The sequence below is a fragment of the Lissotriton vulgaris genome, chromosome 5, assembly GCF_964263255.1.
Source record: "Lissotriton vulgaris chromosome 5, aLisVul1.2, whole genome shotgun sequence".
In the NCBI taxonomy this organism is placed as follows: Eukaryota; Metazoa; Chordata; class Amphibia; order Caudata; family Salamandridae; genus Lissotriton; species Lissotriton vulgaris.
Window position 1 is genome coordinate 727,231,646 of NC_141693.1, and position 72,089 is coordinate 727,303,734.

Consider the following 72,089-nt stretch of genomic DNA (forward strand, 5'->3'; position numbering starts at 1 on the left):
TTTTGACCAAATTCAGACACAGAAATGACTTTAAACAAACTTATTGTAGTTGAAAAAGTCATAATTCACATCCAACAGTCAAAAGATTAAATGTTCAAATTTCATCCATATTGACCATATTGGGAACGTTAGACAGGTCCGGAGTCATCGTTTTTCATCAGAAAATTGATTTTTTAGACTGTACCAAAAATGATTCAAAATGTCAATTGGATCGTGCCTCATGTTGAATAACCACTTTTTAAACCCTCACAGTGACCAAAATTGCCATTTTTACAGAGTTTTGCTTACTCAAAAGCTTCAAATTTGACCAATTTAGGCACAGAAATGACTTTAAACACACTTATTTTAGTTGAAAAAGTCATAATTCACATCCAACAGTCAAAAGATTAAATGTTCAAATTTCATCCATATTGACCATATTGGGAACGTTAGACAGGTCCGGAGTCATTGTTTTTCATCAGAAAATTGATTTTTTAGACTGTACCAAAAATGATTCAAAATGTGAATTGGATCGTGCCTCATGTTGAATAACCACTTTTTAAACCCTCACAGTGACCAAAATTGCCATTTTTACAGAGTTTTGCTTACTCAAAAGCTTCAATTGTGACCAATTTCAGGCACAGAAATAACTTTAAACTCTCTTATTTTAGTTGAAAAAGTCATAATTCACATCCAACTGTCATATAGAGTCAAAAGATTAAATGTTAAAATTTCATCCATATTGACCATTTTGGGAACGTTCGACAGGTCCGAAGTCATATTTTTTTCATCAGAAAAATGATTTTTGGGACTGTACCAAAAAAGATTCAAAATGTCAATTGGATCATGCCTCATGTTGAATAACCACTTTTTAAACCCTCACAGTGACCAAAATTGCCATTTTTACAGAGTTTTGCTTACTCAAAAGCTTCAATTTTGTCCAATTTCAGGCAGAGAAATTACTTTAAACACACTTATTTTAGTTGAAAAAGTCATACTTCACACCCAACAGTCATTTAGAGTCAAAAGATTAAATGTTAAAAATTTCATCCATATTGAACATTTTGGGAACGTTCAACAGCTCCGGAGTCATCGTTTTTCATCAGAAAATTGAGTTTTTTTGACTGTACCAAAAATGATTCAAAATGTCAATTGGATCGTCCCTTATGTTGAATAACCACTTTTTAAACCCTCACAGTGACCGAAATTGCCATTTTTACAGAGTTTTGCTTACTCAAAAGCTTCAATTTATTCTAATTTCAGGCACAGAAATAACTTTAAACACACTTATTTTAGTTGAAAAAGTCATAATTCACATCCAACAGTCATATAGAGTCAAAAGATTAAATGTTAAAATTTCATCCATATTGACCATTTTGGGAACGTTCGACAGGTCGGAAGTCATAGTTTTTCATCAGAAAATTGATTTTTGGGACTGTACCAAAAATGATTCAAAATGTCAATTGGATCATGCCTCATGTTGAATAACCACTTTTTAAACCCTCACAGTGACCAAAATTGCCATTTTTACAGAGTTTTGCTTACTCAAAAGCTTCAATTTTGACCAATTTCAGGCACAGACATGACTTTAAACACACTTATTTTAGTTGAAAAAGTCATAATTCACATCCAACAGTCAAAAGATTAAATGTTCAAATTTCATCCATATTGACCATTTTTGGGAACGTTAGACAGGTCCGGAGTCATCGTTTTTCATCAGAAAATTGATTTTTTGGACTGTACCAAAAATGTCAATTGGATCGTCCCTTATGTTGAATAACCACTTTTTAAACCCTCACAGTGACCAAAATTGCCATTTTTACAGAGTTTTGCTTACGCAAAAGCTTAAATTTATTCCAATTTCAGGCACAGAAATAACTTTAAACACACTTATTTCAGATGAAAAAGTCATAATTCATATCCAACAGTCATATAGAGTCAAAAGATTAAATGTTAAAATTTCATCCATATTGACCATTTTGGGAACGTTTTTCATCAGAAAATTGATTTTTTGGACTGTACCAAAAATGATTCAAAATGTCAATTGGATCATGCCTCATGTTGAATAACCACTTTTTAACCCACATAGTGACCTAAATTGCCATATGGCTGAGATACCCGCCACCCCCTCTCAACACAATCCCCAAGGATGGGAAACCGGAAACAGTTCTGAAGTCTTTGGAAGACGGGAGGGAGTAACCCTCCCGGCCGTATTTATTAAAATATGAAACATAATTAAAACATTAAATAAACAGTTTCATATTATGTACAATTTCATTACCACATTGCGATGTTTGGCTAACCTTAACAGATTCTCTAATACAAAGGTTCTCCTAGCCGAACTAACATCCTACAAAACATTTACTTGAAATTTTGAAATTGTACATCCTAACGTTTAAGGGCCAACGGCAAGGTCGTAACCGGTGTCAAGATCCCTAACCCAGAAATATCGCCCTCACTTGTGAGGAGCGGCCCAGAGGCGTACCTCAAGTGCAATTACCAATTTCCCTTGACTTGACGGGGGCCCCAATAAAACTCGACGCCACTTAGAGGTCGTACGAGGACTCGTGTGAGGTATCTAGAAGGTAGCGTAGACCCCCCCCCAAACCCCACACAACTTACCACATCTGCCGTCGCAGACGTCCTGGCCCCGGGAAATTCCCCAGGAGGGGGCTGTAACCCCTCCTACCCAGGAAGGGGCCTTGACCGCCTTTCCTTTTCTTTCGGCGACCCATCCTTAGAAGGGACCGCCTCCCCGTTGAGGGGCCAATGGCCACCTCCCCCGAGCGCTCCCATCCGTGCTGGGTGACGCCCACTCATAGGGATCTTCCAATTAGTGCTCACCGATCATGACCTTACCGCCCGACCAAAATAAATACGACAATGCTAACTAAATAACTAAACTAAAAAAGACAGTAGCAACTACAATTTTATTAAAGCATGCTTATCAATGAACACTAAAGCAGAATTTCTTTATTTGCGAAACGTAACACAAATCGACCATTCTTTATTACATAATCAAAATCATCACGATAAAACCACAACCTGTAAACGAAAATCAGAGTTATCCATCAACTTTATTCAAAAACCACTTGCTGTCCTCAGGGGCTGGTGGGTGGGTCAAAATTGGCTCTTCGTTCCGTCTCGAGCTCACGTGCAGCGAGGAGGTGCAGCTTCAGAGCACAGGAACAAGAGGATGCCTTCGGATCTTGCTTCTCCTTTTATCCGTCTTCAGGGCGGGCGTAAACCCGCCCCTGCCTGCCCCTAGGGCGTGGCCAGCCGCGTCAGTGTCTAGGCCAACCCACTCTAGGGCGGGAAAAGGCGCGCCCCGGCTACGCCGCTTCGGGCATACCAGCCGAGACTCGCCTCCCGCCCAAGATGGCTTCCCGGGGGGATCGTGGTACTCTGCCATACGTTCGGGGGGACCGAGTGGTCGCCCCTTTCCATATGGCTGAGATACCCGCCACCCCCTCTCAACACAATCCCCAAGGATGGGAAACCGGAAACAGTTCTGAAGTCTTTGGAAGACGGGAGGGAGTAACCCTCCCGGCCGTATTTATTAAAATATGAAACAAAATTAAAACATTAAATAAACAGTTTCATATTATGTACAATTTCATTACCACATTGCGATGTTTGGCTAACCTTAACAGATTCTCTAATACAAAGGTTCTCCTAGCCGAACTAACATCCTACAAAACATTTACTTGAAATTTTGAAATTGTACATCCTAACGTTTAAGGGCCAACGGCAAGGTCGTAACCGGTGTCAAGATCCCTAACCCAGAAATATCGCCCTCACTTGTGAGGAGCGGCCCAGAGGCGTACCTCAAGTGCAATTACCAATTTCCCTTGACTTGACGGGGCCCCAATAAAACTCGACGCCACTTAGAGGTCGTACGAGGACTCGTGTGAGGTATCTAGAAGGTAGCGTAGACCCCCCCCCAAACCCCACACAACTTACCACATCTGCCGTCGCAGACGTCCTGGCCCCGGGAAATTCCCCAGGAGGGGGCTGTAACCCCTCCTACCCAGGAAGGGGCCTTGACCGCCTTTCCTTTTCTTTCGGCGACCCATCCTTAGAAGGGACCGCCTCCCCGTTGAGGGGCCAATGGCCACCTCCCCCGAGCGCTCCCATCCGTGCTGGGTGACGCCCACTCATAGGGATCTTCCAATTAGTGCTCACCGATCATGACCTTACCGCCACAGGCCGGATAGTTGACCGGCTATCCGGACCCCCCACAACACTCCTACCTAAAGGTCATGGTGTAACGTTTTTTAGCCATGCTAAGAAGTCTCCTATGAGTAACTCATTCCCCACCCGAGACAAATGCACTCCATCCCCCACATACATACCATCATCATTAATACACCCGTGTGGAATAGAATGCAGTGCCTTGGAACGGAACAACCTACTCACTTTGTTATTAAGCTTCCTCACAGAATGATTTAAAGCAGGAACCGAAATAGCCCCCCGCCACACTTTTCGTGGGATCATATGGGACCATGCAATTGTGCACCCTGGAACTCTCCTCGCTAACCAACTTACAGTGGAAAGCATCGCCTCAAGAAGAAGTCGTCTACCAGTGGTGACCAAATCATTGCCCCCAAGATGTACTATGACTACAGACGGCGGTGACCTCGTCCGCCCTAGCAAACCCTCGAAAAATGATTGGAACTGGTCAATACAGAGACCGCCTCTTCCGTAGAAGGACACACTGTACCCGTATTCCCCAGCTACGTGAATCATATCACCTGCCTTGAATACGTCCGCGGCACGTCTCACGTATGAGTGGCCCACGACCCACACCTCCTTTTTCACAGCCGGTGATGTCTGACCGCTGGCCCGGTGTTGGGTCGACTGCAAAGTCCGCCCCGCCTCGTAGGCTTGCGCAACTGAAAACCAAACAAAGACAAGAAGCGTGAGTACATTGCTACAGCTTCACAACATGTGCAACCGCACATACCTTTTATAACAATTGGAGGACCAACGCCCCACCCGTTTGACTTGTTCAACATCCAGACCCCTGGCTGTAGCTTCTGTAGCAGCCCCTATCTGAAAGGAATGGGTCCCAAACTCGCCCGGGTTCAAGCCCGCAGCGGCAATCGACATCGCAAGCACCCGCTGAAACTGAAACTTTGTCAGTGGGGTGGCGTCAGCGTGTCTCAACAAGGTCCCCCCCCATGATGCCACCCTTCGTGCTAAATAATCTTCTAGACACCTTACCGGGCACATGGAGGACCCGGGAATCCTGCGTATGATTACGCAGTCACCCATCCCACTTTGATCGGTCTTGGACCTGACAAATGAGACCGTCATCGTCTCCCCTCTGATCCGGACGTGCTCCTGGCACAATCCTCCTGTCACATCCTGCTTGTTCCTCGCCACTAGTTCGCTTACCCGCATAGCCCCATGGAATGCCAGCGTAAAAGCGGCTCGGAATAACACTGTCTCAAACTGAGATGAACACGTAGCAGGGAGTCTGGATAGCAACTGGGCCAGCCTATCTAAACCTATCGGGCGCCTTTCATCTACTCTGCGACCCTCAAGGCGTTGCCACCCTCGTAGCGCTTTCTGTACAACGAAAGACGCTGTCGGGTCAAGGATCCCGTGGGCCCTAGCAACAAAGGAAATGGCAGCCCGATGCCTCTGAGCCGTGGCCACCGATTTCCCGACCCGATGTAAGGACATCAGAAAATTCACCACCCACTCTTCCTGGCCCCAAAGCTCCTCTCTATCAGTCCCCAAAAAGGCCAAATAGGACCGGAACGCCCCTTCATATGCCTTCCTCGTCCTGGGTGCTAAACTCTCTCCCACGAGGTTACGAAGTTCGGGGCACCGAGAGACCAGAGAGCTTCGGGAAAGGGTGCCGGCTCCGGGTCCGCTGTGGGAAGAAAACCCCAGAAAGCCTGCATACGAAAACGAGACAGTGCATCAGCTGCCTGGTTCATTACCCCTGGGACATGTCTTGCTTTTAATAACACATTCAATTGCATACACAGTAAAACAATTTCTTTGAGTAGTCTCAAAATCCACTTGCATCGTGCTGCCTGGCTATTGATACACTCGACCACGGTCATATTGTCAGACCAGAATACCACAGAGTGATCCATGAACCCTTCGGGCCAAGTTCTCAGGGCCACTAAAATGGGGAAAAGTTCCAGGAAAGCAATGTTACTTGTCAGCCCACTGTCATGCCACCATGTCGGCCACTTTTGTGCAGACCATCTTGTGCCGAACATGGCACCAAAACCTATACTCCCTGCCGAATCCGTCCACAGCCCCAGCTCGTCAGAGGACACGGCTGGTTTGTTCCAGACGACCCGACCATTGAAATCCGCCAGGAATGCCAACCAAATGCGCATGTCCTGGCGGACCTCAGCCGAGAGCCTCGTGCGATGATGGCCCTCCTTCAGGCCGACCATGGCTTGAGCAATCGAACGAGAAAAGGGGCGGGCCATTGGTATAACCCTCAGGGCAAAATTCAACTGGCCAACTAGCTGCTGTAACTGATGCAGCTTAACCTTGGATCCATTTATACATATTTGCAGGGATGTCCTGAACTTTGACACTTTTTCGGCAGGTAAACGAAAACAACCTTCATCGGAGTCCAACTCGATCCCCAGAAACTCGAGGCAAGTGGAAGGCCCCACAGTCTTACCTGGTGCCAATGGCACGCCAAACTGATTCATTAAAACACAAAATTGAGCCAAAGCCTGCCCACATTCCGGATCCCCAGCTGGCCCCAGGAACAAAAATTCATCAAGGTAATGCATCACATGTTGGAAACCCGTCTTCTTTGTGAAGACCCATTGTAGAAAACTACTGAATTGTTCGAAATAGGCACAGGATATAGAGCACCCCATCGGCATACACCTATCCATGTAATAATAACCCTGAAACATGAAACCTAGGAGCCGCTGGTCGGCTGGATGTACCGGGAGCAACCGGAACGCTGACTCGATATCAGACTTTGCCATCAGCGCCCCGGGCCCCAGGCGATTCAAAATGGCTACGGCCTCATCGAAGGATGCGTACCGCACCGAACACACTTCCGGGTCTATCGCTTCGTTAACGGAAAGACCACGTGGGGCTGATAAATTATGTATCAGCCGAAACTCACCCGGGTCCTTCTTTGGGACCACACCTAAAGGGGAACAAACAAAGTTAGGAACCGGGGGTACAGTAAACGGGCCGGCGACTCGACCTCGAGTCACCTCCTTCCGGATTTTATCCTGTACCACGGTCGTATGCTGCAAGACCGATAGCTGATTTTTACATTTCTCCACACCCTGAAAGTCCCCCACTGGGATGCGGAAACCATAAGAAAACCCGTTCCGCAACACCCCAGCAGAAGTACGATCCGGGTATTCACTGAGCCAGGGGATCATCGCCAGAGTATCAATCGGGGAAGGTAAAGGCGCCCCTCGGACTATGTTAGACCTGTTTGGCGCCTCCCCTCCCCCCATTATCACCCGTTTTGGCTCTGCACGTGGACTCAGGATGGGATGATTGCCCACACCCACTACATTCGTGTCTAAATTTACACGATCCCTGGGGCCTGGTACATTTACCCCTGTTGAAGTTCCAACAAACCCCCCTTTTTCCTGTATTTCCGGCAGGCCTCGAGTGATTGTCGATACCCGCACCTGATCGAAAGGGCGTCCCCGCATACTGGCGGGAGGATTCGCCGACGTTACTCCCCACCAATGGCACTGTCAACATACCAGTCTCCTTCATTTTATCCCAAGACACAGAATCATAACAATCCCAAGTTAAGTTTTTATCATGTTCTTTAGCCTTTCTAAACAGATTATCATAGCAGAACCACTGATTACCCTCATGTGATACCGAGTACCCCATGATTCGTGACTGATAAATCGGCAATTCGTGTAGCAGATCGGGCCTTCGTTCCCCCAAGATCGATGTAAAGACCCCCCACGCTTTGCCCCAATTGCCAATGTTTTCGTTCACCTTAAAGGCGGCCATTTTTGCGCGCCAAACACTCGGATGCATGAGATCCTTCTGGCCCTTAACATGCTCCATCTCATAGTGATCATTAAGTAACGAGAAAATGTTTACATATTCTCCCGCCCATATCTTCTCCTTAATAGCCAAGGGAACATGCTGACCCACCCTTTCCCTACGAGAAGGTGCAGACTCATCCCTTGCAATCGGCAATGGCCGCTTACCTGAACCGGACGGTGTCTCCGCGACCGAACCTGTCCCCTGTGGCTTCTCTACTGCCGCAGCCGGCGTGGATACCTTTGCTACTTCCCGTGACTCACGCAGTTGCTTCATCAGCACCTGCACGTCGACAGCCGTGGTGCCCTCACTATCTTTACCCAACCACGCTGCTAATTGTGCTGCCAGCTCGGGCGGGATATCGTCCCCGGACACGGGGGTGACCACCACAGGAATCGGATTCCCTCCCTCCGGCACGGGGGTGGGTGCCTCTAGCGGGGTACTGGGGCCCGGGATGTCTTCCACAGCTCTCCCTCTCCTGGGCCTCTTGCTTTTCCCTCCCGGGGCTGCTCCCGCCAAAGGACGTTTCGGTCCCCCTTCCTCGTTTTCATCCATTCGCCTCTTTAACTCGGTCATCTCTTTCATAAGAACGCGCAGCATCTGGTCAGTAGTCATGCGCTTTCCCGCCTTCTTCGGCATTCTCCAACAGAGTATCTGGAAAATAAACAAGAAAGATTACAACGCTCAAAATTGGCTCTTCGTTCCGTCTCGAGCTCACGTGCAGCGACGAGGTGCAGCTTCAGAGCACAGGAACAAGAGGATGCCTTCGGATCTTGCTTCTCCTTTTATCCGTCTTCAGGGCGGGCGTAAACCCGCCCCTGCCTGCCCCTAGGGCGTGGCCAGCCGCGTCAGTGTCTAGGCCAACCCACTCTAGGGCGGGAAAAGGCGCGCCCCGGCTACGCCGCTTCGGGCATACCAGCCGAGACTCGCCTCCCGCCCAAGATGGCTTCCCGGGGGGATCGTGGTACTCTGCCATACGTTCGGGGGGACCGAGTGGTCGCCCCTTTCCATTTTTACAGTTTTGATTACTCAAAAGCTTCAATTTTGACCAAATTCAGACACAGAAATGACTTTAAACAAACTTATTGTAGTTGAAAAAGTCATAATTCACATCCAACAGTCAAAAGATTAAATGTTCAAATTTCATCCATATTGACCATATTGGGAACGTTAGACAGGTCCGGAGTCATCGTTTTTCATCAGAAAATTGATTTTTTAGACTGTACCAAAAATGATTCAAAATGTCAATTGGATCGTGCCTCATGTTGAATAACCACTTTTTAAACCCTCACAGTGACCAAAATTGCCATTTTTACAGAGTTTTGCTTACTCAAAAGCTTCAAATTTGACCAATTTAGGCACAGAAATGACTTTAAACACACTTATTTTAGTTGAAAAAGTCATAATTCACACCCAACAGTCATTTAGAGTCAAAAGATTAAATGTTAAAAATTTCATCCATATTGAACATTTTGGGAACGTTCAACAGCTCCGGAGTCATCGTTTTTCATCAGAAAATTGAGTTTTTTTGACTGTACCAAAAATGATTCAAAATGTCAATTGGATCGTCCCTTATGTTGAATAACCACTTTTTAAACCCTCACAGTGACCGAAATTGCCATTTTTACAGAGTTTTGCTTACTCAAAAGCTTCAATTTATTCTAATTTCAGGCACAGAAATAACTTTAAACACACTTATTTTAGTTGAAAAAGTCATAATTCACATCCAACAGTCATATAGAGTCAAAAGATTAAATGTTAAAATTTCATCCATATTGACCATTTTGGGAACGTTCGACAGGTCGGAAGTCATAGTTTTTCATCAGAAAATTGATTTTTGGGACTGTACCAAAAATGATTCAAAATGTCAATTGGATCATGCCTCATGTTGAATAACCACTTTTTAAACCCTCACAGTGACCAAAATTGCCATTTTTACAGAGTTTTGCTTACTCAAAAGCTTCAATTTTGACCAATTTCAGGCACAGACATGACTTTAAACACACTTATTTTAGTTGAAAAAGTCATAATTCACATCCAACAGTCAAAAGATTAAATGTTCAAATTTCATCCATATTGACCATTTTTGGGAACGTTAGACAGGTCCGGAGTCATCGTCTTTCATCAGAAAATTGATTTTTTGGAGTGTACCAAAAATGTCAATTGGATCGTCCCTTATGTTGAATAACCACTTTTTAAACCCTCACAGTGACCAAAATTGCCATTTTTACAGAGTTTTGCTTACGCAAAAGCTTCAATTGTGACCAATTTCAGGCACAGAAATAACTTTAAACTCTCTTATTTTAGTTGAAAAAGTCATAATTCACATCCAACAGTCATATAAAGTCAAAAGATTAAATGTTAAAATTTCATCCATATTGACCATTTTGGGAACGTTCGACAGGTCCGAAGTCATATTTTTTCATCAGAAAAATGATTTTTGGGACTGTACCAAAAAAGATTCAAAATGTCAATTGGATCATGCCTCATGTTGAATAACCACTTTTTAAACCCTCACAGTGACCAAAATTGCCATTTTTACAGAGTTTTGCTTACTCAAAAGCTTCAATTTTGTCCAATTTCAGGCACAGAAATTACTTTAAACACACTTATTTTAGTTGAAAAAGTCATAATTCACACCCAACAGTCATTTAGAGTCAAAAGATTAAATGTTAAAAATTTCATCCATATTGAACATTTTGGGAACGTTCAACAGCTCCGGAGTCATCGTTTTTCATCAGAAAATTGTTTTTTGGACTGTACCAAAAATGATTCAAAATGTCAATTGGATCGTCCCTTATGTTGAATAACCACTTTTTAAACCCTCACAGTGACCGAAATTGCCATTTTTACAGAGTTTTGCTTACTCAAAAGCTTCAATTTATTCTAATTTCAGGCACAGAAATAACTTTAAACACACTTATTTTAGTTGAAAAAGTCATAATTCACATCCAACAGTCATATAGAGTCAAAAGATTAAATGTTAAAATTTCATCCATATTGACCATTTTGGGAACGTTCGACAGGTGCCGAGTCATCGTTTTTCATCAGAAAATTGTTTTTTGGACTGTACCAAAAATGATTCAAAATGTCAATTGGATCGTCCCTTATGTTGAATAACCACTTTTTAAACCCTCACAGTGACCGAAATTGCCATTTTTACAGAGTTTTGCTTACTCAAAAGCTTCAATTTATTCTAATTTCAGGCACAGAAATAACTTTAAACACACTTATTTTAGTTGAAAAAGTCATAATTCACATCCAACAGTCATATAGAGTCAAAAGATTAAATGTTAAAATTTCATCCATATTGACCATTTTGGGAACGTTCGACAGGTCGGAAGTCATAGTTTTTCATCAGAAAATTGATTTTTGGGACTGTACCAAAAATGATTCAAAATGTCAATTGGATCATGCCTCATGTTGAATAACCACTTTTTAAACCCTCACAGTGACGAAAATTGCCATTTTTACAGAGTTTTGCTTACTCAAAAGCTTCAATTTTGTCCAATTTCAGGCACAGAAATTACTTTAAACACACTTATTTTAGTTGAAAAAGTCATAATTCACATCCAATCGTCATTTAGAGTCAAAAGATTAAATGTTAAAATTTCATCCATATTGATCATTTTGGGAAAGTTCGACAGGTCCGAAGTCCTCGTTTTGTATCAGAAAATTGATTTTTTGGTCTGTACCAAACATGATTCAAAATGTCAATTGGATCGTGCCTCATGTTGAATAACCACTTTTTAAACCCTCACAGTGACCAAAATTGCCATTTTTACAGAGTTTTGCTTACTCAAAAGCTTCAATTTTGTCCAATTTCAGGCACAGAAATGACTTTAAACACACTTATTTCAGTTGAAAAAGTCATAATTCACACCCAACAGTCATTTAGAGTCAAAAGATTAAATGTTAAAAATTTCATCCATATTGAACATTTTGGGAACGTTCAACAGCTCCGGAGTCATCGTTTTTCATCAGAAAATTGAGTTTTTTTGACTGTACCAAAAATGATTCAAAATGTCAATTGGATCGTGCCTCATGTTGAATAACCACTTTTTAAACCCTCACAGTGACCAAAAATGCCATTTTTACAGAGTTTTGCTTACTCAAAAGCTTCAATTTTGTCCAATTTCAGGCACAGAAATGACTTTAAACACACTTATATTAATTGAAAAAGTAATAATTCACATCCAACAGTTATTTAGAGTCACAAGATTAAATGTAAAAATTTCATCCATACTGACCATTTTGGCAACGTTCGACCGATCCGGAATCATCGTTTTTCATCAGAAACTTGATTTTGTGGACTGTACCAAAAATGATTCAAAATGTCAATTGGATCATGCCTCGTTTTGAATAACCACTTTTTAAACTTTCACAGTGACCAAAATTGCCACTTTTTACAGTTTTGCTTACTCAAAAGCTTCAATTTTGACCAACGTAGGCAACAGAAATGACTTTAAACACACTTATTTTAGTTGAAAAAGTCATAATTCACATCCAACAGTCATATAGAGTCAAAAGATTAAATGTTAACATTTCATCCATATTGACCATTTTGGGAACGTTCGACAGGTCGGAAGTCATAGTTTTTCATCAGAAAATTGATTTTTGGGACTGTACCAAAAATGATTCAAAATGTCAATTGGATCGTGCCTCATGTTGAATAACCACTTTTTAAACCCTCACAGTGACCAAAATTAACATTTTTACAGAGTTTTGCTTACTCAAAAGCTTCAATTTTGACCAATTTTAGGCACAGAAATGACTTTAAACAGACTTATTTTAGTTGGAAAAGTCTCAATTCACATCCAAAAGTTATTTAGAGTCAAAAGATTAAATGTTAAAATTTCATCCATGTTGACCATTTTGGGAACGTTCAACAGGTGCCGAGTCATCGTTTTTGATCAGAAAATTGATTTTTTGGACTGTACCAAAAATGATTCAAAATGTCAATTGGATCGTCCCTTATGTTGAATAACCACTTTTTAAACCCTCACAGTGACCGAAATTGCAATTTTTACAGAGTTTTGCTTACTCAAAAGCTTCAATTTATTCTAATTTCAGGCACAGAAATAACTTTAAACACACTTATTTTAGTTGAAAAAGTCATAATTCACATCCAACAGACATATAGAGTGAAAAGATTAAATGTTAAAATTTCATCCATATTGACCATTTTGGGAACGTTCGACAGGTCCGAAGTCATAGTTTTTCATCAGAAAATTGATTTTTGGGACTGTACCAAAAATGATTCAAAATGTCAATTGGATCATGCCTCATGTTGAATAACCAATTTTGTAAACCCTCACAGTGACCAAAATTGCCATTTTTACAGAGTTTTGCTTACTCAAAAGCTTCAATTTTGTCCAATTTCAGGCACAGAAATGACTTTAAACACACTTATTTTAGTTGAAAAAGTCATAATTCACATCCAATAGTCATTTAGAGTCAAAAGATTAAATGTTAAAATTTCATCCATATTGATCATTTTAGGAAAGTTTGACAGGTCCGTAGTCCTTGTTTTGTATCAGAAAATTGATTTTTTGGACTGTACCAAAAATGATTCAAAATGTCAATTGGATCGTGCCTCATGTTGGATAACCACTTTTTAAACCCTCACAGTGACCAAAATTGCCATTTTTACAGAGTTTTGCTTACTCAAAAGCTTCAATTTTGACCAATTTCAGGCACAGACATGACTTTAAACACACTTATTTTAGTTGAAAAAGTCATAATTCACATCCAACAGTCAAAAGATTAAATGTTCAAATTTCATCCATATTGACCATTTTTGGGAACGTTAGACAGGTCCGGAGTCATCGTTTTTCATCAGAAAATTGATTTTTTGGACTGTACCAAAAATGTCAATTGGATCGTCCCTTATGTTGAATAACCACTTTTTAAACCCTCACAGTGACCAAAATTGCCATTTTTACAGAGTTTTGCTTACGCAAAAGCTTCAATTTATTCCAATTTCAGGCACAGAAATAACTTTAAACACACTTATTTCAGTTGAAAAAGTCATAATTCATATCCAACAGTCATATAGAGTCAAAAGATTAAATGTTAAAATTTCATCCATATTGACCATTTTGGGAACGTTTTTCATCAGAAAATTGATTTTTTGGACTGTACCAAAAATGATTCAAAATGTCAATTGGATCATGCCTCATGTTGAATAACCGCTTTTTAACCCACATAGTGACCTAAATTGCCATTTTTACAGTTTTGATTACTCAAAAGCTTCAATTTTGACCAAATTCAGACACAGAAATGACTTTAAACAAACTTATTGTAGTTGAAAAAGTCATAATTCACATCCAACAGTCAAAAGATTAAATGTTCAAATTTCATCCATATTGACCATATTGGGAACGTTAGACAGGTCCGGAGTCATCGTTTTTCATCAGAAAATTGATTTTTTAGACTGTACCAAAACAGATTCAAAATGTCAATTGGATCGTGCCTCATGTTGAATAACCACTTTTTAAACCCTCACAGTGACCAAAATTGCCATTTTTACAGAGTTTTGCTTACTCAAAAGCTTCAAATTTGACCAATTTAGGCACAGAAATGACTTTAAACACACTTATTTTAGTTGAAAAAGTCATAATTCACATCCAACAGTCAAAAGATTAAATGTTCAAATTTCATCCATATTGACCATATTGGGAAAGTTAGACAGGTCCGGAGTCATTGTTTTTCATCAGAAAATTGATTTTTTAGACTGTACCAAAAATGATTCAAAATGTGAATTGGATCGTGCCTCATGTTGAATAACCACTTTTTAAACCCTCACAGTGACCAAAATTGCCATTTTTACAGAGTTTTGCTTACTCAAAAGCTTCAATTGTGACCAATTTCAGGGACAGAAATAACTTTAAACTCTCTTATTTTAGTTGAAAAAGTCATAATTCACATCCAACAGTCATATAGAGTCAAAAGATTAAATGTTAAAATTTCATCCATATTGACCATTTTGGGAACGTTCGACAGGTCCGAAGTCATATTTTTTCATCAGAAAAATGATTTTTGGGACTGTACCAAAAAAGATTCAAAATGTAAATTGGATCATGCCTCATGTTGAATAACCACTTTTTAAACCCTCACAGTGACCAAAATTGCCATTTTTACAGAGTTTTGCTTACTCAAAAGCTTTAATTTTGTCCAATTTCAGGCACAGAAATTACTTTAAACACACTTATTTTAGTTGAAAAAGTCATAATTCACACCCAACAGTCATTTAGAGTCAAAAGATTAAATGTTAAAAATTTCATCCATATTGAACATTTTGGGAACGTTCAACAGCTCCGGAGTCATCGTTTTTCATCAGAAAATTGAGTTTTTTTGACTGTACCAAAAATGATTCAAAATGTCAATTGGATCGTCCCTTATGTTGAATAACCACTTTTTAAACCCTCACAGTGACCGAAATTGCCATTTTTACAGAGTTTTGCTTACTCAAAAGCTTCAATTTATTCTAATTTCAGGCACAGAAATAACTTTAAACACACTTATTTTAGTTGAAAAAGTCATAATTCACATCCAACAGTCATATAGAGTCAAAAGATTAAATGTTAAAATTTCATCCATATTGACCATTTTGGGAACGTTCGACAGGTCGGAAGTCATATTTTTTCATCAGAAAATTGATTTTTGGGACTGTACCAAAAATGATTCAAAATGTCAATTGGATCATGCCTCATGTTGAATAACCACTTTTTAAACCCTCACAGTGACCAAAATTGCCATTTTTACAGAGTTTTGCTTACTCAAAAGCTTCAATTTTGACCAATTTCAGGCACAGACATGACTTTAAACACACTTATTTTAGTTGAAAAAGTCATAATTCACATCCAACAGTCAAAAGATTAAATGTTCAAATTTCATCCATATTGACCATTTTTGGGAACGTTAGACAGGTCCGGAGTCATCGTCTTTCATCAGAAAATTGATTTTTTGGACTGTACCAAAAATGTCAATTGGATCGTCCCTTATGTTGAATAACCACTTTTTAAACCCTCACAGTGACCAAAATTGCCATTTTTACAGAGTTTTGCTTACGCAAAAGCTTCAATTGTGACCAATTTCAGGCACAGAAATAACTTTAAACTCTCTTTTTTTAGTTGAAAAAGTCATAATTCACATCCAACAGTCATATAGAGTCAAAAGATTAAATGTTAAAATTTCATCCATATTGACCATTTTGGGAACGTTCGACAGGTCCGAAGTCATATTTTTTCATCAGAAAAATGATTTTTGGGACTGTACCAAAAAAGATTCAAAATGTCAATTGGATCATGCCTCATGTTGAATAACCACTTTTTAAACCCTCACAGTGACCAAAATTGCCATTTTTACAGAGTTTTGCTTACTCAAAAGCTTCAATTTTGTCCAATTTCAGGCACAGAAATTACTTTAAACACACTTATTTTAGTTGAAAAAGTCATAATTCACACCCAACAGTCATTTAGAGTCAAAAGATTAAATGTTAAAAATTTCATCCATATTGAACATTTTGGGAACGTTCAACAGCTCCGGAGTCATCGTTTTTCATCAGAAAATTGAGTTTTTTGGACTGTTCCAAAAATGATTCAAAATGTCAATTGGATCGTGCCTCATGTTGAATAACCACTTTTTAAACCCTCAAAGTGACCAAAATTGCCATTTTTACAGAGTTTTGCTTACTCAAAAGCTTCAATTTTGTCCAATTTCAGGCACAGAAATGACTTTAAACACACTTATTTTAGTTGAAAAAGTCATAATTCACATCCAACAGTCATTTAGAGTCACAAGATTAAATGTAAAAATTTCATCCATATTGACCATTTTGGGAACGTCCGACCGGTCCGAATCATCGTTTTTCATCAGAAACTTGATTTTTTGGACTGTACCAAAAATGATTCAAAATGTCAATTGGATCATGCCTCGTTTTGAATAACCACTTTTTAAACTTTCACAGTGACCAAAATTGCCATTTTTACAGTTTTGCTTACTCAAAAGCTTCAATTTTGACCAACTTAGGCACATAAATGACTTTAGACACACTTATTTTAGTTGAAAAAGTCATAATTGACATCCAACAGTCATTTAGAGTCAAAAGATTAAATGTTAAAATTTCATCCATATTGATAATTTTAGGAAAGTTTGACAGGTCCGTAGTCCTTGTTTTGTATCAGAAAATTGATTTTTTGGACTGTACCAAAAATGATTCAAAATGTCAATTGGATCGTGCCTCATGTTGGATAACCACTTTTTAAACCCTCACAGTGACCAAAATTGCCATTTTTACAGAGTTTTGCTTACTCAAAAGCTTCAATTTTGACCAATTTCAGGCACAGACATGACTTTAAACACACTTATTTTAGTTGAAAAAGTCATAATTCACATCCAACAGTCAAAAGATTAAATGTTCAAATTTCATCCATATTGACCATTTTTGGGAACGTTAGACAGGTCCGGAGTCATCGTTTTTCATCAGAAAATTGATTTTTTGGACTGTACCAAAAATGTCAATTGGATCGTCCCTTATGTTGAATAACCACTTTTTAAACCCTCACAGTGACCAAAATTGCCATTTTTACAGAGTTTTGCTTACGCAAAAGCTTAAATTTATTCCAATTTCAGGCACAGAAATAACTTTAAACACACTTATTTCAGTTGAAAAAGTCATAATTCATATCCAACAGTCATATAGAGTCAAAAGATTAAATGTTAAAATTTCATCCATATTGACCATTTTGGGAACGTTTTTCATCAGAAAATTGATTTTTTGGACTGTACCAAAAATGATTCAAAATGTCAATTGGATCATGCCTCATGTTGAATAACCACTTTTTAACCCACATAGTGACCTAAATTGCCATTTTTACAGTTTTGATTACTCAAAAGCTTCAATTTTGACCAAATTCAGACACAGAAATGACTTTAAACAAACTTATTGTAGTTGAAAAAGTCATAATTCACATCCAACAGTCAAAAGATTAAATGTTCAAATTTCATCCATATTGACAATATTGGGAACGTTAGACAGGTCCGGAGTCATCGTTTTTCATCAGAAAATTGATTTTTTAGACTGTACCAAAAATGATTCAAAATGTCAATTGGATCGTGCCTCATGTTGAATAACCACTTTTTAAACCCTCACAGTGACCAAAATTGCCATTTTTACAGAGTTTTGCTTACTCAAAAGCTTCAAATTTGACCAATTTAGGCACAGAAATGACTTTAAACACACTTATTTTAGTTGAAAAAGTCATAATTCACATCCAACAGTCAAAAGATTAAATGTTCAAATTTCATCCATATTGACCATATTGGGAACGTTAGACAGGTCCGGAGTCATTGTTTTTCATCAGAAAATTGATTTTTGGGACTGTACCAAAAAAGATTCAAAATGTCAATTGGATCATGCCTCATGTTGAATAACCACTTTTTAAACCCTCACAGTGACCAAAATTGCCATTTTTACAGAGTTTTGCTTACTCAAAAGCTTCAATTTTGACCAATTTCAGGCACAGAAATTACTTTAAACACACTTATTTTAGTTGAAAAAGTCATAATTCACACCCAACAGTCATTTAGAGTCAAAAGATTAAATGTTAAAAATTTCATCCATATTGAACATTTTGGGAACGTTCAACAGCTCCGGAGTCATCGTTTTTCATCAGAAAATTGAGTTTTTTTGACTGTACCAAAAATGATTCAAAATGTCAATTGGATCGTCCCTTATGTTGAATAACCACTTTTTAAACCCTCACAGTGACCGAAATTGCCATTTTTACAGAGTTTTGCTTACTCAAAAGCTTCAATTTATTCTAATTTCAGGCACAGAAATAACTTTAAACACACTTATTTTAGTTGAAAAAGTCATAATTCACATCCAACAGTCATATAGAGTCAAAAGATTAAATGTTAAAATTTCATCCATATTGACCATTTTGGGAACGTTCGACAGGTCGGAAGTCATAGTTTTTCATCAGAAAATTGATTTTTGGGACTGTACCAAAAATGATTCAAAATGTCAATTGGATCATGCCTCGTGTTGAATAACCACTTTTTAAACCCTCACAGTGACCAAAATTGCCATTTTTACAGAGTTTTGCTTACTCAAAAGCTTCAATTTTGACCAATTTCAGGCACAGACATGACTTTAAACACACTTATTTTAGTTGAAAAAGTCATAATTCACATCCAACAGTCAAAAGATTAAATGTTCAAATTTCATCCATATTGACCATATTGGGAACGTTAGACAGGTCCGGAGTCATTGTTTTTCATCAGAAAATTGATTTTTTAGACTGTACCAAAAATGATTCAAAATGTGAATTGGATCGTGCCTCATGTTGAATAACCACTTTTTAAACCCTCACAGTGACCAAAATTGCCATTTTTACAGAGTTTTGCTTACTCAAAAGCTTCAATTGTGACCAATTTCAGGCACAGAAATAACTTTAAACTCTCTTATTTTAGTTGAAAAAGTCATAATTCACATCCAACTGTCATATAGAGTCAAAAGATTAAATGTTAAAATTTCATCCATATTGACCATTTTGGGAACGTTCGACAGGTCCGAAGTCATAGTTTTTTATCAGAAAATTGATTTTTGGTACTGTACTAAAAAAGATTCAAAATGTCAATTGGAGCATGCCTCATGTTGAATAACCACTTTTTAAACCCTCACAGTGACCAAAATTGCCATTTTTACAGAGTTTTGCTTACTCAAAAGCTTCAATTTTGACCAATTTCAGGCACAGACATGACTTTAAACACACTTATTTTAGTTGAAAAAGTCATAATTCACATCCAACAGTCAAAAGATTAAATGTTCAAATTTCATCCATATTGACCATTTTTGGGAACGTTAGACAGGTCCGGAGTCATCGTCTTTCATCAGAAAATTGATTTTTTGGACTGTACCAAAAATGTCAATTGGATCGTCCCTTATGTTGAATAACCACTTTTTAAACCCTCACAGTGACCAAAATTGCCATTTTTACAGAGTTTTGCTTACGCAAAAGCTTCAATTGTGACCAATTTCAGGCACAGAAATAACTTTAAACTCTCTTTTTTTAGTTGAAAAAGTCATAATTCACATCCAACAGTCATATAGAGTCAAAAGATTAAATGTTAAAATTTCATCCATATTGACCATTTTGGGAACGTTCGACAGGTCCGAAGTCATATTTTTTCATCAGAAAAATGATTTTTGGGACTGTACCAAAAAAGATTCAAAATGTCAATTGGATCATGCCTCATGTTGAATAACCACTTTTTAAACCCTCACAGTGACCAAAATTGCCATTTTTACAGAGTTTTGCTTACTCAAAAGCTTCAATTTTGTCCAATTTCAGGCACAGAAATTACTTTAAACACACTTATTTTAGTTGAAAAAGTCATAATTCACACCCAACAGTCATTTAGAGTCAAAAGATTAAATGTTAAAAATTTCATCCATATTGAACATTTTGGGAACGTTCAACAGCTCCGGAGTCATCGTTTTTCATCAGAAAATTGAGTTTTTTGGACTGTTCCAAAAATGATTCAAAATGTCAATTGGATCGTGCCTCATGTTGAATAACCACTTTTTAAACCCTCAAAGTGACCAAAATTGCCATTTTTACAGAGTTTTGCTTACTCAAAAGCTTCAATTTTGTCCAATTTCAGGCACAGAAATGACTTTAAACACACTTATTTTAGTTGAAAAAGTCATAATTCACATCCAACAGTCATTTAGAGTCACAAGATTAAATGTAAAAATTTCATCCATATTGACCATTTTGGGAACGTCCGACCGGTCCGAATCATCGTTTTTCATCAGAAACTTGATTTTTTGGACTGTACCAAAAATGATTCAAAATGTCAATTGGATCATGCCTCGTTTTGAATAACCACTTTTTAAACTTTCACAGTGACCAAAATTGCCATTTTTACAGTTTTGCTTACTCAAAAGCTTCAATTTTGACCAACTTAGGCACATAAATGACTTTAGACACACTTATTTTAGTTGAAAAAGTCATAATTGACATCCAACAGTCATTTAGAGTCAAAAGATTAAATGTTAAAATTTCATCCATATTGATAATTTTAGGAAAGTTTGACAGGTCCGTAGTCCTTGTTTTGTATCAGAAAATTGATTTTTTGGACTGTACCAAAAATGATTCAAAATGTCAATTGGATCGTGCCTCATGTTGGATAACCACTTTTTAAACCCTCACAGTGACCAAAATTGCCATTTTTACAGAGTTTTGCTTACTCAAAAGCTTCAATTTTGACCAATTTCAGGCACAGACATGACTTTAAACACACTTATTTTAGTTGAAAAAGTCATAATTCACATCCAACAGTCAAAAGATTAAATGTTCAAATTTCATCCATATTGACCATTTTTGGGAACGTTAGACAGGTCCGGAGTCATCGTTTTTCATCAGAAAATTGATTTTTTGGACTGTACCAAAAATGTCAATTGGATCGTCCCTTATGTTGAATAACCACTTTTTAAACCCTCACAGTGACCAAAATTGCCATTTTTACAGAGTTTTGCTTACGCAAAAGCTTAAATTTATTCCAATTTCAGACACAGAAATAACTTTAAACACACTTATTTCAGTTGAAAAAGTCATAATTCATATCCAACAGTCATATAGAGTCAAAAGATTAAATGTTAAAATTTCATCCATATTGACCATTTTGGGAACGTTTTTCATCAGAAAATTGATTTTTTGGACTGTACCAAAAATGATTCAAAATGTCAATTGGATCATGCCTCATGTTGAATAACCACTTTTTAACCCACATAGTGACCTAAATTGCCATTTTTACAGTTTTGATTACTCAAAAGCTTCAATTTTGACCAAATTCAGACACAGAAATGACTTTAAACAAACTTATTGTAGTTGAAAAAGTCATAATTCACATCCAACAGTCAAAAGATTAAATGTTCAAATTTCATCCATATTGACAATATTGGGAACGTTAGACAGGTCCGGAGTCATCGTTTTTCATCAGAAAATTGATTTTTTAGACTGTACCAAAAATGATTCAAAATGTCAATTGGATCGTGCCTCATGTTGAATAACCACTTTTTAAACCCTCACAGTGACCAAAATTGCCATTTTTACAGAGTTTTGCTTACTCAAAAGCTTCAAATTTGACCAATTTAGGCACAGAAATGACTTTAAACACACTTATTTTAGTTGAAAAAGTCATAATTCACATCCAACAGTCAAAAGATTAAATGTTCAAATTTCATCCATATTGACCATATTGGGAACGTTAGACAGGTCCGGAGTCATTGTTTTTCATCAGAAAATTGATTTTTTAGACTGTACCAAAAATGATTCAAAATGTGAATTGGATCGTGCCTCATGTTGAATAACCACTTTTTAAACCCTCACAGTGACCAAAATTGCCATTTTTACAGAGTTTTGCTTACTCAAAAGCTTCAATTGTGACCAATTTCAGGGACAGAAATAACTTTAAACTCTCTTATTTTAGTTGAAAAAGTCATAATTCACATCCAACAGTCATATAGAGTCAAAAGATTAAATGTTAAAATTTCATCCATATTGACCATTTTGGGAACGTTCGACAGGTCCGAAGTCATATTTTTTCATCAGAAAAATGATTTTTGGGACTGTACCAAAAAAGATTCAAAATGTAAATTGGATCATGCCTCATGTTGAATAACCACTTTTTAAACCCTCACAGTGACCAAAATTGCCATTTTTACAGAGTTTTGCTTACTCAAAAGCTTTAATTTTGTCCAATTTCAGGCACAGAAATTACTTTAAACACACTTATTTTAGTTGAAAAAGTCATAATTCACACCCAACAGTCATTTAGAGTCAAAAGATTAAATGTTAAAAATTTCATCCATATTGAACATTTTGGGAACGTTCAACAGCTCCGGAGTCATCGTTTTTCATCAGAAAATTGAGTTTTTTTGACTGTACCAAAAATGATTCAAAATGTCAATTGGATCGTCCCTTATGTTGAATAACCACTTTTTAAACCCTCACAGTGACCGAAATTGCCATTTTTACAGAGTTTTGCTTACTCAAAAGCTTCAATTTATTCTAATTTCAGGCACAGAAATAACTTTAAACACACTTATTTTAGTTGAAAAAGTCATAATTCACATCCAACAGTCATATAGAGTCAAAAGATTAAATGTTAAAATTTCATCCATATTGACCATTTTGGGAACGTTCGACAGGTCGGAAGTCATATTTTTTCATCAGAAAATTGATTTTTGGGACTGTACCAAAAATGATTCAAAATGTCAATTGGATCATGCCTCATGTTGAATAACCACTTTTTAAACCCTCACAGTGACCAAAATTGCCATTTTTACAGAGTTTTGCTTACTCAAAAGCTTCAATTTTGACCAATTTCAGGCACAGACATGACTTTAAACACACTTATTTTAGTTGAAAAAGTCATAATTCACATCCAACAGTCAAAAGATTAAATGTTCAAATTTCATCCATATTGACCATTTTTGGGAACGTTAGACAGGTCCGGAGTCATCGTCTTTCATCAGAAAATTGATTTTTTGGACTGTACCAAAAATGTCAATTGGATCGTCCCTTATGTTGAATAACCACTTTTTAAACCCTCACAGTGACCAAAATTGCCATTTTTACAGAGTTTTGCTTACGCAAAAGCTTCAATTGTGACCAATTTCAGGCACAGAAATAACTTTAAACTCTCTTTTTTTAGTTGAAAAAGTCATAATTCACATCCAACAGTCATATAGAGTCAAAAGATTAAATGTTAAAATTTCATCCATATTGACCATTTTGGGAACGTTCGACAGGTCCGAAGTCATATTTTTTCATCAGAAAAATGATTTTTGGGACTGTACCAAAAAAGATTCAAAATGTCAATTGGATCATGCCTCATGTTGAATAACCACTTTTTAAACCCTCACAGTGACCAAAATTGCCATTTTTACAGAGTTTTGCTTACTCAAAAGCTTCAATTTTGTCCAATTTCAGGCACAGAAATTACTTTAAACACACTTATTTTAGTTGAAAAAGTCATAATTCACACCCAACAGTCATTTAGAGTCAAAAGATTAAATGTTAAAAATTTCATCCATATTGAACATTTTGGGAACGTTCAACAGCTCCGGAGTCATCGTTTTTCATCAGAAAATTGAGTTTTTTGGACTGTTCCAAAAATGATTCAAAATGTCAATTGGATCGTGCCTCATGTTGAATAACCACTTTTTAAACCCTCAAAGTGACCAAAATTGCCATTTTTACAGAGTTTTGCTTACTCAAAAGCTTCAATTTTGTCCAATTTCAGGCACAGAAATGACTTTAAACACACTTATTTTAGTTGAAAAAGTCATAATTCACATCCAACAGTCATTTAGAGTCACAAGATTAAATGTAAAAATTTCATCCATATTGACCATTTTGGGAACGTCCGACCGGTCCGAATCATCGTTTTTCATCAGAAACTTGATTTTTTGGACTGTACCAAAAATGATTCAAAATGTCAATTGGATCATGCCTCGTTTTGAATAACCACTTTTTAAACTTTCACAGTGACCAAAATTGCCATTTTTACAGTTTTGCTTACTCAAAAGCTTCAATTTTGACCAACTTAGGCACATAAATGACTTTAGACACACTTATTTTAGTTGAAAAAGTCATAATTGACATCCAACAGTCATTTAGAGTCAAAAGATTAAATGTTAAAATTTCATCCATATTGATAATTTTAGGAAAGTTTGACAGGTCCGTAGTCCTTGTTTTGTATCAGAAAATTGATTTTTTGGACTGTACCAAAAATGATTCAAAATGTCAATTGGATCGTGCCTCATGTTGGATAACCACTTTTTAAACCCTCACAGTGACCAAAATTGCCATTTTTACAGAGTTTTGCTTACTCAAAAGCTTCAATTTTGACCAATTTCAGGCACAGACATGACTTTAAACACACTTATTTTAGTTGAAAAAGTCATAATTCACATCCAACAGTCAAAAGATTAAATGTTCAAATTTCATCCATATTGACCATTTTTGGGAACGTTAGACAGGTCCGGAGTCATCGTTTTTCATCAGAAAATTGATTTTTTGGACTGTACCAAAAATGTCAATTGGATCGTCCCTTATGTTGAATAACCACTTTTTAAACCCTCACAGTGACCAAAATTGCCATTTTTACAGAGTTTTGCTTACGCAAAAGCTTAAATTTATTCCAATTTCAGACACAGAAATAACTTTAAACACACTTATTTCAGTTGAAAAAGTCATAATTCATATCCAACAGTCATATAGAGTCAAAAGATTAAATGTTAAAATTTCATCCATATTGACCATTTTGGGAACGTTTTTCATCAGAAAATTGATTTTTTGGACTGTACCAAAAATGATTCAAAATGTCAATTGGATCATGCCTCATGTTGAATAACCACTTTTTAACCCACATAGTGACCTAAATTGCCATTTTTACAGTTTTGATTACTCAAAAGCTTCAATTTTGACCAAATTCAGACACAGAAATGACTTTAAACAAACTTATTGTAGTTGAAAAAGTCATAATTCACATCCAACAGTCAAAAGATTAAATGTTCAAATTTCATCCATATTGACAATATTGGGAACGTTAGACAGGTCCGGAGTCATCGTTTTTCATCAGAAAATTGATTTTTTAGACTGTACCAAAAATGATTCAAAATGTCAATTGGATCGTGCCTCATGTTGAATAACCACTTTTTAAACCCTCACAGTGACCAAAATTGCCATTTTTACAGAGTTTTGCTTACTCAAAAGCTTCAAATTTGACCAATTTAGGCACAGAAATGACTTTAAACACACTTATTTTAGTTGAAAAAGTCATAATTCACATCCAACAGTCAAAAGATTAAATGTTCAAATTTCATCCATATTGACCATATTGGGAACGTTAGACAGGTCCGGAGTCATTGTTTTTCATCAGAAAATTGATTTTTGGGACTGTACCAAAAAAGATTCAAAATGTCAATTGGATCATGCCTCATGTTGAATAACCACTTTTTAAACCCTCACAGTGACCAAAATTGCCATTTTTACAGAGTTTTGCTTACTCAAAAGCTTCAATTTTGTCCAATTTCAGGCACAGAAATTACTTTAAACACACTTATTTTAGTTGAAAAAGTCATAATTCACACCCAACAGTCATTTAGAGTCAAAAGATTAAATGTTAAAAATTTCATCCATATTGAACATTTTGGGAACGTTCAACAGCTCCGGAGTCATCGTTTTTCATCAGAAAATTGAGTTTTTTTGACTGTACCAAAAATGATTCAAAATGTCAATTGGATCGTCCCTTATGTTGAATAACCACTTTTTAAACCCTCACAGTGACCGAAATTGCCATTTTTACAGAGTTTTGCTTACTCAAAAGCTTCAATTTATTCTAATTTCAGGCACAGAAATAACTTTAAACACACTTATTTTAGTTGAAAAAGTCATAATTCACATCCAACAGTCATATAGAGTCAAAAGATTAAATGTTAAAATTTCATCCATATTGACCATTTTGGGAACGTTCGACAGGTCGGAAGTCAAAGTTTTTCATCAGAAAATTGATTTTTGGGACTGTACCAAAAATGATTCAAAATGTCAATTGGATCATGCCTCGTGTTGAATAACCACTTTTTAAACCCTCACAGTGACCAAAATTGCCATTTTTACAGAGTTTTGCTTACTCAAAAGCTTCAATTTTGACCAATTTCAGGCACAGACATGACTTTAAACACACTTATTTTAGTTGAAAAAGTCATAATTCACATCCAACAGTCAAAAGATTAAATGTTCAAATTTCATCCATATTGACCATATTGGGAACGTTAGACAGGTCCGGAGTCATTGTTTTTCATCAGAAAATTGATTTTTTAGACTGTACCAAAAATGATTCAAAATGTGAATTGGATCGTGCCTCATGTTGAATAACCACTTTTTAAACCCTCACAGTGACCAAAATTGCCATTTTTACAGAGTTTTGCTTACTCAAAAGCTTCAATTGTGACCAATTTCAGGCACAGAAATAACTTTAAACTCTCTTATTTTAGTTGAAAAAGTCATAATTCACATCCAACTGTCATATAGAGTCAAAAGATTAAATGTTAAAATTTCATCCATATTGACCATTTTGGGAACGTTCGACAGGTCCGAAGTCATAGTTTTTTATCAGAAAATTGATTTTTGGTACTGTACTAAAAAAGATTCAAAATGTCAATTGGAGCATGCCTCATGTTGAATAACCACTTTTTAAACCCTCACAGTGACCAAAATTGCCATTTTTACAGAGTTTTGCTTACTCAAAAGCTTCAATTTTTACCAATTTCAGGCACAGACATGACTTTAAACACACTTATTTTAGTTGAAAAAGTCATAATTCACATCCAACAGTCAAAAGATTAAATGTTCAAATTTCATCCATATTGACCATTTTTGGGAACGTTAGACAGGTCCGGAGTCATCGTCTTTCATCAGAAAATTGATTTTTTGGACTGTACCAAAAATGTCAATTGGATCGTCCCTTATGTTGAATAACCACTTTTTAAACCCTCACAGTGACCAAAATTGCCATTTTTACAGAGTTTTGCTTACGCAAAAGCTTCAATTGTGACCAATTTCAGGCACAGAAATAACTTTAAACTCTCTTTTTTTAGTTGAAAAAGTCATAATTCACATCCAACAGTCATATAGAGTCAAAAGATTAAAGGTTAAAATTTCATCCATATTGACCATTTTGGGAACGTTCGACAGGTCCGAAGTCATATTTTTTCATCAGAAAAATGATTTTTGGGACTGTACCAAAAAAGATTCAAAATGTCAATTGGATCATGCCTCATGTTGAATAACCACTTTTTAAACCCTCACAGTGACCAAAATTGCCATTTTTACAGAGTTTTGCTTACTCAAAAGCTTCAATTTTGTCCAATTTCAGGCACAGAAATTACTTTAAACACACTTATTTTAGTTGAAAAAGTCATAATTCACACCCAACAGTCATTTAGAGTCAAAAGATTAAATGTTAAAAATTTCATCCATATTGAACATTTTGGGAACGTTCAACAGCTCCGGAGTCATCGTTTTTCATCAGAAAATTGAGTTTTTTGGACTGTTCCAAAAATGATTCAAAATGTCAATTGGATCGTGCCTCATGTTGAATAACCACTTTTTAAACCCTCAAAGTGACCAAAATTGCCATTTTTACAGAGTTTTGCTTACTCAAAAGCTTCAATTTTGTCCAATTTCAGGCACAGAAATGACTTTAAACACACTTATTTTAGTTGAAAAAGTCATAATTCACATCCAACAGTCATTTAGAGTCACAAGATTAAATGTAAAAATTTCATCCATATTGACCATTTTGGGAACGTCCGACCGGTCCGAATCATCGTTTTTCATCAGAAACTTGATTTTTTGGACTGTACCAAAAATGATTCAAAATGTCAATTGGATCATGCCTCGTTTTGAATAACCACTTTTTAAACTTTCACAGTGACCAAAATTGCCATTTTTACAGTTTTGCTTACTCAAAAGCTTCAATTTTGACCAACTTAGGCACATAAATGACTTTAGACACACTTATTTTAGTTGAAAAAGTCATAATTGACATCCAACAGTCATTTAGAGTCAAAAGATTAAATGTTAAAATTTCATCCATATTGATAATTTTAGGAAAGTTTGACAGGTCCGTAGTCCTTGTTTTGTATCAGAAAATTGATTTTTTGGACTGTACCAAAAATGATTCAAAATGTCAATTGGATCGTGCCTCATGTTGGATAACCACTTTTTAAACCCTCACAGTGACCAAAATTGCCATTTTTACAGAGTTTTGCTTACTCAAAAGCTTCAATTTTGACCAATTTCAGGCACAGACATGACTTTAAACACACTTATTTTAGTTGAAAAAGTCATAATTCACATCCAACAGTCAAAAGATTAAATGTTCAAATTTCATCCATATTGACCATTTTTGGGAACGTTAGACAGGTCCGGAGTCATCGTTTTTCATCAGAAAATTGATTTTTTGGACTGTACCAAAAATGTCAATTGGATCGTCCCTTATGTTGAATAACCACTTTTTAAACCCTCACAGTGACCAAAATTGCCATTTTTACAGAGTTTTGCTTACGCAAAAGCTTCAATTTATTCCAATTTCAGGCACAGAAATAACTTTAAACACACTTATTTCAGTTGAAAAAGTCATAATTCATATCCAACAGTCATATAGAGTCAAAAGATTAAATGTTAAAATTTCATCCATATTGACCATTTTGGGAACGTTTTTCATCAGAAAATTGATTTTTTGGACTGTACCAAAAATGATTCAAAATGTCAATTGGATCATGCCTCATGTTGAATAACCACTTTTTAACCCACATAGTGACCTAAATTGCCATTTTTACAGTTTTGATTACTCAAAAGCTTCAATTTTGACCAAATTCAGACACAGAAATGACTTTAAACAAACTTATTGTAGTTGAAAAAGTCATAATTCACATCCAACAGTCAAAAGATTAAATGTTCAAATTTCATCCATATTGACAATATTGGGAACGTTAGACAGGTCCGGAGTCATCGTTTTTCATCAGAAAATTGATTTTTTAGACTGTACCAAAAATGATTCAAAATGTCAATTGGATCGTGCCTCATGTTGAATAACCACTTTTTAAACCCTCACAGTGACCAAAATTGCCATTTTTACAGAGTTTTGCTTACTCAAAAGCTTCAAATTTGACCAATTTAGGCACCGAAATGACTTTAAACACACTTATTTTAGTTGAAAAAGTCATAATTCACATCCAACAGTCAAAAGATTAAATGTTCAAATTTCATCCATATTGACCATATTGGGAACGTTAGACAGGTCCGGAGTCATTGTTTTTCATCAGAAAATTGATTTTTTAGACTGTACCAAAAATGATTCAAAATGTGAATTGGATCGTGCCTCATGTTGAATAACCACTTTTTAAACCCTCACAGTGACCAAAATTGCCATTTTTACAGAGTTTTGCTTACTCAAAAGCTTCAATTGTGACCAATTTCAGGCACAGAAATAACTTTAAACTCTCTTATTTTAGTTGAAAAAGTCATAATTCACATCCAACTGTCATATAGAGTCAAAAGATTAAATGTTAAAATTTCATCCATATTGACCATTTTGGGAACGTTCGACAGGTCCGAAGTCATATTTTTTCATCAGAAAAATGATTTTTGGGACTGTACCAAAAAAGATTCAAAATGTCAATTGGATCATGCCTCATGTTGAATAACCACTTTTTAAACCCTCACAGTGACCAAAATTGCCATTTTTACAGAGTTTTGCTTACTCAAAAGCTTCAATTTTGTCCAATTTCAGGCACAGAAATTACTTTAAACACACTTATTTTAGTTGAAAAAGTCATAATTCACACCCAACAGTCATTTAGAGTCAAAAGATTAAATGTTAAAAATTTCATCCATATTGAACATTTTGGGAACGTTCAACAGCTCCGGAGTCATTGTTTTTCATCAGAAAATTGAGTTTTTTTGACTGTACCAAAAATGATTCAAAATGTCAATTGGATCGTCCCTTATGTTGAATAACCACTTTTTAAACCCTCACAGTGACCGAAATTGCCATTTTTACAGAGTTTTGCTTACTCAAAAGCTTCAATTTATTCTAATTTCAGGCACAGAAATAACTTTAAACACACTTATTTTAGTTGAAAAAGTCATAATTCACATCCAACAGTCATATAGAGTCAAAAGATTAAATGTTAACATTTCATCCATATTGACCATTTTGGGAACGTTCGACAGGTCGGAAGTCATAGTTTTTCATCAGAAAATTGATTTTTGGGACTGTACCAAAAATGATTCAAAATGTCAATTGGATCATGCCTCATGTTGAATAACCACTTTTTAAACCCTCACAGTGACCAAAATTGCCATTTTTACAGAGTTTTGCTTACTCAAAAGCTTCAATTTTGACCAATTTCAGGCACAGAAATAACTTTAAACACACTTATTTCAGTTGAAAAAGTCATAATTCATATCCAACAGTCATATAGAGTCAAAAGATTAAATGTTAAAATTTCATCCATATTGACCATTTTGGGAACGTTTTTCATCAGAAAATTGATTTTTTGGACTGTACCAAAAATGATTCAAAATGTCAATTGGATCATGCCTCATGTTGAATAACCACTTTTTAACCCACATAGTGACCTAAATTGCCATTTTTACAGTTTTGATTACTCAAAAGCTTCAATTTTGACCAAATTCAGACACAGAAATGACTTTAAACAAACTTATTGTAGTTGAAAAAGTCATAATTCACATCCAACAGTCAAAAGATTAAATGTTCAAATTTCATCCATATTGACCATATTGGGAACGTTAGACAGGTCCGGAGTCATCGTTTTTCATCAGAAAATTGATTTTTTAGACTGTACCAAAAATGATTCAAAATGTCAATTGGATCGTGCCTCATGTTGAATAACCACTTTTTAAACCCTCACAGTGACCAAAATTGCCATTTTTACAGAGTTTTGCTTACTCAAAAGCTTCAAATTTGACCAATTTAGGCACAGAAATGACTTTAAACACACTTATTTTAGTTGAAAAAGTCATAATTCACATCCAACAGTCAAAAGATTAAATGTTCAAATTTCATCCATATTGACCATATTGGGAACGTTAGACAGGTCCGGAGTCATTGTTTTTCATCAGAAAATTGATTTTTGGGACTGTACCAAAAAAGATTCAAAATGTCAATTGGATCATGCCTCATGTTGAATAACCACTTTTTAAACCCTCACAGTGACCAAAATTGCCATTTTTACAGAGTTTTGCTTACTCAAAAGCTTCAATTTTGTCCAATTTCAGGCACAGAAATTACTTTAAACACACTTATTTTAGTTGAAAAAGTCATAATTCACACCCAACAGTCATTTAGAGTCAAAAGATTAAATGTTAAAAATTTCATCCATATTGAACATTTTGGGAACGTTCAACAGCTCCGGAGTCATCGTTTTTCATCAGAAAATTGAGTTTCTTTGACTGTACCAAAAATGATTCAAAATGTCAATTGGATCGTCCCTTATGTTGAATAACCACTTTTTAAACCCTCACAGTGACCGAAATTGCCATTTTTACAGAGTTTTGCTTACTCAAAAGCTTCAATTTATTCTAATTTCAGGCACAGAAATAACTTTAAACACACTTATTTTAGTTGAAAAAGTCATAATTCACATCCAACAGTCATATAGAGTCAAAAGATTAAATGTTAAAATTTCATCCATATTGACCATTTTGGGAACGTTCGACAGGTCGGAAGTCATAGTTTTTCATCAGAAAATTGATTTTTGGGACTGTACCAAAAATGATTCAAAATGTCAATTGGATCATGCCTCATGTTGAATAACCACTTTTTAAACCCTCACAGTGACCAAAATTGCCATTTTTACAGAGTTTTGCTTACTCAAAAGCTTCAATTTTGACCAATTTCAGGCACAGACATGACTTTAAACACACTTATTTTAGTTGAAAAAGTCATAATTCACATCCAACAGTCAAAAGATTAAATGTTCAAATTTCATCCATATTGACCATTTTTGGGAACGTTAGACAGGTCCGGAGTCATCGTCTTTCATCAGAAAATTGATTTTTTGGACTGTACCAAAAATGTCAATTGGATCGTCCCTTATGTTGAATAACCACTTTTTAAACCCTCACAGTGACCAAAATTGCCATTTTTACAGAGTTTTGCTTACGCAAAAGCTTCAATTGTGACCAATTTCAGGCACAGAAATAACTTTAAACTCTCTTATTTTAGTTGAAAAAGTCATAATTCACATCCAACAGTCATATAGACTCAAAAGATTAAATGTTAAAATTTCATCCATATTGACCATTTTGGGAACGTTCGACAGGTCCGAAGTCATATTTTTTCATCAGAAAAATGATTTTTGGGACTGTACCAAAAAAGATTCAAAATGTCAATTGGATCATGCCTCATGTTGAATAACCACTTTTTAAACCCTCACAGTGACCAAAATTGCCATTTTTACAGAGTTTTGCTTACTCAAAAGCTTCAATTTTGTCCAATTTCAGGCACAGAAATTACTTTAAACACACTTATTTTAGTTGAAAAAGTCACAATTCACACCCAACAGTCATTTAGAGTCAAAAGATGAAATGTTAAAAATTTCATCCATATTGAACATTTTGGGAACGTTCAACAGCTCCGGAGTCATCGTTTTTCATCAGAAAATTGAGTTTTTTTGACTGTACCAAAAATGATTCAAAATGTCAATTGGATCGTCCCTTATGTTGAATAACCACTTTTTAAACCCTCACAGTGACCGAAATTGCCATTTTTACAGAGTTTTGCTTACTCAAAAGCTTCAATTTATTCTAATTTCAGGCACAGAAATAACTTTAAACACACTTATTTTAGTTGAAAAAGTCATAATTCACATCCAACAGTCATATAGAGTCAAAAGATTAAATGTTAAAATTTCATCCATATTGACCATTTTGGGAACGTTCGACAAGTCGGAAGTCATAGTTTTTCATCAGAAAATTGATTTTTGGGACTGTACCAAAAATGATTCAAAATGTCAATTGGATCATGCCTCATGTTGAATAACCACTTTTTAAACCCTCACAGTGACCAAAATTGCCATTTTTACAGAGTTTTGCTTACTCAAAAGCTTCAATTTTGACCAATTTCAGGCACAGACATGACTTTAAACACACTTATTTTAGTTGAAAAAGTCATAATTCACATCCAACAGTCAAAAGATTAAATGTTCAAATTTCATCCATATTGACCATTTTTGGGAACGTTAGACAGGTCCGGAGTCATCGTCTTTCATCAGAAAATTGATTTTTTGGACTGTACCAAAAATGTCAATTGGATCGTCCCTTATGTTGAATAACCACTTTTTAAACCCTCACAGTGACCAAAATTGCCATTTTTACAGAGTTTTGCTTACGCAAAAGCTTCAATTGTGACCAATTTCAGGCACAGAAATAACTTTAAACTCTCTTATTTTAGTTGAAAAAGTCATAATTCACATCCAACAGTCATATAGAGTCAAAAGAATAAATGTTAAAATTTCATCCATATTGACCATTTTGGGAACGTTCGACAGGTCCGAAGTCATATTTTTTCATCTGAAAAATGATTTTTGGGACTGTACCAAAAAAGATTCAAAATGTCAATTGGATCATGCCTCATGTTGAATAACCACTTTTTAAACCCTCACAGTGACCAAAATTGCCATTTTTACAGAGTTTTGCTTACTCAAAAGCTTCAATTTTGTCCAATTTCAGGCACAGAAATTACTTTAAACACACTTATTTTAGTTGAAAAAGTCATAATTCACACCCAACAGTCATTTAGAGTCAAAAGATTAAATGTTAAAAATTTCATCCATATTGAACATTTTGGGAACGTTCAACAGCTCCGGAGTCATCGTTTTTCATCAGAAAATTGTTTTTTGGACTGTACCAAAAATGATTCAAAATGTCAATTGGATCGTCCCTTATGTTGAATAACCACTTTTTAAACCCTCACAGTGACCGAAATTGCCATTTTTACAGAGTTTTGCTTACTCAAAAGCTTCAATTTATTCTAATTTCAGGCACAGAAATAACTTTAAACACACTTATTTTAGTTGAAAAAGTCATAATTCACATCCAACAGTCATATAGAGTCAAAAGATTAAATGTTAAAATTTCATCCATATTGACCATTTTGGGAACGTTCAACAGGTGCCGAGTCATCGTTTTTCATCAGAAAATTGTTTTTTGGACTGTACCAAAAATGATTCAAAATGTCAATTGGATCGTCCCTTATGTTGAATAACCACTTTTTAAACCCTCACAGTGACCGAAATTGCCATTTTTACAGAGTTTTGCTTACTCAAAAGCTTCAATTTATTCTAATTTCAGGCACAGAAATAACTTTAAACACACTTATTTTAGTTGAAAAAGTCATAATTCACATCCAACAGTCATATAGAGTCAAAAGATTAAATGTTAAAATTTCATCCATATTGACCATTTTGGGAACGTTCGACAGGTCGGAAGTCATAGTTTTTCATCAGAAAATTGATTTTTGGGACTGTACCAAAAATGATTCAAAATGTCAATTGGATCATGCCTCATGTTGAATAACCACTTTTTAAACCCTCACAGTGACGAAAATTGCCATTTTTACAGAGTTTTGCTTACTCAAAAGCTTCAATTTTGTCCAATTTCAGGCACAGAAATTACTTTAAACACACTTATTTTAGTTGAAAAAGTCATAATTCACATCCTATCGTCATTTAGAGTCAAAAGATTAAATGTTAAAATTTCATCCATATTGATCATTTTGGGAAAGTTCGACAGGTCCGAAGTCATCGTTTTGTATCAGAAAATTGATTTTTTGGTCTGTACCAAACATGATTCAAAATGTCAATTGGATCGTGCCTCATGTTGAATAACCACTTTTTAAACCCTCACAGTGACCAAAATTGCCATTTTTACAGAGTTTTGCTTACTCAAAAGCTTCAATTTTGTCCAATTTCAGGCACAGAAATGACTTTAAACACACTTATTTCAGTTGAAAAAGTCATAATTCACACCCAACAGTCATTTAGAGTCAAAAGATTAAATGTTAAAAATTTCATCCATATTGAACATTTTGGGAACGTTCAACAGCTCCGGAGTCATAGTTTTTTATCAGAAAATTGAGTTTTTTTGACTGTACCAAAAATGATTCAAAATGTCAATTGGATCGTGCCTCATGTTGAATAACCACTTTTTAAACCCTCACAGTGACCAAAATTGCCATTTTTACAGAGTTTTGCTTACTCAAAAGCTTCAATTTTGTCCAATTTCAGGCACAGAAATGACTTTAAACACACTTATATTAATTGAAAAAGTAATAATTCACATCCAACAGTTATTTAGAGTCACAAGATTAAATGTAAAAATTTCATCCATACTGACCATTTTGGGAACGTTCGACCGATCCGGAATCATCGTTTTTCATCAGAAACTTGATTTTGTGGACTGTACCAAAAATGATTCAAAATGTCAATTGGATCATGCCTCGTTTTGAATAACCACTTTTTAAACTTTCACAGTGACCAAAATTGCCACTTTTTACAGTTTTGCTTCCTCAAAAGCTTCAATTTTGACCAACGTAGGCAACAGAAATGACTTTAAACCTACTTATTTTAGTTGAAAAAGTCATAATTCACATCCAACAGTCATATAGAGTCAAAAGATTAAATGTTAAAATTTCATCCATATTGACCATTTTGGGAACGTTCGACAGGTCGGAAGGCATAGTTTTTCATCAGAAAATTGATTTTTGGGACTGTACCAAAAATGATTCAAAATGTCAATTGGATCGTGCCTCATGTTGAATAACCACTTTTTAAACCCTCACAGTGACCAAAATTAACATTTTTACAGAGTTTTGCTTACTCAAAAGCTTCAATTTTGACCAATTTAGGCACAGAAATGACTTTAAACAGACTTATTTTAGTTGGAAAAGTCTCAATTCACATCCAAAAGTTATTTAGAGTCAAAAGATTAAATGTTAAAATTTCATCCATGTTGACCATTTTGGGAACGTTCAACAGGTGCCGAGTCATCGTTTTTCATCAGAAAATTGATTTTTTGGACTGTACCAAAAATGATTCAAAATGTCAATTGGATCGTCCCTTATGTTGAATAACCACTTTTTAAACCCTCACAGTGACCGAAATTGCAATTTTTACAGAGTTTTGCTTACTCAAAAGCTTCAATTTATTCTAATTTCAGGCACAAAAATAACTTTAAACACACTTATTTTAGTTGAAAAAGTCATAATTCACATCCAACAGACATATAGAGTGAAAAGATTAAATGTTAAAATTTCATCCATATTGACCATTTTGGGAACGTTCGACAGGTCCGAAGTCATAGTTTTTCATCAGAAAATTGATTTTTGGGACTGTACCAAAAATGATTCAAAATGTCAATTGGATCATGCCTCATGTTGAATAACCAATTTTGTAAACCCTCACAGTGACCAAAATTGCCATTTTTACAGAGTTTTGCTTACTCAAAAGCTTCAATTTTGTCCAATTTCAGGCACAGAAATGACTTTAAACACACTTATTTTAGTTGAAAAAGTCATAATTCACATCCAATAGTCATTTAGAGTCAAAACATTAAATGTTAAAATTTCATCCATATTGATCATTTTGGGAAAGTTCGACAGGTCCGAAGTCCTCGTTTTGTATCAGAAAATTGATTTTTTGGTCTGTACCAAACATGATTCAAAATGTCAATTGGATCGTGCCTCATGTTGAATAACCACTTTTTAAACCCTCACAGTGACCAAAATTGCCATTTTTACAGAGTTTTGCTTACTCAAAAGCTTCAATTTTGTCCAATTTCAGGCACAGAAATTACTTTAAACACACTTATTTTAGTTGAAAAAGTCATAATTCACACCCAACAGTCATTTAGAGTCAAAAGATTAAATGTTAAAAATTTCATCCATATTGAACATTTTGGGAACGTTCAACAGCTCCGGAGTCATCGTTTTTCATCAGAAAATTGAGTTTTTTTGACTGTACCAAAAATGATTCAAAATGCCAATTGGATCGTCCCTTATGTTGAATAACCACTTTTTAAACCCTCACAGTGACCGAAATTGCCATTTTTACAGAGTTTTGCTTACTCAAAAGCTTCAATTTATTCTAATTTCAGGCACAGAAATAACTTTAAACACACTTATTTTAGTTGAAAAAGTCATAATTCACATCCAACAGTCATATAGAGTCAAAAGATTAAATGTTAAAATTTCATCCATATTGACCATTTTGGGAACGTTCGACAGGTCGGAAGTCATAGTTTTTCATCAGAAAATTGATTTTTGGGACTGTACCAAAAATGATTCAAAATGTCAATTGGATCATGCCTCATGTTGAATAACCACTTTTTAAACCCTCACAGTGACCAAAATTGCCATTTTTACAGAGTTTTGCTTACTCAAAAGCTTCAATTTTGTCCAAATTCAGGCACAGAAATGACTTTAAACACACTTATTTTAGTTGAAAAAGTCTCAATTCACATCCAAAAGTTATTTAGAGTCAAGAGATTAAATGTTAAAATTTCATCCATATTGACCATTTTGGGAACGTTCGACAGGTGCCGAGTCATCGTTTTTCATCAGAAAATTGTTTTTTGGACTGTACCAAAAATGATTCAAAATGTCAATTGGATCGTCCTTTATGTTGAATAACCACTTTTTAAACCCTCACAGTGACCGAAATTGCCATTTTTACAGAGTTTTGCTTACTCAAAAGCTTCAATTTATTCTAATTTTAGGCACAGAAATAACTTTAAACACACTTATTTTAGTTGAAAAAGTCATAATTCACATCCAACAGTCATATAGAGTCAAAAGATTAAATGTTAAAATTTCATCCATATTGACCATTTTGGGAACGTTCGACAGGTCGGAAGTCATAGTTTTTCATCAGAAAATTGATTTTTGGGACTGTACCAAAAATGATTCAAAATGTCAATTGGATCATGCCTCATGTTGAATAACCACTTTTTAAACCCTCACAGTGACCAAAATTGCCATTTTTACAGAGTTTTGCTTACTCAAAAGCTTCAATTTTGTCCAATTTCAGGCACAGAAATGACTTTAAACACACTTATTTTAGTTGAAAAAGTCATAATTCACATCCAATAGTCATTTAGAGTCAAAAGATTAAATGTTAAAATTTCATCCATATTGATCATTTTGGGAAAGTTCGACAGGTCCGAAGTCCTCGTTTTGTATCAGAAAATTGATTTTTTGGTCTGTACCAAACATGATTCAAAATGCCAATTGGATCGTGCCTCATGTTGAATAACCACTTTTTAAACCCTCACAGTGACCAAAATTGCCATTTTTACAGAGTTTTGCTTACTCAAAAGCTTCAATTTATTCTAATTTCAGGAACAGAAATAACTTTAAACACACTTATTTTAGTTGAAAAAGTCATAATTCACATCCAACAGTCATATAGAGTCAAAAGATTAAATGTTAAAATTTCATCCATATTGACCATTTTGGGAACGTTCGACAGGTCGGAAGTCATAGTTTTTCATCAGAAAATTGATTTTTGGGACTGTACCAAAAAAGATTCAAAATGTCAATTGGATCATGCCTCATGTTGAATAACCACTTTTTAAACCCTCACAGTGACCAAAATTGCCATTTTTACAGAGTTTTGCTTACTCAAAAGCTTCAATTTTGTCCAATTTCAGGCACAGAAATGACTTTAAACACACTTATTTTACATGAAAAAGTCATAATTCACATCAAACAGTCATTTAGAGTCAAAAGATTAAATGTTAAAATTTCATCCATATTGATCATTTTGGGAAAGTTCGACAGGTCCGAAGTCCTCGTTTTGTATCAGAAAATTGATTTTTTTGGTCTGTACCAAACATGATTCAAAATGTCAATTGGATCGTGCCTCGTGTTGAATAACCACTTTTTAAACCCTCACAGTGACCAAAATTGACATTTTTACAGAGTTTTGCTTACTCAAAAGCTTCAATTTTGTCCAATTTCAGGCACAGAAATGACTTTAAACACACTTATTTTAGTTGAAAAAGTCATAATTCACACCCAACAGTCATTTAGAGTCAAAAGAATAAATGTTAAAAATTTCATCCATATTGAACATTTTGGGAACGTTCAACAGCTCCGGAGTCATCGTTTTTCATCAGAAAATTGAGTTTTTTTGACTGTACCAAAAATGATTCAAAATGTCAATTGGATCATGCCTCATGTTGAATAACCACTTTTTAAACCCTCACAGTGACCAAAATTGCCATTTTTACAGAGTTTTGCTTACTCAAAAGCTTCAATTTTGTCCAATTTCAGGCACAGAAATGACTTTAAACACACTTATTTTAGTTGAAAAAGTCATAATTCACATCCAACAGTTATTTAGAGTCGCAAGATTAAATGTTAAAATTTCATCCATATTGACCATTTTGGGAACGTTCGACCGGTCCGAAGTCCTCGTTTTGTATCAGAAAATTGATTTTTTGGTCTGTACCAAACATGATTCAAAATGTCAATTGGATCCTGCCTCATGTTGAATAACCACTTTTTAAACCCTCACAGTGACCAAAATTGACATTTTTACAGAGTTTTGCTTACTCAAAAGCTTTAATTTTGACCAATTTCAGGCACAGAAATGACTTTAAACACACTTATTTTAGTTGAAAAAGTCATAATTCACACCCAACAGTCATTTAGAGTCAAAAGATTAAATGTTAAAAATTTCATCCATATTGAACATTTTGGGAACGTTCAACAGCTCCGGAGTCATCGTTTTTCATCAGAAAATTGAGTTTTTTTGACTGTACCAAAAATGATTCAAAATGTCAATTGGATCGTGCCTCATGTTGAATAACCACTTTTTAAACCCTCACAGTGACCAAAATTGCCATTTTTACAGAGTTTTGCTTACTCAAAATCTTCAATTTATTCTAATTTCAGGCACAGAAATAACTTTAAACACACTTATTTTAGTTGAAAAAGTCATTATTCACATCCAACAGTCATATAGAGTCAAAAGATTAAATGTTAAAATTTCATCCATATTGACCATTTTGGGAACGTTCGACAGGTCCGAAGTCATAGTTTTTCATCAGAAAATTGATTTTTGGGACTGTACCAAAAAAGATTCAAAATGTCAATTGGATCATGCCTCATGTTGAATAACCACTTTTTAAACCCTCACAGTGACCAAAATTGCCATTTTTACAGAGTTTTGCTTACTCAAAAGCTTAAATTTTGTCCAATTTCAGGCACAGAAATGACTTTAAACACACTTATTTTAGTTGAAAAAGTCATAATTCACACCCAACAGTCATTTAGAGTCAAAAGATTAAATGTTAAAAATTTCATCCATATTGAACATTTTGGGAACGTTCAACAGCTCCGGAGTCATCGTTTTTCATCAGAAAATTGATTTTTTTGGACTGTACCAAAAATGATTCAAAATGTCAATTGGATCGTGCCTCATGTTGAATAACCACTTTTTAAACCCTCAAAGTGACCAAAATTGCCATTTTTACAGAGTTTTGCTTACTCAAAAGCTTCAATTTTGTCCAATTTCAGGCACAGAAATGACTTTAAACACACTTATTTTAGTTGAAAAAGTCATAATTCACATCCAACAGTCATTTAGAGTCACAAGATTAAATGTAAAAATTTCATCCATATTGACCATTTTGGGAACGTCCGACCGGTCCGAATCATCGTTTTTCATCAGAAACTTGATTTTTTGGACTGTACCAAAAATGATTCAAAATGTCAATTGGATCATGCCTCGTTTTGAATAACCACTTTTTAAACTTTCACAGTGACCAAAATTGCCATTTTTACAGTTTTGCTTACTCAAAAGCTTCAATTTTGACCAACTTAGGCACATAAATGACTTTAGACACACTTATTTTAGTTGAAAAAGTCATAATTGACATCCAACAGTCATTTAGAGTCAAAAGATTAAATGTTAAAATTTCATCCATATTGATCATTTTAGGAAAGTTTGACAGGTCCGTAGTCCTTGTTTTGTATCAGAAAATTGATTTTTTGGACTGTACCAAAAATGATTCAAAATGTCAATTGGATCGTGCCTCATGTTGGATAACCACTTTTTAAACCCTCACAGTGACCAAAATTGCCATTTTTATAGAGTTTTGCTTACTCAAAAGCTTCAATTTTGACCAATTTCAGGCACAGACATGACTTTAAACACACTTATTTTAGTTGAAAAAGTCATAATTCACATCCAACAGTCAAAAGATTAAATGTTCAAATTTCATCCATATTGACCATTTTTGGGAACGTTAGACAGGTCCGGAGTCATCGTTTTTCATCAGAAAATTGATTTTTTGGACTGTACCAAAAATGTCAATTGGATCGTCCCTTATGTTGAATAACCACTTTTTAAACCCTCACAGTGACCAAAATTGCCATTTTTACAGAGTTTTGCTTACGCAAAAGCTTCAATTTATTCCAATTTCAGGCACAGAAATAACTTTAAACACACTTATTTCAGTTGAAAAAGTCATAATTCATATCCAACAGTCATATAGAGTCAAAAGATTAAATGTTAAAATTTCATCCATATTGAGTATTTTGGGAACGTTTTTCATCAGAAAATTGATTTTTTGGACTGTACCAAAAATGATTCAAAATGTCAATTGGATCATGCCTCATGTTGAATAACCACTTTTTAACCCACATAGTGACCTAAATTGCCATTTTTACAGTTTTGATTACTCAAAAGCTTCAATTTTGACCAAATTCAGACACAGAAATGACTTTAAACAAACTTATTGTAGTTGAAAAAGTCATAATTCACATCCAACAGTCAAAAGATTAAATGTTCAAATTTCATCCATATTGACCATATTGGGAACGTTAGACAGGTCCGGAGTCATCGTTTTTCATCAGAAAATTGATTTTTTAGACTGTACCAAAAATGATTCAAAATGTCAATTGGATCGTGCCTCATGTTGGATAACCACTTTTTAAACCCTCACAGTGACCAAAATTGCCATTTTTACAGAGTTTTGCTTACTCAAAAGCTTCAATTTTGACCAATTTAGGCACAGAAATGACTTTAAACACACTTATTTTAGTTGAAAAAGTCATAATTCACATCCAACAGTCAAAAGATTAAATGTTCAAATTTCATCCATATTGACCATATTGGGAACGTTAGACAGGTCCGGAGTCATTGTTTTTCATCAGAAAATTGATTTTTTAGACTGTACCAAAAATGTCAATTGGATCGTCCCTTATGTTGAATAACCACTTTTTAAACCCTCACAGTGACCAAAATTGCCATTTTTACAGAGTTTTGCTTACGCAAAAGCTTCAATTTATTCCAATTTCAGGCACAGAAATAACTTTAAACACACTTATTTCAGTTGAAAAAGTCATAATTCATATCCAACAGTCATATAGAGTCAAAAGATTAAATGTTAAAATTTCATCCATATTGACCATTTTGGGAACGTTTTTCATCAGAAAATTGATTTTTTGGACTGTACCAAAAATGATTCAAAATGTCAATTGGATCATGCCTCATGTTGAATAACCACTTTTTAACCCACATAGTGACCTAAATTGCCATTTTTACAGTTTTGATTACTCAAAAGCTTCAATTTTGACCAAATTCAGACACAGAAATGACTTTAAACAAACTTATTGTAGTTGAAAAAGTCATAATTCACATCCAACAGTCAAAAGATTAAATGTTCAAATTTCATCCATATTGACCATATTGGGAACGTTAGACAGGTCCGGAGTCATCGTTTTTCATCAGAAAATTGATTTTTTAGACTGTACCAAAAATGATTCAAAATGTCAATTGGATCGTGCCTCATGTTGAATAACCACTTTTTAAACCCTCACAGTGACCAAAATTGCCATTTTTACAGAGTTTTGCTTACTCAAAAGCTTCAAATTTGACCAATTTAGGCACAGAAATGACTTTAAACACACTTATTTTAGTTGAAAAAGTCATAATTCACATCCAACAGTCAAAAGATTAAATGTTCAAATTTCATCCATATTGACCATATTGGGAACGTTAGACAGGTCCGGAGTCATCGTTTTTCATCAGAAAATTGATTTTTTAGACTGTACCAAAAATGATTCAAAATGTCAATTGGATCGTGCCTCATGTTGAATAACCACTTTTTAAACCCTCACAGTGACCAAAATTGCCATTTTTACAGAGTTTTGCTTACTCAAAAGCTTCAATTTTGTCCAATTTCAGGCACAGAAATTACTTTAAACACACTTATTTTAGTTGAAAAAGTCATAATTCACACCCAACAGTCATTTAGAGTCAAAAGATTAAATGTTAAAAATTTCATCCATATTGAACATTTTGGGAACGTTCAACAGCTCCGGAGTCATCGTTTTTCATCAGAAAATTGAGTTTTTTTGACTGTACCAAAAATGATTCAAAATGTCAATTGGATCGTCCCTTATGTTGAATAACCACTTTTTAAACCCTCACAGTGACCGAAATTGCCATTTTTACAGAGTTTTGCTTACTCAAAAGCTTCAATTTATTCTAATTTCAGGCACAGAAATAACTTTAAACACACCTATTTTAGTTGAAAAAGTCATAATTCACATCCAACAGTCATATAGAGTCAAAAGATTAAATGTTAAAATTTCATCCATATTGACCATTTTGGGAACGTTCGACAGGTCGGAAGTCATAGTTTTTCATCAGAAAATTGATTTTTGGGACTGTACCAAAAATGATTCAAAATGTCAATTGGATCATGCCTCATGTTGAATAACCACTTTTTAAACCCTCACAGTGACCAAAATTGCCATTTTTACAGAGTTTTGCTTACTCAAAAGCTTCAATTTTGACCAATTTCAGGCACAGACATGACTTTAAACACACTTATTTTAGTTGAAAAAGTCATAATTCACATCCAACAGTCAAAAGATTAAATGTTCAAATTTCATCCATATTGACCATTTTTGGGAACGTTAGACAGGTCCGGAGTCATCGTCTTTCATCAGAAAATTGATTTTTTGGACTGTACCATAAATGTCAATTGGATCGTCCCTTATGTTGAATAACCACTTTTTAAACCCTCACAGTGACCAAAATTGCCATTTTTACAGAGTTTTGCTTACGCAAAAGCTTCAATTGTGACCAATTTCAGGCACAGAAATAACTTTAAACTCTCTTATTTTAGTTGAAAAAGTCATAATTCACATCCAACAGTCATATAGAGTCAAAAGATTAAATGTTAAAATTTCATCCATATTGACAATTTTGGGAACGTTCGACAGGTCCGAAGTCATATTTTTTCATCAGAAAAATGATTTTTGGGACTGTACCAAAAAAGATTCAAAATGTCAATTGGATCATGCCTCATGTTGAATAACCACTTTTTAAACCCTCACAGTGACCAAAATTGCCATTTTTACAGAGTTTTGCTTACTCAAAAGCTTCAATTTTGTCCAATTTCAGGCACAGAAATTACTTTAAACACACTTATTTTAGTTGAAAAAGTCATAATTCACACCCAACAGTCATTTAGAGTCAAAAGATTAAATGTTAAAAATTTCATCCATATTGAACATTTTGGGAACGTTCAACAGCTCCGGAGTCATCGTTTTTCATCAGAAAATTGTTTTTTGGACTGTACCAAAAATGATTCAAAATGTCAATTGGATCGTCCCTTATGTTGAATAACCACTTTTTAAACCCTCACAGTGACCGAAATTGCCATTTTTACAGAGTTTTGCTTACTCAAAAGCTTCAATTTATTCTAATTTCAGGCACAGAAATACCTTTAAACACACTTATTTTAGTTGAAAAAGTCATAATTCACATCCAACAGTCAAAAGATTAAATGTTCAAATTTCATCCATATTGACCATATTGGGAACGTTAGACAGGTCCGGAGTCATTGTTTTTCATCAGAAAATTGATTTTTTAGACTGTACCAAAAATGTCAATTGGATCGTCCCTTATGTTGAATAACCACTTTTTAAACCCTCACAGTGACCAAAATTGCCATTTTTACAGAGTTTTGCTTACGCAAAAGCTTCAATTCATTCCAATTTCAGGCACAGAAATAACTTTAAACACACTTATTTCAGTTGAAAAAGTCATAATTCATATCCAACAGTCATATAGAGTCAAAAGATTAAATGTTAAAATTTCATCCATATTGACCATTTTGGGAACGTTTTTCATCAGAAAATTGATTTTTTGGACTGTACCAAAAATGATTCAAAATGTCAATTGGATCATGCCTCATGTTGAATAACCACTTTTTAACCCACATAGTGACCTAAATTGCCATTTTTACAGTTTTGATTACTCAAAAGCTTCAATTTTGACCAAATTCAGACACAGAAATGACTTTAAACAAACTTATTGTAGTTGAAAAAGTCATAATTCACATCCAACAGTCAAAAGATTAAATGTTCAAATGCCATCCATATTGACCATATTGGGAACGTTAGACAGGTCCGGAGTCATCGTTTTTCATCAGAAAATTGATTTTTTAGACTGTACCAAAAATGATTCAAAATGTCAATTGGATCGTGCCTCATGTTGAATAACCACTTTTTAAACCCTCACAGTGACCAAAATTGCCATTTTTACAGAGTTTTGCTTACTCAAAAGCTTCAAATTTGACCAATTTAGGCACAGAAATGACTTTAAACACACTTATTTTAGTTGAAAAAGTCATAATTCACATCCAACAGTCAAAAGATTAAATGTTCAAATTTCATCCATATTGACCATATTGGGAACGTTAGACAGGTCCGGAGTCATCGTTTTTCATCAGAAAATTGATTTTTTAGACTGTACCAAAAATGATTCAAAATGTCAATTGGATCGTGCCTCATGTTGAATAACCACTTTTTAAACCCTCACAGTGACCAAAATTGCCATTTTTACAGAGTTTTGCTTACTCAAAAGCTTCAATTTTGTCCAATTTCAGGCACAGAAATTACTTTAAACACACTTATTTTAGTTGAAAAAGTCATAATTCACACCCAACAGTCATTTAGAGTCAAAAGATTAAATGTTAAAAATTTCATCCATATTGAACATTTTGGGAACGTTCAACAGCTCCGGAGTCATCGTTTTTCATCAGAAAATTGAGTTTTTTTGACTGTACCAAAAATGATTCAAAATGTCAATTGGATCGTCCCTTATGTTGAATAACCACTTTTTAAACCCTCACAGTGACCGAAATTGCCATTTTTACAGAGTTTTGCTTACTCAAAAGCTTCAATTTATTCTAATTTCAGGCACAGAAATAACTTTAAACACACTTATTTTAGTTGAAAAAGTCATAATTCACATCCAACAGTCATATAGAGTCAAAAGATTAAATGTTAAAATTTCATCCATATTGACCATTTTGGGAACGTTCGACAGGTCGGAAGTCATAGTTTTTCATCAGAAAATTGATTTTTGGGACTGTACCAAAAATGATTCAAAATGTCAATTGGATCATGCCTCATGTTGAATAACCACTTTTTAAACCCTCACAGTGACCAAAATTGCCATTTTTACAGAGTTTTGCTTACTCAAAAGCTTCAATTTTGACCAATTTCAGGCACAGACATGACTTTAAACACACTTATTTTAGTTGAAAAAGTCATAATTCACATCCAACAGTCAAAAGATTAAATGTTCAAATTTCATCCATATTGACCATTTTTGGGAACGTTAGACAGGTCCGGAGTCATCGTCTTTCATCAGAAAATTGATTTTTTGGACTGTACCAAAAATGTCAATTGGATCGTCCCTTATGTTGAATAACCACTTTTTAAACCCTCACAGTGACCAAAATTGCCATTTTTACAGAGTTTTGCTTACGCAAAAGCTTCAATTGTGACCAATTTCAGGCACAGAAATAACTTTAAACTCTCTTATTTTAGTTGAAAAAGTCATAATTCACATCCAACAGTCATATAGAGTCAAAAGATTAAATGTTAAAATTTCATCCATATTGACAATTTTGGGAACGTTCGACAGGTCCGAAGTCATATTTTTTCATCAGAAAAATGATTTTTGGGACTGTACCAAAAAAGATTCAAAATGTCAATTGGATCATGCCTCATGTTGAATAACCACTTTTTAAACCCTCACAGTGACCAAAATTGCCATTTTTACAGAGTTTTGCTTACTCAAAAGCTTCAATTTTGTCCAATTTCAGGCACAGAAATTACTTTAAACACACTTATTTTAGCTGAAAAAGTCATAATTCACACCCAACAGTCATTTAGAGTCAAAAGATTAAATGTTAAAAATTTCATCCATATTGAACATTTTGGGAACGTTCAACAGCTCCGGAGTCATCGTTTTTCATCAGAAAATTGTTTTTTGGACTGTACCAAAAATGATTCAAAATGTCAATTGGATCGTCCCTTATGTTGAATAACCACTTTTTAAACCCTCACAGTGACCGAAATTGCCATTTTTACAGAGTTTTGCTTACTCAAAAGCTTCAATTTATTCTAATTTCAGGCACAGAAATAACTTTAAACACACTTATTTTAGTTGAAAAAGTCATAATTCACATCCAACAGTCATATAGAGTCAAAAGATTAAATGTTAAAATTTCATCCATATTGACCATTTTGGGAACGTTCGACAGGTGCCGAGTCATCGTTTTTCATCAGAAAATTGATTTTTGGGACTGTACCAAAAATGATTCAAAATGTCAATTGGATCATGCCTCATGTTGAATAACCACTTTTTAAACCCTCACAGTGACGAAAATTGCCATTTTTACAGAGTTTTGCTTACTCAAAAGCTTCAATTTTGCCAATTTCAGGCACAGAAATTACTTTAAACACACTTATTTTAGTTGAAAAAGTCATAATTCACATCCAATCGTCATTTAGAGTCAAAAGATTAAATGTTAAAATTTCATCCATATTGATCATTTTGGGAAAGTTCGACAGGTCCTAAGTCCTCGTTTTGTATCAGAAAATTGATTTTTTGGTCTGTACCAAACATGATTCAAAATGTCAATTGGATCGTGCCTCATGTTGAATAACCACTTTTTAAACCCTCATAGTGACCAAAATTGCCATTTTTACAGAGTTTTGCTTACTCAAAAGCTTCAATTTTGACCAATTTAGGCACAGAAATGACTTTAAACACACTTATTTTAGTTGAAAAAGTCATAATTCACATCCAACAGTCAAAAGATTAAATGTTCAAATTTCATCCATATTGACCATATTGGGAACGTTAGACAGGTCCGGAGTCATTGTTTTTCATCAGAAAATTGATTTTTTAGACTGTACCAAAAATGTCAATTGGATCGTCCCTTATGTTGAATAACCACTTTTTAAACCCTCACAGTGACCAAAATTGCCATTTTTACAGAGTTTTGCTTACGCAAAAGCTTCAATTTATTCCAATTTCAGGCACAGAAATAACTTTAAACACACTTATTTCAGTTGAAAAAGTCATAATTCATATCCAACAGTCATATAGAGTCAAAACATTAAATGTTAAAATTTCATCCATATTGACCATTTTGGGAACGTTTTTCATCAGAAAATTGATTTTTTGGACTGTACCAAAAATGATTCAAAATGTCAATTGGATCATGCCTCATGTTGAATAACCACTTTTTAACCCACATAGTGACCTAAATTGCCATTTTTACAGTTTTGATTACTCAAAAGCTTCAATTTTGACCAAATTCAGACACAGAAATGACTTTAAACAAACTTATTGTAGTTGAAAAAGTCATAATTCACATCCAACAGTCAAAAGATTAAATGTTCAAATTTCATCCATATTGACCATATTGGGAACGTTAGACAGGTCCGGAGTCATCGTTTTTCATCAGAAAATTGATTTTTTAGACTGTACCAAAAATGATTCAAAATGTCAATTGGATCGTGCCTCATGTTGAATAACCACTTTTTAAACCCTCACAGTGACCAAAATTGCCATTTTTACAGAGTTTTGCTTACTCAAAAGCTTCAAATTTGACCAATTTAGGCACAGAAATGACTTTAAACACACTTATTTTAGTTGAAAAAGTCATAATTCACATCCAACAGTCAAAAGATTAAATGTTCAAATTTCATCCATATTGACCATATTGGGAACGTTAGACAGGTCCGGAGTCATCGTTTTTCATCAGAAAATTGATTTTTTAGACTGTACCAAAAATGATTCAAAATGTCAATTGGATCGTGCCTCATGTTGAATAACCACTTTTTAAACCCTCACAGTGACCAAAATTGCCATTTTTACAGAGTTTTGCTTACTCAAAAGCTTCAATTTTGTCCAATTTCAGGCACAGAAATTACTTTAAACACACTTATTTTAGTTGAAAAAGTCATAATTCACACCCAACAGTCATTTAGAGTCAAAAGATTAAATGTTAAAAATTTCATCCATATTGAACATTTTGGGAACGTTCAACAGCTCCGGAGTCATCGTTTTTCATCAGAAAATTGAGTTTTTTTGACTGTACCAAAAATGATTCAAAATGTCAATTGGATCGTCCCTTATGTTGAATAACCACTTTTTAAACCCTCACAGTGACCGAAATTGCCATTTTTACAGAGTTTTGCTTACTCAAAAGCTTCAATTTATTCTAATTTCAGGCACAGAAATAACTTTAAACACACTTATTTTAGTTGAAAAAGTCATAATTCACATCCAACAGTCATATAGAGTCAAAAGATTAAATGTTAAAATTTCATCCATATTGACCATTTTGGGAACGTTCGACAGGTCGGAAGTCATAGTTTTTCATCAGAAAATTGATTTTTGGGACTGTACCAAAAATGATTCAAAATGTCAATTGGATCATGCCTCATGTTGAATAACCACTTTTTAAACCCTCACAGTGACCAAAATTGCCATTTTTACAGAGTTTTGCTTACTCAAAAGCTTCAATTTTGACCAATTTCAGGCACAGACATGACTTTAAACACACTTATTTTAGTTGAAAAAGTCATAATTCACATCCAACAGTCAAAAGATTAAATGTTCAAATTTCATCCATATTGACCATTTTTGGGAACGTTAGACAGGTCCGGAGTCATCGTCTTTCATCAGAAAATTGATTTTTTGGACTGTACCAAAAATGTCAATTGGATCGTCCCTTATGTTGAATAACCACTTTTTAAACCCTCACAGTGACCAAAATTGCCATTTTTACAGAGTTTTGCTTACGCAAAAGCTTCAATTGTGACCAATTTCAGGCACAGAAATAACTTTAAACTCTCTTATTTTAGTTGAAAAAGTCATAATTCACATCCAACAGTCATATAGAGTCAAAAGATTAAATGTTAAAATTTCATCCATATTGACAATTTTGGGAACGTTCGACAGGTCCGAAGTCATATTTTTTCATCAGAAAAATGATTTTTGGGACTGTACCAAAAAAGATTCAAAATGTCAATTGGATCATGCCTCATGTTGAATAACCACTTTTTAAACCCTCACAGTGACCAAAATTGCCATTTTTACAGAGTTTTGCTTACTCAAAAGCTTCAATTTTGTCCAATTTCAAGCACAGAAATTACTTTAAACACACTTATTTTAGTTGAAAAAGTCATAATTCACACCCAACAGTCATTTAGAGTCAAAAGATTAAATGTTAAAAATTTCATCCATATTGAACATTTTGGGAACGTTCAACAGCTCCGGAGTCATCGTTTTTCATCAGAAAATTGTTTTTTGGACTGTACCAAAAATGATTCAAAATGTCAATTGGATCGTCCCTTATGTTGAATAACCACTTTTTAAACCCTCACAGTGACCGAAATTGCCATTTTTACAGAGTTTTGCTTACTCAAAAGCTTCAATTTATTCTAATTTCAGGCACAGAAATAACTTTAAACACACTTATTTTAGTTGAAAAAGTCATAATTCACATCCAACAGTCATATAGAGTCAAAAGATTAAATGTTAAAATTTCATCCATATGACCATTTTGGGAACGTTCGACAGGTGCCGAGTCATCGTTTTTCATCAGAAAATTGATTTTTGGGACTGTACCAAAAATGATTCAAAATGTCAATTGGATCATGCCTCATGTTGAATAACCACTTTTTAAACCCTCACAGTGACGAAAATTGCCATTTTTACAGAGTTTTGCTTACTCAAAAGCTTCAATTTTGCCAATTTCAGGCACAGAAATTACTTTAAACACACTTATTTTAGTTGAAAAAGTCATAATTCACATCCAATCGTCATTTAGAGTCAAAAGATTAAATGTTAAAATTTCATCCATATTGATCATTTTGGGAAAGTTCGACAGGTCCTAAGTCCTCGTTTTGTATCAGAAAATTGATTTTTTGGTCTGTACCAAACATGATTCAAAATGTCAATTGGATCGTGCCTCATGTTGAATAACCACTTTTTAAACCCTCATAGTGACCAAAATTGCCATTTTTACAGAGTTTTGCTTACTCAAAAGCTTCAATTTTGACCAATTTAGGCACAGAAATGACTTTAAACACACTTATTTTAGTTGAAAAAGTCATAATTCACATCCAACAGTCAAAAGATTAAATGTTCAAATTTCATCCATATTGACCATATTGGGAACGTTAGACAGGTCCGGAGTCATTGTTTTTCATCAGAAAATTGATTTTTTAGACTGTACCAAAAATGTCAATTGGATCGTCCCTTATGTTGAATAACCACTTTTTAAACCCTCACAGTGACCAAAATTGCCATTTTTACAGAGTTTTGCTTACACAAAAGCTTCAATTTATTCCAATTTCAGGCACAGAAATAACTTTAAACACACTTATTTCAGTTGAAAAAGTCATAATTCATATCCAACAGTCATATAGAGTCAAAAGATTAAATGTTAAAATTTCATCCATATTGACCATTTTGGGAACGTTTTTCATCAGAAAATTGATTTTTTGGACTGTACCAAAAATGATTCAAAATGTCAATTGGATCATGCCTCATGTTGAATAACCACTTTTTAACCCACATAGTGACCTAAATTGCCATTTTTACAGTTTTGATTACTCAAAAGCTTCAATTTTGACCAAATTCAGACACAGAAATGACTTTAAACACACTTATTTTAGTTGAAAAAGTCATAATTCACATCCAACAGTCAAAAGATTAAATGTTCAAATTTCATCCATATTGACCATATTGGGAACGTTAGACAGGTCCGGAGTCATCGTTTTTCATCAGAAAATTGATTTTTTAGACTGTACCAAAAATGATTCAAAATGTCAATTGGATCGTGCATCATGTTGAATAACCACTTTTTAAACCCTCACAGTGACCAAAATTGCCATTTTTACAGAGTTTTGCTTACTCAAAAGCTTCAATTGTGACCAATTTCAGGCACAGCAATAACTTTAAACTCTCTTATTTTAGTTGAAAAAGTCATAATTCACATCCAACAGTCATATAGAGTCAAAAGATTAAATGTTAAAATTTCATCCATATTGACCATTTTGGGAACGTTCGACAGGTCCGAAGTCATATTTTTTCATCAGAAAAATGATTTTTTTGACTGTACCAAAAAAGATTCAAAATGTCAATTGGATCATGCCTCATGTTGAATAACCACTTTTTAAACCCTCACAGTGACCGAAATTGCCATTTTTACAGAGTTTTGCTTACTCAAAAGCTTAAATTTATTCTAATTTCAGGCACAGAAATAACTTTAAACACACTTATTTTAGTTGAAAAAGTCATAATTCACATCCAACAGTCATATAGAGTCAAAAGATTAAATGTTAAAATTTCATCCATATTGACCATTTTGGGAACGTTCGACAGGTCGGAAGTCATAGTTTTTCATCAGAAAATTGATTTTTGGGACTGTACCAAAAATGATTCAAAATGTCAATTGGATCATGCCTCATGTTGAATAACCACTTTTTAAACCCTCACAGTGACCAAAATTGCCATTTTTACAGAGTTTTGCTTACTCAAAAGCTTCAATTTTGACCAATTTCAGGCACAGACATGACTTTAAACACACTTATTTTAGTTGAAAAAGTCATAATTCACATCCAACAGTCAAAAGATTAAATGTTCAAATTTCATCCATATTGACCATTTTTGGGAACGTTAGACAGGTCCGGAGTCATCGTCTTTCATCAGAAAATTGATTTTTTGGACTGTACCAAAAATGTCAATTGGATCGTCCCTTATGTTGAATAACCACTTTTTAAACCCTCACAGTGACCAAAATTGCCATTTTTACAGAGTTTTGCTTACGCAAAAGCTTCAATTGTGACCAATTTCAGGCACAGAAATAACTTTAAACTCTCTTATTTTAGTTGAAAAAGTCATAATTCACATCGAAAAGTCATATAGAGTCAAAAGATTAAATGTTAAAATTTCATCCATATTGACAATTTTGGGAACGTTCGACAGGTCCGAAGTCATATTTTTTCATCAGAAAAATGATTTTTGGGACTGTACCAAAAAAGATTCAAAATGTCAATTGGATCATGCCTCATGTTGAATAACCACTTTTTAAACCCTCACAGTGACCAAAATTGCCATTTTTACAGAGTTTTGCTTACTCAAAAGCTTCAATTTTGTCCAATTTCAGGCACAGAAATTACTTTAAACACACTTATTTTAGTTGAAAAAGTCATAATTCACACCCAACAGTCATTTAGAGTCAAAAGATTAAATGTTAAAAATTTCATCCATATTGAACATTTTGGGAACGTTCAACAGCTCCGGAGTCATCGTTTTTCATCAGAAAATTGTTTTTTGGACTGTACCAAAAATGATTCAAAATGTCAATTGGATCGTCCCTTATGTTGAATAACCACTTTTTAAACCCTCACAGTGACCGAAATTGCCATTTTTACAGAGTTTTGCTTACTCAAAAGCTTCAATTTATTCTAATTTCAGGCACAGAAATAACTTTAAACACACTTATTTTAGTTGAAAAAGTCATAATTCACATCCAACAGTCATATAGAGTCAAAAGATTAAATGTTAAAATTTCATCCATATTGACCATTTTGGGAACGTTCGACAGGTGCCGAGTCATCGTTTTTCATCAGAAAATTGTTTTTTGGACTGTACCAAAAATGATTCAAAATGTCAATTGGATCGTCCCTTATGTTGAATAACCACTTTTTAAACCCTCACAGTGACCGAAATTGCCATTTTTACAGAGTTTTGCTTACTCAAAAGCTTCAATTTATTCTAATTTCAGGCACAGAAATAACTTTAAACACACTTATTTTAGTTGAAAAAGTCATAATTCACATCCAACAGTCATATAGAGTCAAAAGATTAAATGTTAAAATTTCATCCATATTGACCATTTTGGGAACGTTCGACAGGTCGGAAGTCATAGTTTTTCATCAGAAAATTGATTTTTGGGACTGTACCAAAAATGATTCAAAATGTCAATTGGATCATGCCTCATGTTGAATAACCACTTTTTAAACCCTCACAGTGACGAAAATTGCCATTTTTACAGAGTTTTGCTTACTCAAAAGCTTCAATTTTGCCAATTTCAGGCACAGAAATTACTTTAAACACACTTATTTTAGTTGAAAAAGTCATAATTCACATCCAATCGTCATTTAGAGTCAAAAGATTAAATGTTAAAATTTCATCCATATTGATCATTTTGGGAAAGTTCGACAGGTCCTAAGTCCTCGTTTTGTATCAGAAAATTGATTTTTTGGTCTGTACCAAACATGATTCAAAATGTCAATTGGATCGTGCCTCATGTTGAATAACCACTTTTTAAACCCTCATAGTGACCAAAATTGCCATTTTTACAGAGTTTTGCTTACTCAAAAGCTTCAATTTTGTCCAATTTCAGGCACAGAAATGACTTTAAAAACACTTATTTCAGTTGAAAAAGTCATAATTCACACCCAACAGTCATTTAGAGTCAAAAGATTAAATGTTAAAAATTTCATCCATATTGAACATTTTGGGAACGTTCAACAGCTCCGGAGTCATCGTTTTTCATCAGAAAATTGAGTTTTTTTGACTGTACCAAAAATGATTCAAAATGTCAATTGGATCGTGCCTCATGTTGAATAACCACTTTTTAAACCCTCACAGTGACCAAAATTAACATTTTTACAGAGTTTTGCTTACTCAAAAGCTTCAATTTTGACCAATTTCAGGCACAGACATGACTTTAAACACACTTATTTTAGTTGAAAAAGTCATAATTCACATCCAACAGTCAAAAGATTAAATGTTCAAATTTCATCCATATTGACCATTTTTGGGAACGTTAGACAGGTCCGGAGTCATCGTCTTTCATCAGAAAATTGATTTTTTGGACTGTACCAAAAATGTCAATTGGATCGTCCCTTATGTTGAATAACCACTTTTTAAACCCTCACAGTGACCAAAATTGCCATTTTTACAGAGTTTTGCTTACGCAAAAGCTTCAATTGTGACCAATTTCAGGCACAGAAATAACTTTAAACTCTCTTATTTTAGTTGAAAAAGTCATAATTCACATCCAACAGTCATATAGAGTCAAAAGATTAAATGTTAAAATTTCATCCATATTGACAATTTTGGGAACGTTCGACAGGTCCGAAGTCATATTTTTTCATCAGAAAAATGATTTTTGGGACTGTACCAAAAAAGATTCAAAATGTCAATTGGATCATGCCTCATGTTGAATAACCACTTTTTAAACCCTCACAGTGACCAAAATTGCCATTTTTACAGAGTTTTGCTTACTCAAAAGCTTCAATTTTGTCCAATTTCAGGCACAGAAATTACTTTAAACACACTTATTTTAGTTGAAAAAGTCATAATTCACACCCAACAGTCATTTAGAGTCAAAAGATTAAATGTTAAAAATTTCATCCATATTGAACATTTTGGGAACGTTCAACAGCTCCGGAGTCATCGTTTTTCATCAGAAAATTGTTTTTTGGACTGTACCAAAAATGATTCAAAATGTCAATTGGATCGTCCCTTATGTTGAATAACCACTTTTTAAACCCTCACAGTGACCGAAATTGCCATTTTTACAGAGTTTTGCTTACTCAAAAGCTTCAATTTATTCTAATTTCAGGCACAGAAATAACTTTAAACACACTTATTTTAGTTGAAAAAGTCATAATTCACATCCAACAGTCATATAGAGTCAAAAGATTAAATGTTAAAATTTCATCCATATTGACCATTTTGGGAACGTTCGACAGGTGCCGAGTCATCGTTTTTCATCAGAAAATTGTTTTTTGGACTGTACCAAAAATGATTCAAAATGTCAATTGGATCGTCCCTTATGTTGAATAACCACTTTTTAAACCCTCACAGTGACCGAAATTGCCATTTTTACAGAGTTTTGCTTACTCAAAAGCTTCAATTTATTCTAATTTCAGGCACAGAAATAACTTTAAACACACTTATTTTAGTTGAAAAAGTCATAATTCACATCCAACAGTCATATAGAGTCAAAAGATTAAATGTTAAAATTTCATCCATATTGACCATTTTGGGAACGTTCGACAGGTCGGAAGTCATAGTTTTTCATCAGAAAATTGATTTTTGGGACTGTACCAAAAATGATTCAAAATGTCAATTGGATCATGCCTCATGTTGAATAACCACTTTTTAAACCCTCACAGTGACGAAAATTGCCATTTTTACAGAGTTTTGCTTACTCAAAAGCTTCAATTTTGCCAATTTCAGGCACAGAAATTACTTTAAACACACTTATTTTAGTTGAAAAAGTCATAATTCACATCCAATCGTCATTTAGAGTCAAAAGATTAAATGTTAAAATTTCATCCATATTGATCATTTTGGGAAAGTTCGACAGGTCCTAAGTCCTCGTTTTGTATCAGAAAATTGATTTTTTGGTCTGTACCAAACATGATTCAAAATGTCAATTGGATCGTGCCTCATGTTGAATAACCACTTTTTAAACCCTCATAGTGACCAAAATTGCCATTTTTACAGAGTTTTGCTTACTCAAAAGCTTCAATTTTGTCCAATTTCAGGCACAGAAATGACTTTAAAAACACTTATTTCAGTTGAAAAAGTCATAATTCACACCCAACAGTCATTTAGAGTCAAAAGATTAAATGTTAAAAATTTCATCCATATTGAACATTTTGGGAACGTTCAACAGCTCCGGAGTCATCGTTTTTCATCAGAAAATTGAGTTTTTTTGACTGTACCAAAAATGATTCAAAATGTCAATTGGATCGTGCCTCATGTTGAATAACCACTTTTTAAACCCTCACAGTGACCAAAATTAACATTTTTACAGAGTTTTGCTTACTCAAAAGCTTCAATTTTGACCAATTTCAGGCACAGACATGACTTTAAACACACTTATTTTAGTTGAAAAAGTCATAATTCACATCCAACAGTCAAAAGATTAAATGTTCAAATTTCATCCATATTGACCATTTTTGGGAACGTTAGACAGGTCCGGAGTCATCGTCTTTCATCAGAAAATTGATTTTTTGGACTGTACCAAAAATGTCAATTGGATCGTCCCTTATGTTGAATAACCACTTTTTAAACCCTCACAGTGACCAAAATTGCCATTTTTACAGAGTTTTGCTTACGCAAAAGCTTCAATTGTGACCAATTTCAGGCACAGAAATAACTTTAAACTCTCTTATTTTAGTTGAAAAAGTCATAATTCACATCCAACAGTCATATAGAGTCAAAAGATTAAATGTTAAAATTTCATCCATATTGACAATTTTGGGAACGTTCGACAGGTCCGAAGTCATATTTTTTCATCAGAAAAATGATTTTTGGGACTGTACCAAAAAAGATTCAAAATGTCAATTGGATCATGCCTCATGTTGAATAACCACTTTTTAAACCCTCACAGTGACCAAAATTGCCATTTTTACAGAGTTTTGCTTACTCAAAAGCTTCAATTTTGTCCAATTTCAGGCACAGAAATTACTTTAAACACACTTATTTTAGTTGAAAAAGTCATAATTCACACCCAACAGTCATTTAGAGTCAAAAGATTAAATGTTAAAAATTTCATCCATATTGAACATTTTGGGAACGTTCAACAGCTCCGGAGTCATCGTTTTTCATCAGAAAATTGTTTTTTGGACTGTACCAAAAATGATTCAAAATGTCAATTGGATCGTCCCTTATGTTGAATAACCACTTTTTAAACCCTCACAGTGACCGAAATTGCCATTTTTACAGAGTTTTGCTTACTCAAAAGCTTCAATTTATTCTAATTTCAGGCACAGAAATAACTTTAAACACACTTATTTTAGTTGAAAAAGTCATAATTCACATCCAACAGTCATATAGAGTCAAAAGATTAAATGTTAAAATTTCATCCATATTGACCATTTTGGGAACGTTCGACAGGTCGGAAGTCATAGTTTTTCATCAGAAAATTGATTTTTGGGACTGTACCAAAAATGATTCAAAATGTCAATTGGATCATGCCTCATGTTGAATAACCACTTTTTAAACCCTCACAGTGACGAAAATTGCCATTTTTACAGAGTTTTGCTTACTCAAAAGCTTCAATTTTGCCAATTTCAGGCACAGAAATTACTTTAAACACACTTATTTTAGTTGAAAAAGTCATAATTCACATCCAATCGTCATTTAGAGTCAAAAGATTAAATGTTAAAATTTCATCCATATTGATCATTTTGGGAAAGTTCAACAGGTCCTAAGTCCTCGTTTTGTATCAGAAAATTGATTTTTTGGTCTGTACCAAACATGATTCAAAATGTCAATTGGATCGTGCCTCATGTTGAATAACCACTTTTTAAACCCTCATAGTGACCAAAATTGCCATTTTTACAGAGTTTTGCTTACTCAAAAGCTTCAATTTTGTCCAATTTCAGGCACAGAAATGACTTTAAAAACACTTATTTCAGTTGAAAAAGTCATAATTCACACCCAACAGTCATTTAGAGTCAAAAGATTAAATGTTAAAAATTTCATCCATATTGAACATTTTGGGAACGTTCAACAGCTCCGGAGTCATCGTTTTTCATCAGAAAATTGAGTTTTTTTGACTGTACCAAAAATGATTCAAAATGTCAATTGGATCGTGCCTCATGTTGAATAACCACTTTTTAAACCCTCACAGTGACCAAAATTAACATTTTTACAGAGTTTTGCTTACTCAAAAGCTTCAATTTTGACCAATTTTAGGCACAGAAATGACTTTAAACAGACTTATTTTAGTTGGAAAAGTCTCAATTCACATCCAAAAGTTATTTAGAGTCAAAAGATAAATGTTAAAATTTCATCCATGTTGACCATTTTGGGAACGTTCAACAGGTGCCGAGTCATCGTTTTTCATCAGAAAATTGATTTTTTGGACTGTACCAAAAATGATTCAAAATGTCAATTGGATCGTCCCTTATGTTGAATAACCACTTTTTAAACCCTCACAGTGACCGAAATTGCAATTTTTACAGAGTTTTGCTTACTCAAAAGCTTCAATTTATTCTAATTTCAGGCACAGAAATAACTTTAAACACACTTATTTTAGTTGAAAAAGTCATAATTCACATCCAACAGACATATAGAGTGAAAAGAATAAATGTTAAAATTTCATCCATATTGACCATTTTGGGAACGTTCGACAGGTCCGAAGTCATAGTTTTTCATCAGAAAATTGATTTTTGGGACTGTACCAAAAATGATTCAAAATGTCAATTGGATCATGCCTCATGTTGAATAACCAATTTTGTAAACCCTCACAGTGACCAAAATTGCCATTTTTACAGAGTTTTGCTCACTCAAAAGCTTCAATTTTGTCCAATTTCAGGCACAGAAATGACTTTAAACACACTTATTTTAGTTGAAAAAGTCATAATTCACATCCAATAGTCATTTAGAGTCAAAAGATTAAATGTTAAAATTTCATCCATATTGATCATTTTGGTAAAGTTCGACAGGTCCGAAGTCCTCGTTTTGTATCAGAAAATTGATTTTTTGGTCTGTACCAAACATGATTCAAAATGTCAATTGGATCGTGCCTCATGTTGAATAACCACTTTTTAAACCCTCACAGTGACCAAAATTGCCATTTTTACAGAGTTTTGCTTACTCAAAAGCTTCAATTTTGTCCAATTTCAGGCACAGAAATTACTTTAAACACACTTATTTTAGTTGAAAAAGTCATAATTCACACCCAACAGTCATTTAGAGTCAAAAGATTAAATGTTAAAAATTTCATCCATATTGAACATTTTGGGAACGTTCAACAGCTCCGGAGTCATCGTTTTTCATCAGAAAATTGAGTTTTTGGTCTGTACCAAACATGATTCAAAATGTCAATTGGATCGTGCCTCATGTTGAATAACCACTTTTTAAACCCTCACAGTGACCAAAATTGCCATTTTTACAGAGTTTTGCTTACTCAAAAGCTTCAATTTTGTCCAATTTCAGGCACAGAAATTACTTTAAACACACTTATTTTAGTTGAAAAAGTCATAATTCACACCCAACAGTCATTTAGAGTCAAAAGATTAAATGTTAAAAATTTCATCCATATTGAACATTTTGGGAACGTTCAACAGCTCCGGAGTCATCGTTTTTCATCAGAAAATTGAGTTTTTTTGACTGTACCAAAAATGATTCAAAATGCCAATTGGATCGTCCCTTATGTTGAATAACCACTTTTTAAACCCTCACAGTGACCGAAATTGCCATTTTTACAGAGTTTTGCTTACTCAAAAGCTTCAATTTATTCTAATTTTAGGCACAGAAATAACTTTAAACACACTTATTTTAGTTGAAAAAGTCATAATTCACATCCAACAGTCATATAGAGTCAAAAGATTAAATGTTAAAATTTCATCCATATTGACCATTTTGGGAACGTTCGACAGGTCGGAAGTCATAGTTTTTCATCAGAAAATTGATTTTTGGGACTGTACCAAAAATGATTCAAAATGTCAATTGGATCATGCCTCATGTTGAATAACCACTTTTTAAACCCTCACAGTGACGAAAATTGCCATTTTTACAGAGTTTTGCTTACTCAAAAGCTTCAATTTTGCCAATTTCAGGCACAGAAATTACTTTAAACACACTTATTTTAGTTGAAAAAGTCATAATTCACATCCAATCGTCATTTAGAGTCAAAAGATTAAATGTTAAAATTTCATCCATATTGATCATTTTGGGAAAGTTCGACAGGTCCTAAGTCCTCGTTTTGTATCAGAAAATTGATTTTTTGGTCTGTACCAAACATGATTCAAAATGTCAATTGGATCGTGCCTCATGTTGAATAACCACTTTTTAAACCCTCATAGTGACCAAAATTGCCATTTTTACAGAGTTTTGCTTACTCAAAAGCTTCAATTTTGTCCAATTTCAGGCACAGAAATGACTTTAAAAACACTTATTTCAGTTGAAAAAGTCATAATTCACACCCAACAGTCATTTAGAGTCAAAAGATTAAATGTTAAAAATTTCATCCATATTGAACATTTTGGGAACGTTCAACAGCTCCGGAGTCATCGTTTTTCATCAGAAAATTGAGTTTTTTTGACTGTACCAAAAATGATTCAAAATGTCAATTGGATCGTGCCTCATGTTGAATAACCACTTTTTAAACCCTCACAGTGACCAAAATTAACATTTTTACAGAGTTTTGCTTACTCAAAAGCTTCAATTTTGACCAATTTTAGGCACAGAAATGACTTTAAACAGACTTATTTTAGTTGGAAAAGTCTCAATTCACATCCAAAAGTTATTTAGAGTCAAAAGATTAAATGTTAAAATTTCATCCATATTGACCATTTTGGGAACGTTCGACAGGTCGGAAGTCATAGTTTTTCATCAGAAAATTGATTTTTGGGACTGTACCAAAAATGATTCAAAATGTCAATTGGATCATGCCTCATGTTGAATAACCACTTTTTAAACCCTCACAGTGACGAAAATTGCCATTTTTACAGAGTTTTGCTTACTCAAAAGCTTCAATTTTGCCAATTTCAGGCACAGAAATTACTTTAAACACACTTATTTTAGTTGAAAAAGTCATAATTCACATCCAATCGTCATTTAGAGTCAAAAGATTAAATGTTAAAAATTTCATCCATATTGAACATTTTGGGAACGTTCAACAGCTCCGGAGTCATCGTTTTTCATCAGAAAATTGTTTTTTGGACTGTACCAAAAATTATTCAAAATGTCAATTGGATCGTCCCTTATGTTGAATAACCACTTTTTAAACCCTCACAGTGACCGAAATTGCCATTTTTACAGAGTTTTGCTTACTCAAAAGCTTCAATTTATTCTAATTTCAGGCACAGAAATAACTTTAAACACACTTATTTTAGTTGAAAAAGTCATAATTCACATCCAACAGTCATATAGAGTCAAAAGATTAAATGTTAAAATTTCATCCATATTGACCATTTTGGGAACGTTCGACAGGTGCCGAGTCATCGTTTTTCATCAGAAAATTGTTTTTTGGACTGTACCAAAAATGATTCAAAATGTCAATTGGATCGTCCCTTATGTTGAATAACCACTTTTTAAACCCTCACAGTGACCGAAATTGCCATTTTTACAGAGTTTTGCTTACTCAAAAGCTTCAATTTATTCTAATTTCAGGCACAGAAATAACTTTAAACACACTTATTTTAGTTGAAAAAGTCATAATTCACATCCAACAGTCATATAGAGTCAAAAGATTAAATGTTAAAATTTCATCCATATTGACCATTTTGGGAACGTTCGACAGGTCGGAAGTCATAGTTTTTCATCAGAAAATTGTTTTTTGGACTGTACCAAAAATGATTCAAAATGTCAATTGGATCGTCCCTTATGTTGAATAACCACTTTTTAAACCCTCACAGTGACCGAAATTGCCATTTTTACAGAGTTTTGCTTACTCAAAAGCTTCAATTTATTCTAATTTCAGGCACAGAAATAACTTTAAACACACTTATTTTAGTTGAAAAAGTCATAATTCACATCCAACAGTCATATAGAGTCAAAAGATTAAATGTTAAAATTTCATCCATATTGACCATTTTGGGAACGTTCGACAGGTCGGAAGTCATAGTTTTTCATCAGAAAATTGATTTTTAGGACTGTACCAAAAATGATTCAAAATGTCAATTGGATCATGCCTCATGTTGAATAACCACTTTTTAAACCCTCACAGTGATGAAAATTGCCATTTTTACAGAGTTTTGCTTACTCAAAAGCTTCAATTTTGTCCAATTTCAGGCACAGAAATTACTTTAAACACACTTATTTTAGTTGAAAAAGTCATAATTCACATCCTATCGTCATTTAGAGTCAAAAGATTAAATGTTAAAATTTCATCCATATTGATCATTTTGGGAAAGTTCGACAGGTCCGAAGTCCTCGTTTTGTATCAGAAAATTGATTTTTTGGTCTGTACCAAACATTATTCAAAATGTCAATTGGATCGTGCCTCATGTTGAATAACCACTTTTTAAACCCTCACAGTGACCAAAATTGCCATTTTTACAGAGTTTTGCTTACTCAAAAGCTTCAATTTTGTCCAATTTCAGGCACAGAAATGACTTTAAACACACTTATTTCAGTTGAAAAAGTCATAATTCACACCCAACAGTCATTTAGAGTCAAAAGATTAAATGTTAAAATTTCATCCATATTGATCATTTTGGGAAAGTTCGACAGGTCCTAAGTCCTCGTTTTGTATCAGAAAATTGATTTTTTGGTCTGTACCAAACATGATTCAAAATGTCAATTGGATCGTGCCTCATGTTGAATAACCACTTTTTAAACCCTCATAGTGACCAAAATTGCCATTTTTACAGAGTTTTGCTTACTCAAAAGCTTCAATTTTGTCCAATTTCAGGCACAGAAATGACTTTAAAAACACTTATTTCAGTTGAAAAAGTCATAATTCACACCCAACAGTCATTTAGAGTCAAAAGATTAAATGTTAAAAATTTCATCCATATTGAACATTTTGGGAACGTTCAACAGCTCCGGAGTCATCGTTTTTCATCAGAAAATTGAGTTTTTTTGACTGTACCAAAAATGATTCAAAATGTCAATTGGATCGTGCCTCATGTTGAATAACCACTTTTTAAACCCTCACAGTGACCAAAATTAACATTTTTACAGAGTTTTGCTTACTCAAAAGCTTCAATTTTGACCAATTTCAGGCACAGACATGACTTTAAACACACTTATTTTAGTTGAAAAAGTCATAATTCACATCCAACAGTCAAAAGATTAAATGTTCAAATTTCATCCATATTGACCATTTTTGGGAACGTTAGACAGGTCCGGAGTCATCGTCTTTCATCAGAAAATTGATTTTTTGGACTGTACCAAAAATGTCAATTGGATCGTCCCTTATGTTGAATAACCACTTTTTAAACCCTCACAGTGACCAAAATTGCCATTTTTACAGAGTTTTGCTTACGCAAAAGCTTCAATTGTGACCAATTTCAGGCACAGAAATAACTTTAAACTCTCTTATTTTAGTTGAAAAAGTCATAATTCACATCCAACAGTCATATAGAGTCAAAAGATTAAATGTTAAAATTTCATCCATATTGACAATTTTGGGAACGTTCGACAGGTCCGAAGTCATATTTTTTCATCAGAAAAATGATTTTTGGGACTGTACCAAAAAAGATTCAAAATGTCAATTGGATCATGCCTCATGTTGAATAACCACTTTTTAAACCCTCACAGTGACCAAAATTGCCATTTTTACAGAGTTTTGCTTACTCAAAAGCTTCAATTTTGTCCAATTTCAGGCACAGAAATTACTTTAAACACACTTATTTTAGTTGAAAAAGTCATAATTCACACCCAACAGTCATTTAGAGTCAAAAGATTAAATGTTAAAAATTTCATCCATATTGAACATTTTGGGAACGTTCAACAGCTCCGGAGTCATCGTTTTTCATCAGAAAATTGTTTTTTGGACTGTACCAAAAATGATTCAAAATGTCAATTGGATCGTCCCTTATGTTGAATAACCACTTTTTAAACCCTCACAGTGACCGAAATTGCCATTTTTACAGAGTTTTGCTTACTCAAAAGCTTCAATTTATTCTAATTTCAGGCACAGAAATAACTTTAAACACACTTATTTTAGTTGAAAAAGTCATAATTCACATCCAACAGTCATATAGAGTCAAAAGATTAAATGTTAAAATTTCATCCATATTGACCATTTTGGGAACGTTCGACAGGTCGGAAGTCATAGTTTTTCATCAGAAAATTGATTTTTGGGACTGTACCAAAAATGATTCAAAATGTCAATTGGATCATGCCTCATGTTGAATAACCACTTTTTAAACCCTCACAGTGACGAAAATTGCCATTTTTACAGAGTTTTGCTTACTCAAAAGCTTCAATTTTGCCAATTTCAGGCACAGAAATTACTTTAAACACACTTATTTTAGTTGAAAAAGTCATAATTCACATCCAATCGTCATTTAGAGTCAAAAGATTAAATGTTAAAATTTCATCCATATTGATCATTTTGGGAAAGTTCGACAGGTCCTAAGTCCTCGTTTTGTATCAGAAAATTGATTTTTTGGTCTGTACCAAACATGATTCAAAATGTCAATTGGATCGTGCCTCATGTTGAATAACCACTTTTTAAACCCTCATAGTGACCAAAATTGCCATTTTTACAGAGTTTTGCTTACTCAAAAGCTTCAATTTTGTCCAATTTCAGGCACAGAAATGACTTTAAAAACACTTATTTCAGTTGAAAAAGTCATAATTCACACCCAACAGTCATTTAGAGTCAAAAGATTAAATGTTAAAAATTTCATCCATATTGAACATTTTGGGAACGTTCAACAGCTCCGGAGTCATCGTTTTTCATCAGAAAATTGAGTTTTTTTGACTGTACCAAAAATGATTCAAAATGTCAATTGGATCGTGCCTCATGTTGAATAACCACTTTTTAAACCCTCACAGTGACCAAAATTAACATTTTTACAGAGTTTTGCTTACTCAAAAGCTTCAATTTTGACCAATTTCAGGCACAGACATGACTTTAAACACACTTATTTTAGTTGAAAAAGTCATAATTCACATCCAACAGTCAAAAGATTAAATGTTCAAATTTCATCCATATTGACCATTTTTGGGAACGTTAGACAGGTCCGGAGTCATCGTCTTTCATCAGAAAATTGATTTTTTGGACTGTACCAAAAATGTCAATTGGATCGTCCCTTATGTTGAATAACCACTTTTTAAACCCTCACAGTGACCAAAATTGCCATTTTTACAGAGTTTTGCTTACGCAAAAGCTTCAATTGTGACCAATTTCAGGCACAGAAATAACTTTAAACTCTCTTATTTTAGTTGAAAAAGTCATAATTCACATCCAACAGTCAAAAGATTAAATGTTCAAATTTCATCCATATTGACCATTTTTGGGAACGTTAGACAGGTCCGGAGTCATCGTCTTTCATCAGAAAATTGATTTTTTGGACTGTACCAAAAATGTCAATTGGATCGTCCCTTATGTTGAATAACCACTTTTTAAACCCTCACAGTGACCGAAATTGCCATTTTTACAGAGTTTTGCTTACTCAAAAGCTTCAATTTATTCTAATTTCAGGCACAGAAATAACTTTAAACACACTTATTTTAGTTGAAAAAGTCATAATTCACATCCAACAGTCATATAGAGTCAAAAGATTAAATGTTAAAATTTCATCCATATTGACCATTTTGGGAACGTTCGACAGGTGCCGAGTCATCGTTTTTCATCAGAAAATTGTTTTTTGGACTGTACCAAAAATGATTCAAAATGTCAATTGGATCGTCCCTTATGTTGAATAACCACTTTTTAAACCCTCACAGTGACCGAAATTGCCATTTTTACAGAGTTTTGCTTACTCAAAAGCTTCAATTTATTCTAATTTCAGGCACAGAAATAACTTTAAACACACTTATTTTAGTTGAAAAAGTCATAATTCACATCCAACAGTCATATAGAGTCAAAAGATTAAATGTTAAAATTTCATCCATATTGACCATTTTGGGAACGTTCGACAGGTCGGAAGTCATAGTTTTTCATCAGAAAATTGATTTTTGGGACTGTACCAAAAATGATTCAAAATGTCAATTGGATCATGCCTCATGTTGAATAACCACTTTTTAAACCCTCACAGTGACGAAAATTGCCATTTTTACAGAGTTTTGCTTACTCAAAAGCTTCAATTTTGCCAATTTCAGGCACAGAAATTACTTTAAACACACTTATTTTAGTTGAAAAAGTCATAATTCACATCCAATCGTCATTTAGAGTCAAAAGATTAAATGTTAAAATTTCATCCATATTGATCATTTTGGGAAAGTTCAACAGGTCCTAAGTCCTCGTTTTGTATCAGAAAATTGATTTTTTGGTCTGTACCAAACATGATTCAAAATGTCAATTGGATCGTGCCTCATGTTGAATAACCACTTTTTAAACCCTCATAGTGACCAAAATTGCCATTTTTACAGAGTTTTGCTTACTCAAAAGCTTCAATTTTGTCCAATTTCAGGCACAGAAATGACTTTAAAAACACTTATTTCAGTTGAAAAAGTCATAATTCACACCCAACAGTCATTTAGAGTCAAAAGATTAAATGTTAAAAATTTCATCCATATTGAACATTTTGGGAACGTTCAACAGCTCCGGAGTCATCGTTTTTCATCAGAAAATTGAGTTTTTTTGACTGTACCAAAAATGATTCAAAATGTCAATTGGATCGTGCCTCATGTTGAATAACCACTTTTTAAACCCTCACAGTGACCAAAATTAACATTTTTACAGAGTTTTGCTTACTCAAAAGCTTCAATTTTGACCAATTTTAGGCACAGAAATGACTTTAAACAGACTTATTTTAGTTGGAAAAGTCTCAATTCACATCCAAAAGTTATTTAGAGTCAAAAGATAAATGTTAAAATTTCATCCATGTTGACCATTTTGGGAACGTTCAACAGGTGCCGAGTCATCGTTTTTCATCAGAAAATTGATTTTTTGGACTGTACCAAAAATGATTCAAAATGTCAATTGGATCGTCCCTTATGTTGAATAACCACTTTTTAAACCCTCACAGTGACCGAAATTGCAATTTTTACAGAGTTTTGCTTACTCAAAAGCTTCAATTTATTCTAATTTCAGGCACAGAAATAACTTTAAACACACTTATTTTAGTTGAAAAAGTCATAATTCACATCCAACAGACATATAGAGTGAAAAGAATAAATGTTAAAATTTCATCCATATTGACCATTTTGGGAACGTTCGACAGGTCCGAAGTCATAGTTTTTCATCAGAAAATTGATTTTTGGGACTGTACCAAAAATGATTCAAAATGTCAATTGGATCATGCCTCATGTTGAATAACCAATTTTGTAAACCCTCACAGTGACCAAAATTGCCATTTTTACAGAGTTTTGCTCACTCAAAAGCTTCAATTTTGTCCAATTTCAGGCACAGAAATGACTTTAAACACACTTATTTTAGTTGAAAAAGTCATAATTCACATCCAATAGTCATTTAGAGTCAAAAGATTAAATGTTAAAATTTCATCCATATTGATCATTTTGGTAAAGTTCGACAGGTCCGAAGTCCTCGTTTTGTATCAGAAAATTGATTTTTTGGTCTGTACCAAACATGATTCAAAATGTCAATTGGATCGTGCCTCATGTTGAATAACCACTTTTTAAACCCTCACAGTGACCAAAATTGCCATTTTTACAGAGTTTTGCTTACTCAAAAGCTTCAATTTTGTCCAATTTCAGGCACAGAAATTACTTTAAACACACTTATTTTAGTTGAAAAAGTCATAATTCACACCCAACAGTCATTTAGAGTCAAAAGATTAAATGTTAAAAATTTCATCCATATTGAACATTTTGGGAACGTTCAACAGCTCCGGAGTCATCGTTTTTCATCAGAAAATTGAGTTTTTGGTCTGTACCAAACATGATTCAAAATGTCAATTGGATCGTGCCTCATGTTGAATAACCACTTTTTAAACCCTCACAGTGACCAAAATTGCCATTTTTACAGAGTTTTGCTTACTCAAAAGCTTCAATTTTGTCCAATTTCAGGCACAGAAATTACTTTAAACACACTTATTTTAGTTGAAAAAGTCATAATTCACACCCAACAGTCATTTAGAGTCAAAAGATTAAATGTTAAAAATTTCATCCATATTGAACATTTTGGGAACGTTCAACAGCTCCGGAGTCATCGTTTTTCATCAGAAAATTGAGTTTTTTTGACTGTACCAAAAATGATTCAAAATGCCAATTGGATCGTCCCTTATGTTGAATAACCACTTTTTAAACCCTCACAGTGACCGAAATTGCCATTTTTACAGAGTTTTGCTTACTCAAAAGCTTCAATTTATTCTAATTTTAGGCACAGAAATAACTTTAAACACACTTATTTTAGTTGAAAAAGTCATAATTCACATCCAACAGTCATATAGAGTCAAAAGATTAAATGTTAAAATTTCATCCATATTGACCATTTTGGGAACGTTCGACAGGTCGGAAGTCATAGTTTTTCATCAGAAAATTGATTTTTGGGACTGTACCAAAAATGATTCAAAATGTCAATTGGATCATGCCTCATGTTGAATAACCACTTTTTAAACCCTCACAGTGACGAAAATTGCCATTTTTACAGAGTTTTGCTTACTCAAAAGCTTCAATTTTGCCAATTTCAGGCACAGAAATTACTTTAAACACACTTATTTTAGTTGAAAAAGTCATAATTCACATCCAATCGTCATTTAGAGTCAAAAGATTAAATGTTAAAATTTCATCCATATTGATCATTTTGGGAAAGTTCGACAGGTCCTAAGTCCTCGTTTTGTATCAGAAAATTGATTTTTTGGTCTGTACCAAACATGATTCAAAATGTCAATTGGATCGTGCCTCATGTTGAATAACCACTTTTTAAACCCTCATAGTGACCAAAATTGCCATTTTTACAGAGTTTTGCTTACTCAAAAGCTTCAATTTTGTCCAATTTCAGGCACAGAAATGACTTTAAAAACACTTATTTCAGTTGAAAAAGTCATAATTCACACCCAACAGTCATTTAGAGTCAAAAGATTAAATGTTAAAAATTTCATCCATATTGAACATTTTGGGAACGTTCAACAGCTCCGGAGTCATCGTTTTTCATCAGAAAATTGAGTTTTTTTGACTGTACCAAAAATGATTCAAAATGTCAATTGGATCGTGCCTCATGTTGAATAACCACTTTTTAAACCCTCACAGTGACCAAAATTAACATTTTTACAGAGTTTTGCTTACTCAAAAGCTTCAATTTTGACCAATTTTAGGCACAGAAATGACTTTAAACAGACTTATTTTAGTTGGAAAAGTCTCAATTCACATCCAAAAGTTATTTAGAGTCAAAAGATTAAATGTTAAAATTTCATCCATGTTGACCATTTTGGGAACGTTCAACAGGTGCCGAGTCATCGTTTTTCATCAGAAAATTGATTTTTTGGACTGTACCAAAAATGATTCAAAATGTCAATTGGATCGTCCCTTATGTTGAATAACCACTTTTTAAACCCTCACAGTGACCGAAATTGCAATTTTTACAGAGTTTTGCTTACTCAAAAGCTTCAATTTATTCTAATTTCAGGCACAGAAATAACTTTAAACACACTTATTTTAGTTGAAAAAGTCATAATTCACATCCAACAGACATATAGAGTGAAAAGAATAAATGTTAAAATTTCATCCATATTGACCATTTTGGGAACGTTCGACAGGTCCGAAGTCATAGTTTTTCATCAGAAAATTGATTTTTGGGACTGTACCAAAAATGATTCAAAATGTCAATTGGATCATGCCTCATGTTGAATAACCAATTTTGTAAACCCTCACAGTGACCAAAATTGCCATTTTTACAGAGTTTTGCTCACTCAAAAGCTTCAATTTTGTCCAATTTCAGGCACAGAAATGACTTTAAACACACTTATTTTAGTTGAAAAAGTCATAATTCACACCCAACAGTCATTTAGAGTCAAAAGATTAAATGTTAAAAATTTCATCCATATTGAACATTTTGGGAACGTTCAACAGCTCCGGAGTCATCGTTTTTCATCAGAAAATTGAGTTGTTTTGACTGTACCAAAAATGATTCAAAATGCCAATTGGATCGTCCCTTATGTTGAATAACCACTTTTTAAACCCTCACAGTGACCGAAATTGCCATTTTTACAGAGTTTTGCTTACTCAAAAGCTTCAATTTATTCTAATTTTAGGCACAGAAATAACTTTAAACACACTTATTTTAGTTGAAAAAGTCATAATTCACATCCAACAGTCATATAGAGTCAAAAGATTAAATGTTAAAATTTCATCCATATTGACCATTTTGGGAACGTTCGACAGGTCGGAAGTCATAGTTTTTCATCAGAAAATTGATTTTTGGGACTGTACCAAAAATGATTCAAAATGTCAATTGGATCATGCCTCATGTTGAATAACCACTTTTTAAACCCTCACAGTGACGAAAATTGCC